Source organism: Meleagris gallopavo, chromosome 3, assembly GCF_905368555.1.
Source record: "Meleagris gallopavo chromosome 3, MGAL_WU_HG_1.1, whole genome shotgun sequence".
In the NCBI taxonomy this organism is placed as follows: domain Eukaryota; kingdom Metazoa; phylum Chordata; class Aves; order Galliformes; family Phasianidae; genus Meleagris; species Meleagris gallopavo.
In genome coordinates, this window is record NC_139406.1 from 15645416 (window position 1) to 15717504 (window position 72089).

Sequence of the window (72089 nt, forward strand, 5' to 3'; positions counted from 1 at the left end):
CTGACCAGACCAAAGAGAACATTTAACAATACCTAACTAGCCGGAGAAACATTTCTTTCTTATCTTCTACAGAAGTAAAAATTTGTAAGCAATTGTCTGCTTAGTGTGCAACTAGATTTAAAAGAATCATGCAGATTCCAAACGCTTTTGCTTTTTTTTTTTTTTTTTTAAAAACAGTCTTTCTTGACTATATCCTCCAAGAAAACATTTTTTTCTTTAATGAAGCCTGTGATGGGAATTGCTCACTACTTACTAATAAATCTTACTCCTGTATAACACTTGACATGTAGAATATGTTCTAGCAAATCACATTTCATTTGCATGATATTAACTGAAGCGTTAAGTTGATCTCATTAAATTGGAATGCTGTCGTATTGTGTAAATTGGTGTTGGTAAGAACCTTGAAAAATTTTCAAGGTTGTCTACCTAAAGTTTTAAGCACATGCAGCCATGCTTACGAATCCTGGTGGAAGCGCCCTCTGTTCTTTCTGACAAGGCTTCAAAACATCAAACACATTCATAAAGTTTAAAAGAATTGTAACTGTTCAGTGCTTTGGAGCAGGGAAACAACCTGCAGGACAGTCAGCAACATCTTTCAGGCTTAGGATCCTTGGGCTCTGCAGAGGGAGACACCCAAATGCCTTTTAATTATTTCTCCCCAGGGTCTTACTTCAATTGGGTGACTTTTCTTTAGTCGATCACCTATTTTTTGCAAGCATGGTTAGTCAACGTTAGAGGGGGAACAGCTCAAAAGTAAATAACTTACAGTGTCTTACTGATCATATCCCTTAGAAACTTTCAATTAACATCTTCTTAGCAGCAGCATCTCTCACTGTAGCTGTTCACATGCCAAATACTGCACCAAAAGAAGGAAAATGAGCTGACATTTTGCTGTAATTGAAATGCACAAATCTAAATATTTATTGTTTATTCTATTTACCTCCTCTCCAACAGATAAGCATTATGGTTCAGATCAACCTGCCGATTATTATATCATGATGGCATTGATTTGCATTTTAATTACAAGATTTAATTTTAAAGAGAGAGTGAAAAATTCCAGGATTATTAAGGTAGGAAATTGCTTCTTTCAGGCATAGCAATTGCTGCTGTTAGCCTTATTTATTTCAAATGAGGCAAAAATATTTCCTGCACTGAGACACAGACATTTTGTTTTCCTCTCCCTTGGGAAATATTTGGGCTATATGTTGATGTCTATAATAGTAAAAACACTCTCCTTGCGGCCTGCTCCACAATAACTGCTCCTTGCTGTTACTCTCAGACTAGTGCACAAGTCAAGAGGAGGAAGAAAAACAGAGAAGCTAAAGGACAGTTTATTAAGAACAGCAGGGGAGGTCACAATGGCATGGTGTTATTCACTTTCATGCTGCTTTTTGCAGATGGGACTGGATATACAGGGACAGACCAGAGTCTTAGCTTTCCAATTCTCCAGAGAGTGTTCTGAAAAATCCAGCTATCATTTTTTCTGGTGCTTCTTAACACCAATTTCAAATTTTGTATAAGATTTTGGCATTTATCACAGAATAACTTGAGTTGGTAGGAACCTTAAAGATCACTTAGTACTAATCTCCTTGCCACAGGTAGGAACAACTTCTACTAGATCAGGCTAACTAACAAATGGTATGGCATTTTCCAGACTTATGGTTTCCAATCAGATGCTAATTATGCTGTGGGTTTGTACCTCAATTAAGACCTATCAGCATCATTTGCACTCTCAAGTATTCATTTGATCTTAGAACGTTTATGTTCCTAGAATCATCCACACCTGAGGATCCAGTAGTCACGGTCTGACTGGCACATTGCCAGAAACCAAGGAATTTAAGGGTAGGTGTGTGAAGAGACCCTGAAAAGACATAAAATGAAAGGAAGACTCAGGTTTATAATCCTATTTTATATCCACCTCAGCCTGTATTTTCTTCACCTTTTAAGAAGTTCTTTTCAAGTTTATATTTTATCTAAATGATTAGTAGCTTGACTTTTTAAAAGGTGCAGGAGATCCAGCTCAAAGCTCCATACTCCTGGAGGATCCTAACAGTGACACTTCATTGTTGTTTAACTCAGCAGCAGCTCAGCACCACACAGTCACTTACTCACTCACCCATACGTTGGTTGAAGGAGAGAGTTAGAAACAAAATAGAACTCGGATTGAGATAAAAACTAAGACAGAAGAGGAAAATGGAAACAAAAACACAATGATAGCAATATATATAGCTGCAGTACAATTACTCACTACCTGCTGACCCCACAACCCCCCAGCAGGAGTAGGTCCTCAGCCAACTGCCCATAGCTTTATAACCTTCCACATGGTGTCACCTGATATGGAGAAATCCATGGACTAATTCAGGCCACCTGTCCTAGCTCTGCACCACCAACTGCTGCTGAGGCTCAGTTCAGCCACAGGTGTGCTGCCATCACTCAGCAGCAACCAAACATCAGTGTGCTGTGAACACAGTCTTGGCTGAAACTAAGGCACACACATTTTAATAAATCTATAAGCTAGTGCTATTTATTACATAAAAATTTTTCTGTTTTTTTTTCTGCTTATTACTGCAGAAGCTTCATTCAAAGAAACATTTGAACTGGAAGAGACCCTTAAAGATCATCTAGTCCAACTCCACTGCAATGAACAGGGACACCTACAGAGAGATCAGGTTGCTCAGAGTCCCATCCAGCCTGACCTTGAGTGCCTCCAGGGATGGGGCATCCACCATCTCTCTAGGCAATACATTTTTGCTTTATTACAGGACAACCTAGACCAGGAGCTGAATCTACTCCCAAAAATCTTTGTATTACATTGCCTGAGTTTTTTGAGATTCAGCTCTGAGACTCAGAAGTGTATCATAATCAGTGGATTGATATATATTTATCTTCATGCATACTTGAACTAATGGAAGAGAATAACTTAAAAACTTAAAGCCAGAAATGGCATGAAGTCACAACTGAATTGTTTATTTCTTATAATGTCAGCTTTAATGTCTTAAACTTTTCCTTAAATCACTTACATGCTGTTTCCCACTGAAACATAGAGTAATAATAATATTCAAATCAGCAGTTTACCAGATATGGATAAAGTCCATAGTTCCAATCTGAAATTCTGTCAGTGGGTACTGCAGATCATCATTAGGAATTATTTAACCAAGGCAAAAAAAAAAATTATAAATATCCTCCATTCTTTTTCTAATAGTTTTGAAATTTCCAGGTAAAAGCCATGCTCACAGGACAGGTGCAAGGTGTTCAGGGTCCTACTCCTGTGCGATGAAGAGATGCACTGAGGAGAGCACTCCGTTCTGTGGATGAAGACAATGTTTCACTGTTCCACCTCCCCTGATAACCCTAGGGCCTGATACATGTGAAAAATTGCAGGGTACCAAGAACATGGAAGGTGACATAAAGGACATAAAATTACTTTAGAGCATCCAAAGGAGAGAAACAAAAATGGGGAAGGGTCTGGAGGGCAGGGTTTGTGAGGGATGGCTGAGGTTCCTGAGTTTGCTCAGCCCAGAGCAGAGGAGCTGAGGGGAGACCTGATGGTGGCTGCAGCTCCTCACAGGGAGCGGAGGGGCAGCGCTGAGCTCTGCTCTGTGTGACAGCGACGGGGCCCGAGGGAACGGCATGGAGCTGTGTCAGGGGAGGGCAGCTGGGGTTAGGGACAGGGTCTGCACCAGAGGGTGGTAGGGCCATGGAACAGGCTGCTCAGGGCAGTTGGCACTACAACAGTCTCAACAAAGTTCAGTAAGCATTTGGACAGCACTCCCAGACACAGGGTATGGTTTTTGGTGGTGCTTTGTGAAGTCAGGAGCTGGACTTGATGATCCTTATGGGTCTCTTCCAACGCAGGATTCTATGATTCCATGATGTGGGAAATAACATTCAAGGAAAGGAAAAAGTAAATCTTCCAGTAAATTTCAAGTGAGTGCTGCAGTACCTCTCAGATTTTGTCTATGCACAAAAGTTTGTACCACATCAATTCAGAGTGGAGAGTTTTAAGCATTGATTTAAACTGGAATAAATTCCTACAAAAGCGTCGTTTAAAACTGGAATATAATGCTTCTGTTTAATTCAGTGAGCTACGGAGCTCAGCTTAGTCAATATTTTATTTATTTTGATTTAAATACCTAAAGACACCTCTCCAGCATGTTCAGAACCTAATATACTAATAATGCTGCATTTTAAAATTCAGCAGCATAAAACAATCAATTCAAGGGAACTCACCCAGCTGCCTATTGAAAACTGCTTTTTCCTTTTTGTCAGTTCAGAAGGAAACCCTCAGCATGCCTGAAGAGCCTCTTTCTGAAAGGGATTTTGCAGCAGGTCAGAAGCTCACAGTGAAACACAATCTAAGACAGATGTGTCAGCAGCAATTTAATTCCAGTTAATTAGAAACTGCAAAAATGAAACCGTCTCAGCTGAACTTGTTAAACTTGTATATTTGACTTTTGAGAGCAAATGTATCTAGAGTAGGATAATACACCAACTTTTTACCAAAATGTGAGTGGCTTTTAGAAAGTGTGCAGCCAGCTAACGAATAATTGAGCTTATCAAAGAATTTAAATTGGCTCCAGTGATATCATTCAAACTAAACAGATAATTTGCTTTACGCGTGAGCTTGATATTGTAAGAACCATAGTGACATATTCATGCAATAGTAACTTGGAAGCGCAGGGTCTGTAATTACCCATCTTAATTACTCCATAATCAAAGTGAATGTGTAAGTTACACAAACGAATTAAAAACCTGCAGTTTTATCTCTTTGCCTATTAATAATGAAATATGAGCACTTGTTTTAACATTTGTTATATATCTTGAAGATAATAGCATATAAAGAAAAAATGTTAATGCTATCTTAAGTCTTCTCAGTATCTTGAAACAGGAGGAATAACTTTGTTCTCAGTAGTCATGGCAGTGAGAGGACAGTGTTTCTGCTATGAGGTCTGACATCATGAGACTACACACTGGGAAGTTCCTTTGCACAGCTCTTCCCTAAAGATCAGCAATATGAAGATGGTAAAGGGGTGTTCCAAATCAGTGCACCAACTCAGCTATTGCTCCAAGAGATTATTTCTCCCCCTGCACAACTGCCCTACATTATCATCTCAGTGTCTTCTGCAGATTCCAGAGGAGGAAAGCTTCCCATCCTAACATCAAATGTTAAGTGCTGCGAGTCTCTTTTTTTTCTTATTAGGAAAGCAGAGATGCAGGTGGGCCAAAGCTGAAGTTTTCAATCTCACCTTAAGGATTTGTGAACCCAAATACCATTTACTTTTGATAAAAATCACATCTCCAAGCCCCTCAGCCAGCTATGAACCAATTCCAGCCTACATAGCAGAACCATGAACGCCTATTCCTGTTCTGCAGAAAATAAACATGTCATGAACACACCAGAAATCAATCTTTTTCCTATTGTCATGAGTTAACTGCGATCTTGCTGTCTGAGTCACACAAAAAGCAGTTCATGTTTGTAGCACAGAGGGATCACAGCAATAACCGACATGTTACTCAGACAATTTAGTTGGTTTTTTTCACAGCTCAGTGGGGCAAGCAACTAGCAACACACATTCGTCATTGCTGAAGGAAGGTCAGTGTTTTTCAATCATATTAAATCATATTATTTATATTAAAGAAGTATCCCAATAGAGTTAGTTTTCTTCCAGAATGTTATTTATCACTCTTCTACCTCATCAACATGTAATATTTAACTTTTGCTAAATCCAGATTTCTCTCACAGCAGGTTGAAAGATATTCACTTTAAGAATCAGGCTCAATAATCAATAAGCCATTCTGAAGACAGTTCTCACAGAAAACATTAAATGTTGAGTTCCTTTTGCAGCTCCCACCACCACGTGACTCTTCTTGTCACTTAATGCAACACATCCCCCTAGGGCTTCCTGGCTCAAACCTCATAGTACAGTGCTATTACTAAGAAAAAGTAAAACAACATTCCCCAAATCCTGTACTCAGAGTTAGGCCTTAAGGGGAAAAAAAATCAGCTGTGGTCATTTCACACTCAAATTTTCTGCCAAACATTACCTACTCTGCCTTGGTGGAGTTTAACATTATGCTGTATTTTAACTGGCAGTGTTTACCTCTGGTATGTCAGCCTTTCAAGCCACCAGCTCATCTTTTATTCTGAATCTGCTTTGGGATTTGGTACACAGAAGCCTTTTACTTCTTTTTTACATTCTGTATTTCCTCTAACCATCTCTTATAAGTCCTAAATCTTTTTCATTAGAATCAGTCATAGAACATATGGCTCTGCCATTAAGATGCATTCTAAACTTCCGCAGGTTAGACCGGTTACATCAATATATTGCCCACTTTCAATGCACTTTATTTCAGAGAGTTCTGTGGTTTTGAACCAGACAAACACAAACTGAAGATGTTCATTATTGATTTGATGTTGATGTGGTAAAGGAAAAGGGCATACTAATGAAAAATGTACTCCTATCAAGAGCTTTACAGAGCTGAATTCTTTGAAGACATGAGTACCACGGCAGCAGGATGCACTGGACTCTTAGGAAATTAATGTGATATCTATGCACACCTCCTACATGCTCTTTGAAAGCAGCAGCCTAAGTTCATTTGTGGGACAAATTAAAATTTTCTATGCTGTACCAATAAATAAGTTTTAGGAGTTATGACTCACTCCTAGTACATGTCAGATTCCTCAATTTAAAGCTAACTTCACATTTCTAGTGTTTTAATAAAGAAGATAAACTACAGAAAGCATTATTTTGCTGTTGAATAACAAACCTTCACTAGCCATTTTGGACTTGTGTCTTTTCTAACCAAAATATACCACAGGTCAGAAAACTGTTAAGACGGGCATTAGAAGTGATTTGTTACAAAACCATCAACATATCATTAGAGAAGGCCTTCATTAGGCATGAGCACTGAGTGAAAACTGGAAGAAGGACTTTACTGAGACCACTTAAAAAGGAATGGCAGAGTTAGGTCCCTTCCTTTTACAGTGCTGGCAAATGTAAGTAAGTTGTTAACCTTGATTTACATTTACAGAAGTTAAAACACTTTTTTTTTTTTTTTTTAAACATAGCTCACGTGTGGTTGCAAAATTCTTTTAAGTAGTAGTACTCCGCAAAGATGTTAAGAGACACTTGATAATTAGGTGATCTCATTAATGCCGTACAAAAGTTTGCAAACAAAATAATTTCCTACCACGGTTGAAAGCATCAGTAGATTGCCTCCTCCTGAGACAACAATAAACACTGCTTCTTGCCTTCAGAAAGCATAAGCAGGTTCAGTTTTTTTTTTTTTTTTTTTTTTTTTAAAGCATTCACCAAAGGTAATGAGAAGGTCATAACATGTGACTTGGCAAAACAACTCAAGAGAATATACGGGCCAACTTCTGGTATTCCTCTTTTAGAGAAGACCAACACATCACCAGAGTAGTCAATCACTACAACAACAGCAAAAATCCTTTCCTTTTGTCACTTGGCAGAGCTCCTTAACTGAGCAGAACCACTGAAAAAAAAGTTTGCTGCAGTAATTTTCTGAAGTGATGATGCTCAATATGATAGTTACAATATGATAATAGTAAGATGAGATATAAGCAAGTATTATCACCTGTTTTGGTCCGTCTGTGTGACAAGACCTGATTCATCAGTGGAAGTTTTTCTACAGGAAATACTTAAAAACAGTAGCTAGTGCAGAAGGCATCACTACCATCATGCTATCAATTTTGAGAAGTCTTCCAGAGCTTCTCTTAAACTGCCACCTTCTTTCTCCCCTCCAATTTCTTAATTCTTTTCCTTGGATCCTCACATGACCTACTCAAACTAGTAAGAAATACAGGCAATTTCATTAATTTTGATAGGGACTTAAAGCCCAACTTAAAGGATGATTCAACAGCTGTAGATGAAGAAGATAAGGTCAATTTGATGTGATAAAGAGTATAACCTGATAGCAATTTATGGGTCTCCATGAAAACATGAAATTCCACAAACTGGATTCAAATACAGAAGAGGAAATTATCACAAGGAGTCTGAATATTTTGTAAGTTGGGTATATTATATGGTTTATACCAAAATTCTGGAGCGCACTAACACAATCAGAATAAACCAATAATTTCTTTCAGAATTATCTACTTAACAGCAAAAGGAAGGCAAAGTCTGCCAGCATTCTCAAAACTCCCACTGAATCCCCATTCACACATCTCTAAAATCAAAAACTTTCATTAATCAAAGGAAAGTATGAGAAGTGACATGCATAAATCCAAAAACATCCCCAACTCCCAAAAACCAAACTAAATCAAAAACCAACTAAGACAGACAGATCAACAGTGGTTGAAAATGTCAGATATTTTTTTATGCTATTAGCCAAGTCAAGTTTCTTGGTTGCTGAAAAAAATTGAAACACTGAGGCATCTAAATATCCTAGTTTTGAATTGTACAGACATAAAAGATTGCATTTAACAGTTATCGTAATCTCAAAGTCACCAAAATTTCAGGAAGTCTCACCTGCCCTGGCTGTGTTATTTATCAAACAGCAGTTTCCAGAAGAAACTTGAGATTTATCCCTGTTAAAAAAATCATGCTTAGGACCCTTATCATGAAACATCCTCCATGACAAAGGCAGAATGAAAATTTCGGGTGTAAAGTCATTAAAGAAGCTCTGTATCATACTAAGACTTTCCCCATATAATTAGGAAGACTTCATCTATCCAGGTATGTGAATTGTAAAGAAGATTGCACTCAACCTTTGGAGTAGAGGGAAAACTTCAAATAGCACATACAGTTATTCTGATTCAAAAATCAGAGAAAGTAAATTGAATGAAGGTATATACAAAAAACACTAGTACTTCATTGCATTTAATAAGAATACTTGCATTCAGAAGCTAAAATGGGATGTATAAATCAGACACATTGCTTATCTAATCTTCAAATGATTACATACAGAGAGCCACAGAGATGTAGGTATCCTGCAGAAATAGCAGCCATAACAGAGCATAAACCTATAAGGAGCAAATTAATTAGTCACGCTGGAGTGCTAAATAGTAGATAATGCTAGACTACTGGATAAAGAGAAAAAAAAGGACTAAGACATTCAGCTGGAAGACCACCAAATGGAAGAGAAGAATTTAAATACTAACTTGAAAAATGACGAATAAACATACACGCATAATACATGAGTAAGGAAGTGAAAAAAGACAAGAAGAATATTTTATCTACAATCAAGGAAAGAAATTAAACAATCTTGGCATAAAGAAACCTTTTAAAGGCAATGAATATCAACTAGAGCTGTTCAAAGGAAGGGCATGCACTGTTAAAGAGTACTAAGCAAGTGAATGATAATATAGAGAACATACTATGCTTTGATTTTGTTATAGAACAAGAAGAAAGATGAGATACTAATGAAAAACAAATATAATGGAATAAAGATTGTGAAGTGGAAAAAAAATTGACAGTATATCCAAATGCAAATTAAGAAGGAATAAATAATTTTTAAACTCCTAAGATATTTCAAAGTCAAGTCAGGTTATTAGTATAAGCAAATTAGAGGACATATTGTACTTCAACAGGTACATTTGTATAGATATGTTTTCCTGAAATAAGCAGAGAAAACATACCAGAAATACTTCAGTAATTCTCCACTAATTAAAGTCTCTTCATAATAAAGGAAAAGGAATAATTCCTTGGCTATGAGTACATCTAGGGCAGTCGTTCAATTAGATCAGCAGTTGAACAAACTACATGGGTGACGTTTCTCCTCTACTGTGGAAAAGGGAAGGGAAAATGCTTTCTAGCCTTGTTTGACATCTCTGACACACAGCCAAGTAAATAAACATTAAAATAACGCCCAAAATCAACTAGAAAAAGTTAACCTGCTTTCCTGAAACCAAACATTATCATCTCAAGATAAGTGATCATTTTCTGTTTTCTCTTATTATTTACACTAGCAGAAGGTAATAGTTAGTCATGGAACATGCTTCCATACGAAACCTTGCAGAAAAATCCATTCAAGCAATGCAAGTTTTTGTTCATTAACATAGTTTTTCCAAGTCAAATCCACTCAGATCAGATTCCTGTGTTGTTGTTCTCCACTTTATACCTTCTTTCCAGAAGCTGCTTCAATTACTTTAATCAATTAGATGAATAAATCATCAGCAGCAACTTACCACAGTTCAAATGTTTGTTCCCTAAGAAGCCTCAAGCAGCTGCTAATTTAAAATATAAATTCCTGCTTCAAAAGAGTAGCGCAACTTCTCCACGTGCAGTACAGTTTTCTTCTTCTTCTGTCCACAGCAACAAAATTCCCTCTCAATTTGTCTATCAGGTAGATTCAGTTCAAGTTTCCTCCTGTATGAGATGGTTCTACTATCAAACACTCATCCTTCTGCAAGTTTTGTGCTACACTTGAGGAAAATGCCAATGCTGGCGTTTCATATTGCAAACCTGATCAAATGACACTTGATGCCTGTTTGCCAAACTTTATGATAGACACAGCTCTTATTTATGAGGAGCAATCCTACTTCCAATTCCCACTTCTCATTTGTGAATTTTCCTAACGTAGTGCAGAGTTTGTGCCTGTTCTTCATCAGCTTCATTATTAACTGACATACCTATGGTCACCGGAGAAATGTTATGAAATGGTAATCCTGCTTTTTCTTCCTTGATTTAAACAAGGATGAAATTAGTCCAAGTTTAGCTTCTGTCCCTCACAAAACAGTCAAACATTCAATACTTTCTACTTCACACTGATCTGATAATTGGCCTAGATCTCTTTTACAGGAGTTGAAAGTTTTAAAGATATTGTTATTTTCCAATTTAGTAACTTGGAATTTCTAAGAAGTTAGAAAATACTTTAAAGCATGACATTTGCCATTTTAATGATTGATTTGTTAACTCTGAGACTGGAGGAGCAAAAAAACAATGAATCCAGGAAGGAAATGCCTCTGATGCTTGCTGTAGTACAAAGCACAGACATTTTCTCCCCATTTTTCATGTCTCCAGAGCCATGAAAGGCTAATCAAAATATAGGAGGTATATGCTGGTAATGAATGCAACAGAATTTTAAGAGGTTGGTGCAAAGGGAAGGAAAAAAAAAAAAAAAAAAAACCAAGGGAAAAGGTTGTGACATTTTTTGTGATATTGCATTCCATAGCCAGTGGAATCAAGGCATGAACTGATTTAAAATGGTGCAAGGTAACTTCTTAGATAACTTGGACTTCTTTCAGACTCGTTAGAGGAAAAAAAAAAGAAGATGAAATATTCTTAAAGCAGAGAAGTAGTATAATCTCAGGACAAACAAATGCCAGATTTAAAATAGATATATCTATCTACCTATATACATATCAATAGCCAATGCAACTAAGATAATAGAACGTTATTTAGAACTAATTTTAGAATGGATGGGGCCAACTGGACATTTTGGTCACTTTCAGATTCTCTGAAACTTTTTGTCAAGTTGTTGATTATAAGATGCCATTTCTAGAGGTGGAAAGATTTGGTTGACAAAAATTTATATTGCAGAATATGGTAGCAGATGAGTTTTATCCCTGGAGGGGGATTGATGGAGCATTTGACACAGTTCCCTTCACAGATTACCTGTGTTAAATATATCAGGGAAATTGTTCCTGTGGTTAGTGGCCATCCAAAAGTGTTTATTTTTTCCAATCTCTCTGCTAAAATACTTGAGCAATTCTCTCTGCAGAACAACCTGTTTTTATTTTTTGTTTTGTAGCAGCTGATTAAGAAGTAACACACTACTTTGGTAAAATAAAAAAAAAAAATCTTTTAAGTAAGGTAGACTGCAATTCATTTTAAAAAGAGATAAACATGTAACAATTTCATTATTTGGAGTAATTTATAATATATTATAGTACTGTGTGGTCACTTAAGGTGACAATACAATATAGAAAGCATAATAATATTAGTTATTCTGAAACATCAAGTTCCCTCATTTCAGTATACTTTCTATTGCATTTTGCACAGTAGATTATTTTATCACAGTAAAATATTTTCTGTGTATATATATGCATACAGAACAGTTAGAGGCAACAGAAGATTTGCTGTCTGCGTGGTGTAACATTTTTGTAAAAACTTTGAAATACCATTACATTAAGCAAAATGTAGCATAATGCAGAGATTAAAATGCATTTTCAATTGATTCACATTTCCCATTAAATTTATGGGCAGCAAAGACATAATGACATTATCCACAAAATTGTACCAGATATGATAATAGCACCCAACTGCATCTGTGCAGTAAAAAGTGAAACTATAGTGCACTATCACTGGTTCTAATTACCTCCTATTCTTGAGAGAGTGGCAGGTGGCCAATGAAATGTAGATATAAAACCAGAATATAATCAGATGAAGGAAGATGAAGCTGTTATTGACTTTTAGTTATGTAAATTAAGGATTTTACTCAACAAGTTATTTAGTCATTCTGATGAGTGGAAAACATTCATTTGGAAAACTAATTATACAGTAGTTACTATGATTAGAACACCCAGTTGTACTTTATACACTTTGCAATGAAATCATCTTGAATTATATTGTTAATGGTGAGAATTAATGCTATTTAATTCCTCCCTCTCCCACCCCAGGAAATCTCCAAAGAAAATAGAGTACAAACAAAAAAATAGTTATTGCAGTGGTAAACCTGTACGAAATACCCTCCTTTTAAAATTCAATCTCCTTTACTCTGCCTTTCAGACCAACTCTGAGTCAACATCTTACATGCAGACATGCTTAATTACTATTAAGTCTTTCAGTTGAAGCACACAAGTAATCAAGACCTCTGATGTCTTGAAATGGCATAGCACATCTGCAAGGACAGCAGCATTAGCTTGTATCATACTAAGATTTCTTCTCGGATATTCACTCAGCCTCTATTTCCTCCATAAATACTTGAGTGATGTATAAAATAAACTCGTACTGTGCCAATGACCATATGATTTTTACTTTACGTGAACATGATTGTTTCCTACCAGAAATACTCACTGAAAGGACAATTTTCACTCAGATTGCACCAAAGGGGAAAAAATCTATATTATGCTCATGTCTAAATGGTGGGTTATTTTATAATCTAACTTACTCCAACAAGCAAGAAGAATAGCATTTCATCATTTAAGAGACTGTGTGTCAAGAAATGACTTACACAGGTGCCCAATCTACAAACAAACCACACAAGAATAATTGATAAAGATATTTGTGTAGATTTTATATGACAAAAAGCATTGTAATACTTCATTCATAAAGAGAATGAATGAAGATTCTGACATAACTGACCTAATGCTGAACATTGCAGAAATGTGGTTGGTGAGAGTGCTGGTGGGTAAAGATAAGGAAAACAAAGGAATAAACAGAAGTTGTTATCATCAAAACATAGCAATTTTTATCAAGATCACTTTGAAAATTTACACTGATTTTGTAAAGAAGAGCTAAAATACTGTAGATTGTACCCTAACAGAGAAATGGAATTTGTTACTATTCATTACCTTGGATACTGTAAGTACAATTATCATACTTCACATTAAGACTGACAGATACAAATGTCAGAGAAGAAATATTTTTCATCTTTAGGATTCTAAAGTATCATGGCACATTTGTATTAAGTAGTCATGTTTATTGTTGCACGTTTTACAATCATGATAGCCTGTGCCTTCTTATCAAAATGACTTATCTGAACCAACTCTTAACCTCCAGATTATTCTTTTTCTAGTTTTTCCTGGTAGCTAAGGTCTGTTGAACACCCAGCTTTTAAGCTTTCAGTATAGGCAAAGTAGAAATTCTCTTGACTTACAGGTATTCTATCCCCTCTGCCTTTTATAAGCCAAAATATGACAATATTTCAACTCTTCACATCTTATGTGTTTAGAATAAAGAAAGCCTACTTTAGAGACACAACACTACTGCACTACTGATAACTCACTTTGGGAAACATTATCACCTACTACTCCAGGTTGGGACTGTTATGCATGCAAGGTATTGTAGAGGCAACAGAGTGTCCTTAAAACTCATGACTGCATTAACTATGGCAAGACACCCTAACCGAATTAACGTTTCACAGTCAATGTCTCATTTTTCTCTGAGTAGCAAGACAAAAAAAGCACGACACTTAAGGATCCCTTATTGGCTAAATAGTATTTGTTAGAAAGAGATTTCTGGCCCAGTGAATGAACCTAAAATGAGGAAAGATAATCTGCAATGGATACAAAATTTTGGGATGGGCCACTGACCTTGCCATCTTCTTATTGGATTTCAATTATCCCTATTCACATTCAAGGGTAGCTGTAGCCCTTTGCAGCCACACGCCTCCAAACTCCCAGGCTGCTCTTCTAGCCATTGCCTTGCACTCCATTCTTTGTCACTCCTACTCCTTGAGAGGCAGAGATAAGGTCTGCAGTTCTGTAGTATATGCTCTCATGTCAATGCTATCAGCCCACAACAAGCTACAGTCAGAAGGGAGAAAGAAGGAAAGCTTAAGAGGGTTCTCCTACTGCACGTGCAGTTAACACAGTAGTGCGAACAAGGAGCAAATACAGGGTAGAAATATAATGAATTGTTTCTGACTTACAGAAGATCTCTCAGAGCTCCAGGGGAACAGCTTTAGAAAGTACTATAGCTCTTGCAGTTAACAGACTATATATATATATATATATATGTATATATATACATACTCACATGCATCCTTTGTTTCCTCCATAAAGCATTTAAAGAATAGCATTTTTGTTACCAGGATAGCAATGCAGAAGATCTCCACAGGGAGCATGCAGAGTTGATTGAAGAAAGAACTAAACCAGAAGACTGTCCCTGCACGTATCTGCACAGTGGTCTTCTACCAGGTTCCACAACATGCTGGCTCTTCTGAACTGTCCAATAGAGCAGCCCTGGGATCCAGAGAGGCCAAGCATCTGGTAGGTTAGGTAGTATATGTCCATCTAAAAGGCAGTTGTAGGTCTCTGTAATAGAGCACACCTACTGCATCTCACACATAGCATAGCTAACCAGATATCTAAATAGTGTTCACCTCCTCACATCCCTAGCATTGCTTGCAATTCCTCTTCCACCTAGTAGCAACTGTAAAATTAAGAGCATTCTGACTCTTCCACAGAGTTCTCTTCCACTAGAGAGACTTCTCATTCAGAATCTTTTTGAAGGTCTCAAGAGCAGCAGGAGACAAACAGGTACATCTACAGGGTAGCCTAGCCCAGGACTAATTGCCTCCAGCTGAGTTGAAATGGTGCTGCTGGTCTCAGGTGTAGGCCCCAGGTGAAACTAGTCATGACATTAAGGTCCATCAGTGTCCTCAAGGCCCTGACAAAAAAGGGATTAACCCCAAAACCAAACTAGTGCTTTGAAACAAAACACTAATGTAAACACAGATGTTATGGTTAGTTGCAGAGCTATATATAAAAGAAGGGCAAAACAATGTAGTTGCGATCTGCCTTACAGCTCTGTCAAAAAAAAAATATATATATATATATCTCTTTAGCTTTTTTTTTTTCTTCAAATGGAAATAGAAAAAAAAAAAAAAAACAACCTCAGAAAACCCTCTATTGAATTATGTCATTTAACAGTAATTTCATCAGATACAACAAGCATGATGCTTCTCTATTGAACTCACATTCTGCCTTAAACAATAACTTTAGGGTGAATAGGCTAAAACTAAATCTCAAAGATTTTCCAGTTCAGTGGCACAAGACTTGCACTGAGATTACATCCCTTAACTTTCGTGTTGCTCTGTACAATAAGTACCAGGCCATCTGCTTACTAGAACTTCTCTTTGCTTCTTAACACAAGAACAGAAAACAGTTTTGAAGATCCATAAAAATCACGTCCTTTTTGAATCAAAAATATAAAAGACAGAAATAAGTTGACTTATTTTTTTTTGCCATGCATTTCTTTCTTGTCAGTTTATTCACTTTTGTATAGCAAAGAGGGAAATCTGAAGCCAACCTAAGAAATTATTTCATTTTCCAAGTTGAAAGTTATTTAAATGATAAGTCAGAATAAGATTTTGCTTCTGAAGTCTCAAAATCCATGATAAAGTCCAGAGTCAGACCCTATACTTGCAGGAGGTCTCCAGGCACAACAGAGAAAATCTAATATTATCTAGCCAAACATTGGGATTTTTTAATTCAAATCAAGACCAAAATCTTGTCATGTAGGTTACAGTCTAACAATCACTTAGGAAGACTTTATTTTTATCTACTAAATTTGAGAAATATCTTTTGGAGCCAACAGGACAACACGTTCCTTTTCTGAAGTTCCCTTTATTTAAAATACTATTCCACTCTCAGGTTGGCAAAATGGGTGTTCTACTGACACCAGCAGGTAAAAATAAGAAAGGAACCACATGTCTTTGCAGAGAACAGGAAAACAATCTGCAACCTGCATCTTAATATATTTGTTTGAATCTCTGCATAGTTTGAGCTTTGTTGGTAGGAAGAAGAGGAGAAAACTAAGAATAAGCATTCGGTAGGTCAACTATTGATATAAGAGTCTGAGCAAGCAGCTGCAAAATTCACTACGGTAATTTATCTGCATGGGTCAATGGCCATTGACTGACTGAAAATAAAGGTTGATCGCAGTGATAGATTTCAATGCCACTGCTATGAGCATATATTAATAAGCACAGCACGGAAGTGATTTTTGGCTCTGTGGTGGAAAGGACAGGTAATCAATACTTTTGTGTTCTTGATGAGGCTGAACTTTGTATTTGGATTATGCTAATTAAAGATTAAATTAAGTTCTGATGTTTTCATATAATTAAGAGATGGTGGAAAATAATAAAGTGGTAAATGGCTTCTATTGGCTATTTCTCTCTGAAACGAGCAAACAAAACACTGAAGCCATCAGAGAAAAGCAACATTTGTTGTTTGCAAGTATTCCCTTCTGTCTCAGATATTATTTCCACTACACGTTTGTCATAAGAGCAGGTACAGCATTTATGCTGCAAGCAGACATGGACTAGAGGTGCGCATGTTATCTTATGCAAGAACCCAGCAGATCTGGGCCACTTTTTGTTCAGATAGGTGGCCAAGCCATATAGGTCCACTCAGCCCTGCATGTTTCAGCCAGACCGAGCACTGTTTCTCAGACGTGTGAAGTTCTTCTTCAGGTGGAAGCAATTAAGAAGATTCCTGGCAGCACATGAATGCTGTGGTCCCCTTTGCTTTGCTCATATCCCCTCACTTCCAGCACAGCTGAGCAGAACCTCACCATGTGACTTGTCAGGACTGGATGCTGCTGGAGCCACTGTCCTGTCCCCACGAGTGCTCACCAAATTCATGAGGCTGACAGTGGGACTGGAAAACTGGGGCAGAGCTCAGCAGGTTAGGCATAAGCAAGCACGAACTATGGTGGATCCACCTTTGCAAATTACAAAGGTGTGAAGATAAATATGCATCTTGTCATGTGTAACCTGTTGTTCTGTGAAATTATTGAGTTTCAGTCACTCAGCACAATGACTGACACGATAGGTATTCTGCTGCATCGTTTGACTGCTCTATCTGGGCCTAAAGTGAAATGCCTACATTATTCAGGTATTTCATGAAATACCTGGCATTGTTATTACAGTCATGCTGTGAAACCAGTCACTGAGTGAAATGACTGAAATTTCCATTCGTTTGGAGTACAGATCCACTGCAGAAATCAGTCCTAATTTTCCAAAATGCTATGTAGCATTCTATGAGGATAGGGGCGAGTGTAAAAGACTACAGACCATTATAAACATGTATAGTAGAAATAGTTTTACTTCTCTTTTTCTACTTTGAAATTCAAAATAATCAGAAACTTGATGTTTTACACAATATCTACTAATTCTTTTCAACTTGATACATAAAGTTTTGACAATTCTCAAAATGCTTAGGCTTACAGATGAACAGTAACATAGTTCTTTTTCTTCTTCTTCTTCTGTTTTTTTTTTTTTTTTAATAGGTATCCTATATTTATGTCCTAAAATTACCTTTCATGAAAAATAAGCAGTTTGATTACATATAAATACCTGCAGCAAAAACTGGAGGATCCTAGGTGATCCTGGATGAACCTGTCTTTCAAAGCACATAAAAGCACACAGAAAGTGGCAGCTGCTATTAAACTTTGACATCCCTTCAAACCAGATATTTGAAATGTGGATGCACTTGGATAAGCCTGCACCTAGGCAGCAGCAATAACCAAGCAGTCAATGTGGCAATAACCATGTGCTCAAAGTGCCATCCCTTACACAGAACAAGGTCATTTTGAATTTGCATTGTGCTCTGTCTTGTTTTTTTCTTCACTTACTCTGTCACTGTGCACAGAACAATGCCTATACTATACTGCCATTTCAGAAACACTGACAGAGATGTGCCAATAATATTGGCCACAAAATAAATTGAAAGTGAATCCATTACCTATTTCTCTTTAATCCTTTTCTTTTCTGACACCTCTCTACACTGAAGTTTTAAACGTTTTTTTTCCATTTTTTCCCCTCTAAACAGAACCACGGTATCAGGCTGATTGGCTTCCTAGTGGCCATTGGTGAGTTTTAATTCAGTTGCTGAAAGAGAAAGGAATTCTCAGCAATATACTGAGGATACTCCTCTCCTTCAAAAAAGATTTAATTTTTCCTGATTTTAGTCTTCATATTATCGTGTTAAGTTGAATGCAACATTTCAATATCTCTTCTGCTTTTAATTTCTGTGTTAAATTTAGCTGTGTGTGAACTTCAAGCTCTTAATTTAACATTCAAAAATCTGCATTTTCCAAATGTTTTTCAACTCTCTTTTTCACTGAAACTAAAGGTCAAATTTTAACTGATTTAATGAACAGTTTTTTTTCATTTTTAGAGAACTCAGTAGTCTCAAAAAACAAAACAAACAAACACACACACACACACAAACAAAACACACACACAAAAAAACCATTTTCCTTGCATGAGCAGAAATATCTACTTTGAAATGAACATTTCAATCCTTGCTACTTGGTAACTGATCATTTCCCCCAAAGCACTCCCAATAGGTGAATGAGGTTTTGTGAACAGCTGCATTGCACAAGTTATAAAACGGTTCTCTCCTCTGCATTAGCCAGTGAGGTTGGATTTAAACCTGTGCTTAGAGACTTGATTTTTGTCTTTACACTTATCCTGAATTAAAAATTCAAAGTTTGTGGTAGGTGCTCTTTAATATTTGCTGTTTCTTCTCCTGTCAAGTGACTGCCTATGTTTCAGCATACGCTATAAAGCCTGAGTACAGTGTGACATTATCTATCTGTGTACTAAGTACCCTGTATTTGATCATTTCCATGCTTCCATCAAGTAAACTCGTTCACATCAAGTAAACTGATACACAACAGTTAAAGCTGTGTAAAGCAAGTGAGATTTCTCAAAACAGTTTTTCTCACCTAGTCACTGTGGAAACTCAGGAGACCATCGTTATACACTTATTGTTCTTTTATAAAAACCTTCCAACTGTTTAATACTGAGTTGTTTGTTTCAGAAGGCACAGTGGATCTCATTGGTTTTGTTCGGTAGTCTACCATGAACTCACGCTGGAAGCATGACTCAAGCCAACACCCCTAAGCACTGTTGTTTTCATAATCTCTTAATTAATTTCCACAGTAGCAAGTGGATTAAAAATTACTGAGAGTGGTTACACAGTATCTCTTGAAATTTCCTCAAGATGAAGTAGAAAGCATCAAGAGCTGTAATTTCATTTCACAGATGCTGTCTCCAACTCTATCAGTCTCAGCAGGAAAACAGTAACGCTGGCAGCACTTTTCCACAAAGTGGCTCTTCAGGAACCAGAGGAGGCTGAACAGGTTATCTTGATGGTAGAGACTTGCTCCAAGCTTAGTGGGCAAACCTCTTCACACTGCTCACAGTTTATGGATTACTTTCTTTGAATTCTTCAGATTTTCTGAGTGCATCCCAGGGGAATATCCAACATGTGGGATGAGAGCTCAGCCAGCCTGCGATGGGAGCAGATCCGCTCCTTGGGGCTGTGCAGCCAGAGGCAAATCATTTCCAAGGGTTCTTTCACTCTGATTTCTGGAGGCAAACTTATGTCCATGAAAGTTCAAGGGGTGTAATTTTTATTGTGCATCATGGTGGGCAAAGTGAGGAAATCCAGGGACTTCCTTCCCATTATCAAGCACCATCGTGTCTCTATAAAGAGGATACATGCCGTAATTCATCAGTTCACCAGACAAAAAATGAAGCTTGGCATACATGTCCAGGTAAATCGTAATTCCTTCTGGGTGCCAAGGTGTTGGGCAGAACAGCATGCTTTGGAGGTGCAACACATCCCACACATAGACAGGTGCCAGAAACATCTGTTCTTGTTAAGGTTCTGTGAGGATCAGAAATACAAGGGAATCTTGAATTGACTCATTGTCAGTTAAGAAGAGCTGATCAGAAAACAAAACATTTTAAATAGAACTGTCAGAATTAGTAATGGGAAAAAGATGACATTTAATGACTTTCTAGATTAAACAGTTGTGTTTATTTTTTTAAAGAAAAATATATAGTGTGTCACTATATCTCAGTTTCAAAAGGAATTTTTTTATTTTCCTGTCTTCTTATCTATAGATGTTTCAGTGCATTCATATTGGGGAGGAAAAAAAAAAAGTAACAGAAAAATATTTCAAAATCAGAGCAGTTTGATTGATCCAACTATTTGTATGTTAGCAGTTAAGAAACACTTTTAAGTTCTTAGCCCTTAGAGGCCTCTTCCAGAAGGAAAAATGACCCCTTAGCCATCAATATTTCACATTATTAGGCTCATGAACATTTTACAGCTGATGAAACAAGAATAAGGATATTCTCTATCTGCTCTATGTTTTGTTCAGTGTCTGGTGTCATATAGCGTTTTATATACATACATATGTATATACACACACATATATATATATCATAATAACAATTATCCTTCTCCTTTTCTCTACCTTAGTAAATAGTTTCATCTCCAGCCATGAGTTCTACTTTGCTTCCTCTCCTCCCCCCCCTCCAATTATCTCCTCCATCCACTGGGAGTTGGAGAGTGAGCAAACAACTGTGTGCTGCTCAGCCACCTGCCAGATTAAATCACAACCAACCACTTTAACAAGGAGATGCAAAAACTCATCTATACAGAAACCAATACTAACAACACTTTTTGAAACCCAGTTTTCCTCAAGAAAGTTAGCATCTGTATGCTGAATCTGCAAGTAGAAGTTGGAGTATCCAGAAAGCACAAGCAGGGATTCAACAGGCATGCCCCCTGCACACCTTCCAGTCCCATGGCTACTTCATAGGAGTTGTCAGAACTAAACTTAGCAGGTTTTCTTCCGCAGCCCGTCGGAGAAGTTTGCAAGAGTGAACCGTCTGTGCCCCCATGCGGAAGCTTGCAAGAAGCGCAGCACCCAGTCTTCGGAGCATTTCTGTTCCGAGCCTTCCCTTAAGTAAAGGCAGCGCTATGTGCTCTGCCAGCCCCTTTCTGTCTCCAGGAAATCATCCCAAATGATACACGGTCAGGGAAGACGCTTAAAATTCTTCAGTCTGATTTACCGGTGAATTAGCATTTAAAAAAAAAAAAACACAAACAAACACAGGAATAAATTTAGGTGGAGTTACAGAAATAAAATACAGATACTAAAATAAATAGATTGTTTTGCATAGACTATAATACCAATGTAGTACAGAAATGAGCATCTTGGCCCTGAGTACACTGTGAATCTTTTCAGCCACCTATGTTCTATGACTGTCATGGGCATGGGAGCTTTCCTAGACAATGTACTGGGCGTTGGCTAATATATGATACAGGAGAGAGAACTTGTCATGAGTACCTTTCCAAAATTACTTGGTTGCCATATGTTTAAGCTACCAGGAAGTTTTCTGCATCTATCACATTCACAACAACAACAACAACAACAATGACAAAAAAGGAGCTAGGTGGAAAACAAATGAGTGTAGATCAGAGATGTGTGCATATTAACATAACCGTCATTGCTTTCTCATTTTATCCTCCAGTCCACCCAAAACGTAGGTTATTTTAATGCACTAAAACAAAGCAAAGAAAATCCAAAGCTCTTCGTGGAGATTAATTATGTAAAACTTTGGGGAAAAAAAAAAATCCCCAGTTTTGTTAATAAGTGCTCCTTGTTCCTTATATTCACACACACATGCAAAGATTTCATGCGTACATATATAAATGAATATACATTTATATCAACTGTTCTTTACACACAGAAGAAAGGGAAACAATACAAGATCTTCTTAGCTTTCTGTGGGAAGAACTGTCGTTCTAATATCTGCTAATAGGAGTACTGAAGTGCATTCCCATGGAGCCAAAGGGCAAACACTGTTGACAGTATTGTCTGACAGAGGTGAAGTCCTCAGCACCCAACCTGCTCATGCAGAAGGCAAGGGAAGATGGAGACACAATGACACTGTCCTGATGTTTTCCATCAGTTTTATCCAGACTCGGGTTAAATGAGGTTCTGTGAAATTCAATTTGATTATAACTGAAATCACTGTCTCCATATGAGTCATATGTGTATTGCAAAATTTTAGATGTGCATAAATATAACTACACTGTAGCCATCACTATGTCTCACTTAATTTAGGTGACTTTTAAATAATTCTGTTAACCTTCTTCTAAGTCTGACTTCTTATGCAATAGCCCATCTTTATCTGGCTAACCTTTATGTGCTGACTGAGCTCATTCTGTGAAGCATTTGAGAATATCTCATTAGCTACAGACAGACATAAAGATCAGACTTAAAATTGGCTGTAGGAGTCAACAGCTTTAAGCACCTTGCATAGAAAATGAAGCATTTTGCAGGACTGTGATCTTGTATGTTCTCCAGTATGAACATAGGTTGTCCTCATCAGCGATCACCATGGGATGCTTCTGCAATGTAGCAATGCCAGAATTATGGGACCCTGCAGGTATATGGAGCTTTGGTGCCTGTTGCACCGAGCTGGAGGTCAGGAAGATCCAGACTTCATTTCTTGATCCACTGAAGGCTGTTAATATTCTTGCATCCCACACTTCTTACCACCTAAAAAAGTCCCTGAAATCTCTGGGCTCGCACAGAAACAAATAAACGAAGTTAAGTTTAATGTCATGCCTAGCTACGCTTATGCAATGCAATGACAAGTGAGTCACCTATGTAGCATGAGAGCCATCAGTCACTGCTATCATCCTTTCTGACTGCAGTGAAGGCCAAAGAGGTCCTTCGTCTCCCTGCATGCAGAAGTTGGCTACTGCAGCTCCACATAATGTGCAGCAATGGGACAGGGAAGGACCTAATTAATGGCTTAGTCATGCCCTCAATGAGCTGGGAGTCTGACAGAAGAAACAGCTGCTAAATGACGAGAGTAAAATAATATCTGCACATGCAGCAATAGACTAGGGAGTTCATAGAGCTGTCCCTTTTCTTTTCAAGATAATTCTAGCAAGGATTAAATAAAGTAGAAGACATTTACAGCTATGGAAGCTAATTACACTGCTTTTTATTATTATTTAAACAACACATCTACTAAAACAGACTCATTGAAAGTTAAACAAACTCACTAACAGCTTCATTTTGTTTGGTAATACAAGGCCTTTCTGGAGACATATGAGAAACACCAGAGAAAAGTTCTCTATCTCCATTAATGTTTTATGTCACAGTTATAATTTTATTCCAGAACTGCCTTGTTTCAGCCTCTGAGAGTAGTACTGTAACATCTTAGAGACTGCTATGTAGAGTAATTTAATTACTATCAGATGGTTAGATCAACAGTGCTAAAGCATAGAGTCGTTACTGATGAACAAGCCAGCAAAATTAAACCACTCACTGGAAATTGTTCCTTAACTACTTTACAACAGCAGAGAAAATTGTATTCCTATATTAAAACTTCAAGTCATGCTTACTATCTTTCTTTAAAAAAATAAAGTAATCATTAGAAACAATAGGTGGGATTTTCAGAATTGCTTCAGCAACTACAATTCCTACGCTCCATTTCCAGAAAGATCCCTAAATGCCAGGAAGCCTGTAATTAATAGTCAGGTACACGTTTACTCCAGAAACATTAGAAGGTACTTACAAGAATCTCAGCAGAGAAAAGATGTAATAAACTTCTAATTAGTTTTCCAGAAATTCTGAAACAGGGAAAAGTTCTTCTGAAAAAGCAATTCTGAAAGCCAAGATATACAAACGTAGTTTCTAATAAAGTCCCAGGGATTTCCTGTTTGTCAGCTATAAGAGCATAAGCTTGAGGCAGGTGAAACCTAGAGAGCTCAATGGTTACAAGGGAACAATTGCCATAAGACAATTGAATGAAAGGACATAGAGCTGACTGATCTTTCTAATCTTATTTTCTATGTTTCTGAGGAAGAAAACACAAAGTTTCCATAATTGCAAGCTCTCTCCCTGCAACTCAGCAGAAACTGCTGTGAAAGACAAGAGATGAGAGCCTGCATGTGATCAAGGACTGAGGAATGACTGCCTGTTGGCCACTCCAGTAAAAGAAAGAGTTTATTGCTTAGTTAAAATTGCTTCTAGTCAGCTTTACATCATGACAATGTCATTTTGGGAACCAGGATGACTTACGTTTGACAGCCAAAATACCCTACTTCCCCACACCTGCTTGTAGCCTGCTATCTTCACATCCCTTGGCACTGCCCACAAGAACAAGCAGGAATTCTCTTGGCAGTTAATTGCTAGAAAACTTGTCCCTTGATAATGTAAGCATACATTTCCTGAATCATTAATAATGCAAGACACTTCCACATAAAGAGTATCAAAGTTGATGTTTTAAAACTCATTTCTTTTCCGAATGTGCTGAGAATTAGGCTTCAAAGATATCCCAAATCAAAAGTATCTAAAACTGTCATTTACTTTTGAAGTCTGAGCTTCAATCTAGTTTTATGACTGCTTTCAGTGACTGAAAACAAATGTTTCTATTCATCTGAGGTATAGCATGCATTCTGTATTCTGCTCAAATTACTTTTTTCTTTTTTTTTCAACTTGAAATGAGTATTAAATTACATGTTCCCATTTTTATTGTTAGACTAATTTAACTAAGCAGAAAATCATAGCTTAAACTTTAGATATTACTGACAATACAGGGTTTTGGAAAAAAAAATAATTAGATCCAATGCACTGAATTACTGAATTACAGGAGAGCTGAGTTAGTGATCCTCTAAGAAGCATTGCAACAATTCACATAAATGGACCAAAAGAAGAATAATTATGTTAAGACTCTCAATGAGTAGACAAAATCTTTCACTGGTTTTTAAACAGCATGTATCACTCTTTTGAACAGGACATTTCTTAGTCCTACCCCGCTGAAATTAATGAGCCTACTTAGAGTCAGAGATTAAGTGGGATCCACTTATTGTTTTCCAATTGGTATTTGGGAACAAATGAAATCTACTTGGATGCTAAGTCAAGGAATAAAGTAGCAGTTTGCCAGCTTTTCACATCTTAGTAATGTACAGTAATAAAATCTGCTATGGTGATGACAGCACACATTGGGTAGTTTTTTGAATAGTAAATTTTGTCTTGCATATTCTGGAGTGCCAAACAATGATAACTAATGCTGCTCAGAATAACCTCAGAGTATGGGGAGGGCTTAAAAACATTAAACAGCTTTTCAAGGACAGAATACAAATGCGCATGGTAAAATAAACACTCTTTAATATGGCAGTCTCCCTCTAGACCATGATGGTGCCTAAAAGGAGATGGACTTTTCAAAGCAGTGAGATAAGAGGATCTTTCTCCACTCAGAAGCGTTATTGGGCAGTTGGGGTCTGCCTCCACTGAGAACACAGAAAGTGGCACTAGGGTTCAACTGATGCACAAACACTTGTGTTGGCCAGGAGTATCAGATGGAGAAGTTGGGAAGGAAAAGACAGAAACAGGAGGCAAAGAGGGAAGGAAATAGTGATGCAGAGGGGCAGATGCTACTACTGAAGAGGAAATACTGAAAGAGAAAGAAAGCTGATAGCATCCTGACAGAGATGAAGCTGGGTCAAGATATGAGAAACATTAAAAGACTGTACAATTCTCTCTATACACAGTATTAAAAGTTGCCATGAGGCTATAAAGCTTCTCTTCTTTTCGTTTTACTCTTCACTACTGCAGTTTGAATAACCTAAGAATGACAGATGAAAGGGTACTAAAAGACTTTGCTTAGTACTATTACCCTTTGCTACACTTTTCACAAATCATTACACGTTTTTAAGAGAGTCAGCAGTTTTAAAATAACTTCAGTGATCTTTCATTACCATTGCTAACCCACATCACACAAACGAAAATTTTCTTTGCTTCCTGAATATACAAATTAATGAGCAAACTGTCCTGTAGAAATTGAAGTGACCCCTAAAGAACCCTTTGCCTCTCTTTGTGAAGAGATGCCATAATATTTTTCCAGTTCTTGAGTGATCTGTCTCCTTGAGCTTTCAGGCATCTCTTATTAAAGAATCTAACTTAAATTAGCTTTGTTTTGCACTTTTATTTCAGTAAATTGAATTTGTTCTCTTGCTGTTATGTTAAAGCGCAAATAAATAGATAAGTAAAAAGAAGGTAGGGGTAGCACCAGAAGTCGCCAATCTCAAGAAGCTAAAAGAAAAATAGCACCTTCTGGGTGAGACCCACATCGTGCTGGTATCATGTCTCAAGGGATGCAGTCAAAACTGCATTAATGAAATAAATTAAAGTGAGCCTAGAAAACCAATTTGAAGAAAAGTTACAACAGTGCTCAGGGGATGGGGTAGGTTATTACAGGTTGTAATTGTTACCATCATGTTAACATTCAGTTTTATTGATTGTTTACAGAACATTTTGTAATTAAAACATTGTCTGCACTCTATAGGATCATACACATACCACTGCTTAAGAGAATGGAAACAAGTTTGAAAGAGAAATAATAGTATTTTTTAATAACTTTAATATTAGGAGATTCAAAGCAGCAATCCAATAGTCACATCTCTGTACAGTAGAAGGCACTGTACTGCAATACTTATCTATCAGATTTCATGAAAAATAACAATTTGCATCTCTTTGGAGAGGCAACACTGGAAAAACACAGAATGCTCTATAGTATTCTTCTCTAATGAGCATAAAACAGTGAAATATACAAGCTTGAGGAGAAATATTCAGTTATAAATTGCAAGATAAATTTATTTTTTCCTCTTGTCTTCACTGAGTTGCCCCCAGGTGGCCCACATCTGTCTTGAAAAGAAATATAGAAAATGGGACTTGCAACCACCTTTGGCCTTTCTAATGCTACATAAAGATAATGGTAATATCCATAATCGGAGTGGAATAAGTCCCATCTCCCTTAGGAGCTTTAAAATAGCATGCTTTTGCTCATCTCCGTAATAGACAAAGCAGAGACCTACTGGAAAATGAACAACAAATTGAATAACTGTGGAGGGATGTCTGAAGACTTTTCATGCAGGAAAACAGATATACAACAAGCTACAGAACTCAGTCAGTACTGCAGACATAAAATGCAAATGAGATCATATGAATATATCACAAAACACAGCAGAAATACTAAAACTACTAAGGAGATGCAACAACATTTCTCACAAAGATGTGATGCAGTGTAGCAGGAAGCAACCACGAGCACTAAAACAATCAGACTGCCAAGCAGAGCTTCAAAGCTTCCTCTTGACCATAAAAAAGAAAGCTGCAAGTCAAGACCTCTCGGGCTATGACTTTGTTCTACCTACTTTGCTGACAGGAGAGGGAATGCTCTGTTCCAGTTACTGGACCCAAATAAAACAAGAATCTAAATCTCTGTCCCAAGGAGAATCATAGAATGACTTAGTTTGGAAGGGACCTTAAAAGTCCACTCAGTTCCAACCTCCTGCCCTGTGCAGGGCTGCCTCCCACCAGCTCAGGCTGCCCAGTGCCCCACCCAACCTGGACTTGATGAGACATCCACAGCTTCTCTGGGCATCCTGTGCCGGTGCCTCACCACTTTCTGAGTGAAAAATTTCTTCCTAACATCTAACCTGAATTTCCCCTCTTTAAGTTTAAAACCATTCCCATTTATCCTATCACTTTCAGACTGTGTAAAAAGTCTGTTCCCCTCCTGTTTATAAGCTCCCTTCAGGTACTGAAAGGTCACAATGAGGTCACCCCAGAGACTTCCTTTCTCTATACTGAACAAGCTTGTTGAGAGGTGCTCCAGCCCTCTGGTCATATTTGTGGCCCCTCCTCTGGACCCATTCCAACAGCTCTGCATCCTTCCTATGCTGGGGGCCACAGGCTTGGACACAGTACACCAGATGGGACCTCAAGAGGGTAGAGGAAGGGGAGACAATTACCTCCTTCTCCTTGCTGGTCACCCCTCTTCTGATGCAATCCAGGATATTGTCGGCCTTCTGGGCTGCAGGAACACACTACTGGGTAGGCTTTAAACTTCTTTTGAATTGATAGAAGTTCTCTTCTAAAATGGGAAAATTCAGTAGAGGAGGCAACATGCAACAAGTTTTGGGCTTTGCAAAGTAGTATAGAATTTCACACATAAACAAATGCTCTGAAAATCTCAGTGCTTCTTCCAGCATATACCAATGGCAACTTCTAATCTTAAAATGAGTGATGCAGCTAACATCAGCTAAGATAGGAATCTTCTATATTTAGATGCTTCAATATCAAGAGATTAATTACTGGACATCTTGCCAAACATCTCAGTTTCTTCAAGGAAGAAGTAATAATCTGTTTTTCTCATTGCTGGTTTAGAGAAAACCACTCTGAAAAAATCAGTTTTATGATCTTGGGGCCAGTAGCTAGCTGTTGCCAACCGTTCTTCTATTATCTGTGGTTTGATCATGGGAGCAGTCTTAATAAAGAATCATAATAAGTATGTTTAATGCCTTTTCCCCCAAAAACAACAATAACAACAAAAAAACAACAAAAGTTTCCTTCTCCCTCTGTTCTGTATCTAGCTTTACAATACAATCTAGCATAGATTTCAACCCAGATCAGAATATTTCATAGGAAAGTGTCCAATTGAAGAAAAGATTTGTTGGGAGAAGATCGGTGCATTACTTTGACTGTAGTTACCAATGTCATGTGGTTTTTACTGAAGCCAGAAAGACTTCTGTTTGAAGGAAGTGGGAGAAAAGGGTGGAATAATCATGACACAGGAAGACAACAAGCCCCTGGATTTGAAATCATTTGATAAAGGATTAATGCAAGTGCTTCATTCTGAGGATTATCTGATAAATATTTGATGTGACTAATGTTTTCAGTAGTAATATTTCAATATTACAGTCCTATGACGAGTCAGATTAAGGTTTCTTATTCGTTCCAAATCCCAATAAGAAGTTTTCATATTGGCTAAATGAATGAGGCACCACAGAAATAGGGATGCTATCCCACCTGCTGCAGTAAGAGATCACTTTCTCCAGTACCACCTCTACTTCCCTGCCAAGTCTTACAGACAGACTCCTCCTGATCCCATCAATGTAGAAGCAATAAAAATCCCTCCATTCCTTCCTGACTCTACCAAAGCACCATAGATCGCCTTCATCCTGCATTTGCAAACCACTGCAGGAGGATATAGCTCATTCAGGCATCATTGTGACTGTTCTGGGAGTGATGGAGTGCCACAGTCTCAGCATGGTAATGCCTAGGTGCCTTGGGCAGCAACGCAGAACAACTTACAGAAGACTAGTTGTATCAACACGTCACAATTTTGTTAAATGTTGATATAACACATACTCAGATTTGTGCTACATCTGTGGTATTAAAGCAAATCTCTCCACTGTCATAAAAACTTTAAAGGCTGTTTCATCATTTTATTTAGAATATAAGTGTAGGAGTTTTTTATTTAAATTGTTTTGGATTTGCCTATCCTGCTTCTGACACTGTTGCTCTTCATATTTAACTCAAATGTTTACATTTGAAGACTGGTTACATTCATGCAAAAAGAGGTCATTCTCTTTAGAATTACCACTAACTTCCTTAGCATCCTCCAGATTGACAGAATAACGTTAGAAACATTACCTGATAAAGTAATTTATTCCATTCTTGTCCATTTGGCCTTCCTTTTCAATCTGCTGTGATGTACCAGAGGCACACATTAGCTTAGCTCAGGCTTCAAAAAGTAAAGCAGTTTCTTTCCATGCTTAGGAAAGCCCAAATCATATAAAAAAAACTTCTGCTCTTCAGTCTGAACTCAGAGACTTGATCATATGTTGAGTAGTATCTACATGATTCACACTCTGATTAACATGCATTTTCCAGGAATTCTATTCTGTATCTAGAAAACTTACGTACTGACCAAACATAATAATTACAACAGATCAGTACTACCTGTTACCATCATTGTGCTTGTTTTCTACAGATTTTTTCTTCTATTAGAACTTCATCCTGGAAAATACTGAGTACAGTAATCCTTACATAGAAGAATATTAAAGCAGATGTTTAGCTGTTCTGTTGTTACCTGCCATGAGGCTGTAGGCCCAAGAGCACAATGCCACACAGAAAGCAGTCTGAAACTTCATCATTTATTCAATGCCAGCATTCTAAAAACAAATCATTCAGAACACCAATGAAAACAAGACCATATTTTTAAGTTTGCTTGTCAATTCAGTCCTTTCCAAATAAGTAAACACTAACAAATTATTTGGTTTTATAATTCTTTGACAGATAACTACAAGAGGTTCTAATTCCAGCCTTATCAGATTAATTCCTAAGCTGCACTCAATGAACTCTCTTCTCCCACTAAAAGCAATTAATATTCTAGTCTGGTTTGCTAGCCATAGTTGCAATTCTAAGGATGTTAGCTGAAAAAAAGGAAGGGTTAACAATATTTTGTTTCTTCAGGAAATACATGCTAGCAGCAGGAGTCTTCTCGCTGGTACAATATGGCTGATGTTAACTGGAAAATTCCTGCTTCAATTAAACAAGAAATAAGAAAGTAATACAGTTAGTTATACAAGTTGTACTCCCGACAAAGATTACTGAGTATGTGAGAAGTAAGAAGATGATATGTAGAGTGCAGAGATTAGAATGATATTCAATTAATTCATATTTACCTTTTATTAAATACAAGGTCCAAGTTCTCCTGAATCCCAGTAAAGGTACAAAGCAAGTTCAATGAATCTGTTGATAAGACTCTCAAAGCCCACTGTTCTCTCTTGAATATCATCACATTTAGAAGAGTGGCTAGAGCAGTAAAAAACATTCACTGTATGTTACACAGAGATAAACATGTTGATAGTAAATTATAGGTTACACTGGTCTGAGTTGTGCAGAATATGCCAGCCTAGAATATGCCAGCCATAGCTGTTCTGAAATAATATCATTTCTTCAATAATCATTGCTTCTGTAATTGAAACAGCACAAAAATTATAAGGAATCTAGCTACCCTAGATTGCCAGTGATGTATATCCACTTTGTTTTTGCCTTTAAATAGATAATATAATTTCCCATTTAGTGATTAATACAAGTCTACTTCATTTGCTAATACAGTACTGTTAGATTTTAGGGTTTTAGAAGTTGGCCTTATTCCTTGCTTGAAGAATTTCTTGTTTCTTCTACATATCCAACTTGTTTTCATGAAATATAAATCAAAAAATGGGAAATTTCAAAGTAGCTTGATCTTACTATGTATCACAATACAACATGATTGCTTGTCTCTTCAGTGTAGAAAAAGGAAGATTAGATCAGAACTACATTTTTTAAAAAATGTACTTTGTCACAACAGTTGTCATTGTGATTAAGTACAAAAAAGCAAGCGTGCACATTTTACATCTTACATTTACTATGTCAGCCTCTTTGTAAGTGTACACTGCTTAATATCTGACATGTATTTATCTAATTTGAAAAGAGTGGCTACTGCATTCTAAATAAAATATAAATTCCATACAGAGACAGAATGATTTGGAAAAGGAAAACCAGCAATACCTTCTCAGGGAAAGGGACACATTTTAAACTTTAGAAGCTGGAAATGTTTGGAAAACAAGGCTATACAACTAGAAATGTGTACTATTGCTGACATAAAGCTGAGAAAAATAGAAGCTGAGAGAACTCAGCATCACTCACATGAACTTATAAAGGTGCTACAAAGCAATGGCAATACAGGTTTTAAAGAGGATTAACCAACAAAGTTCACATGCCTGTCACAGACAGCGTATTAATCAGCACTAAGTCAATTAAAGTGAAGGACACTATTCTAATGCAAAAGTCACAGCAAGATAATACAGCAGTTGTTGGGCATCACCTTCATTCGCAGATCTGGGATAGCAGTATTTTTCAGCTTCACTACTATCTGCAGTTCCTCCTTTTCCCCCTCACCATAGAATGATAGAGTCATTAAGGTTGGAAAAGATCTCTTGATCATTTAATACAGCCACCCACCTTCACCAATATTTCTTACTCAACCTTGTTACTCAGTGCCAAACCTATACATTTCTTGAACACCTCCAACGGACAGTGAGTCCATGTCCCTGTGCAGCCTGTTCCAATGCCCCATCACTTTTTTGGAGAAGAAAATTTTCCTACTATCCAACCTGAACCTCCCTTGGTGCAACTTCAGGCCATTCTTTCTCATCCTATAGCTGGATGAGGAGGAGGTCTCACCCAGGAGGGGAGACTAACCCCTATATCACCACAACCTCCTTTTAGACAGTTGTAGAGAACTTGAAAGTCTCCCTTGAGCCTCCTCTTCTCCAGATTGATCAATCCCAATTCCCTCTGCTGTTCCTCATAAGACTTGTGCTCCAAATCCTCCATCAGTTTTGTTACCCTTCTCTGAAAACCTCTCAGGGCATTACTGCCCTCTGTTTAGCGCAGGGCCCCAAACTGAACACAGTACTTGAGCTGTGGCCTCACTAGAGCTCAAGATCATACGGAATCATCTCCCTGGTCCTGCTGTTCACTATTTTGGATATAAAAATGTATATAATGAGGCATTTGGATGACGTATTGGTATTTATAGCCAACATATACATATGTATGTTCTTTCTGGAACAAATAGCCTGTGCACATCTTCTTACAAGACCATAGAAGACCCTAGTAAAACAATGTGTACTTTATATATAATTATATATATAATTTTGTAATCATATATGTGCAAATAACTAGGAATAGTCATTTTCTTTCTTTCTCTCTTTCCAACTGGAGCTTTAAAGAAAAAAAAATAAGACTAAAATCTCTTCTTGTTCAAAGCCACACCTCCATCAACTGAAGAGAAACAAAACTTAATGAAACAATGAGAGAATCTCTCTGGCTTAAAACGACAAAAATTAAGAAACAAGCATGAATAAAAATAATGTGATGTTAGAAATGATCACTTTCTCATATCAGTTTTTCAGACATTTAATTTTAGCTTTAAAGTATCAGCTTTCCTATTGCTCCTATGGCTAAAAACAACAGTACCTACCTTAATAAATCTAACCACTAAATAAACAAACCAGTTTATGTCTCTTAACAGCTTCTCATAGATATGTTGAGTGCCTTATGCATATTAATGTTGAAAATAAATATTTAAAGTTCAAAATCCCAACTGATAATTGATCAAAACAATGGTAGTCATGTACCCTGTGTAGGCTTCAAGCATCTGCATGAGAAATTTGCTGCATTTTGAAAGCTACTCCATTTTGAGTACTGCAAGAATTATTTGCATAAGAAAATACTTAAAAGTAACTAACATGCTCTAAATTTACACCTTTCTGCTGTGTGTTGACCTCACCCTTAAAAATACCCTCAGACAAACTCAACTTTAAAATTGTACTAAGGTACCTAGCAGCTCAAGGGATTATTTAATTTTTACTAGTGTATATTGTGCCTGTCAGACTTTAACATAGTAAGCAAGCTTCACTATCAAAAGAGCAGCAGCTTTTGTATTTATTTCAGTAAGGAGGTAAGAGGAGTAAATAGTCTGCTGTTTTGAATCACACAAAGAGAAAACAGCAATTAAAAACCCTTGGATGTGATAGATCCCTTTTAAATCTTCTCGTGCAGTTTACTTCCAAATATTTGCAACAGCTTAGAAAAAAAAAGCTTCAATTTGTTGGAAGAAGCCAAAAATCAAATACTGTACCACATAAACTCAGTAATAATTCTGTTTTTCAATTTTAAATCTCTAAGTGTAAATACAAGACTGGCTTGTATTACTTTGCAGAACTAATTTCTCCTTTTGGGGAAATTTTCTGAAATTTGGAACCAGGCTCAAAGGCATCACCTTTTTAGGTATTTCCTAATAAAATAATACTTCTTGTGTGCCTAAGAATCCATAAAAGACATACATCTATTTTATGCGCTTTTTGAGTATTTTGTGTTTTTGAAATTGATCTCAAGGAGGTTCCCAGGAGCATGTCTCTCTCTACTCATTTGACAAGAGCTGAAGAGGAAAGCTCCTCAACTCTATGATGGTTCTGGTACAGGAAAGAACACTGGAGGTACTTAAGCTTTACAGCAGAAGATGAAGCCAACTATACAAACTAGTAGAAATCTCGAAAGAATACTGAAGAACTGATTTTGCTCTGACTTCATGCTAGGCTGAGCACTAAACTTTGCTTCTCACACATTAGCAATGCCAGAAAGGGACTGAAGGCTCCATCTACTGTGGTGCCAACAGTAGAACTGACCACATTTGCTGTAACCACGAAATTGGTACAAGATTATACACGAGTGCAAAAGATCTTCAAAGCATTCTGCTTTCCATGCATCTATAGCAGAACTTACCTCTATAATTATTAAGTAATTTTTTCTGTATTATTCCAACTCTTCCATCTCTGCTATTCCAATTTCACTTCAGAGTGGACTGGAAAAAAAGTGCTGTCTTTCAAAACAGAATCAAAACAAAAATACATGGCAATTTATCTCCAAAGTAGCATCCATAGGACACAACTCAAGTATTATCCACCAGAAAACTTCCATTATTATTATTATTTTGTTGTTATTTTTACAGAAGCTATTAAAAAAAAAACAAACATAAGTCATTAAGTATTTTTGCAAATGTAGATCCTATTCCTGCTGTGGTGGTAATGTAACCGAAAAGCTTATTCTGAGCTTTCTTGGCTCTTCCACAAACACATACAAAGGTGCTTCAGTAATGGAAAAAACTATTGAATAATAACAACAGAAGTCTTCTTTTCAGATCTACCTGAAATGAAATATTTAAGCATCAAGTAACATAATAATTTTAAGCCATTTTTTTAAATAGTTCAGCTGTAAGCCAGAGTCAAAATAGTTTAAAAAAAAAAAAAAAAAAAAAAAAAAAAAGCACTAAACTATTAAAGTGAAGCATTTCATATTTTCTTCTATTTGGAGAAAAATGGCTAAAACTTAGGCCAGAATTTGACATGAATTAGCAGATAGTACGCAGTGCCTTCAAAAATAGATATTCAGCTATTTTATTATTTCCTGGGGGAATGTATATATACGTACATATATCCTGCCTTGTCTTTTAGAATTATTATCAATGACAATTTGATGTGAGTTAACACTGCCAGATCTCAGATAGTACTGCCAGAGTCAACTCAACATTAACATTAAAAATAAGTGAAAGCAACAACCTGTCTTTTGATTTTCAATATTCCTGTCTCAAAATCAGATGGAATAATTTTTGCTTTCTATCAAATGTTGATATGAAAGATAAAGAACAGGGAATAGAACTGTGATTTATTCTTCTGATTACTCTTTAAATATACCAAAGATCAAGTATCAGATTCTACCTCTAGGTACCTACTTCTAAGCCTTCCAAACAGTACAGCAAATGAAAATGATAGTGTATGCTTGGACAGATGTTCAGATGACAGATTCCAGCCACAGCCATCCAAGAGGCCATTTCTCACCATCTGCTCCAGGGTACCCAGATCCCATTGCTTGGGCTGAGGTGGCTGGGGAAGCAGAGACAAGACTTTCACTGCCATCTGCACAGCATGGAGGAGGCCTGTGATATGATCAACGGCCTCTGATCCCATCTCAAATTCTTGGGCTTCTTCCATCTCTCAAAATCAATGTGTTGCAGGTAGGAGAAGTTGGAAAATTATCAGAGCCTTGGAAAGGCTGGAGCAAGAAAAGAGAAATCTCTTTTCTCATATGTTTTCTTCTTCTCATCTCCTGAAATCGCTGAGCAGTCTATTACTCTTTTCACGGAAGAAGATGGGAAGAACACCAAAACCTTTTAATCCAAAATATTTTCTTTCACCTTGACTCACATGAAAGATCATAGTCTCCTACAGCAAACAATGTGACTGGGGAATCTGTTCTAGAAGTGTTCAAAGCCTTTTCCCCCATTTTTCCCCAGGTGAAACAGTCACTTTATTATTTATTTAATCTTAACTGGATATTGTAAGACCCACGTAAAACCTATTTTTTTTGGATAGCGATCTTGATTCAAGACAGCCAAAGTTCATTTTATAAAGGGAGATTCCCACTACGAAACTGTGAACCAAAGACATACTACATTAGAGATTGTTAAGTGCAACAAAGCATTCCTGATAGGCATAGTGACCTTCAGAAGCTATCCAACTTTCGTAGTACATTCAGTTGAGTCACACTGTACTATGCCATATAGGAAGCTAACAGGTTTTCCTCAGATAGATTCATATTGAGTTTTGATAAAAAAGCCCTGCGCATGTATGTGCATATATATACATACACAATTAATGATGATTAGCTAAAAGTATGGTACACAGCAATTTACTAACCAATTTCTCTCAGTAATTCAGAAGGCAGCAGCAATTTTGTAACGTTACCTGTAATTTATTATGATATAACTGAGCAAGACTATCATATAGCCACTGAATATCATTAAACGTTAATTTGTATCAGCAATACAACATCTGCATCATGGCTTCCTACTGTATGTTTGACTGAGCTTTGGTTAGTCCCAAAGCCTTAGATGACAGCACTGAGGTGTAGAACTGGTTATCATTTCTCACATCAAACATCTGGGAGTCTGTGTAAGACAAACAAATTTATCTGAATTATTCTCCATTGCTTTTATTTGCTTATTAATATCCTTGACCATAAAGAGGAAAAGGTTCTCATGTTTGAGGACACATTGTCACCTTTTACACATGCAGAGGGCATTGCTATATTGCACAAATCCCTCCATGCCTTAGCCATCAATGAAGGCCAGGCCCTGGCAGCTCAAGTGGGAGCAGCTTGCTTTTGTGCTAACCCGCTTTCATCCTTGACACAGATGAGCTGTGCTTTCCAAACTTCTTCATCACGAAGATCTGAGTGCTTCTCTTGCCAAACATGCTGAGAAGAGGTGTTTGTTTTTTTTTTTTTAAGAACAAAGATAAAAAAATAAAAATAAAAAGATTAAGTGATATCACAGGGTGGTATCAGAACAGTCCTAGCTGTTTCTTGCTATTTGCATGGAAAAAAAAAATTGAAGACAACATTCTCACTCAATTCTGCCATGAATTCTTTTGGTTGAAAACAATTTTAGTTTTGAAGGACCTTTAGATCTTTGAGCTGGAACAGAAAATAAAATACATTATTAGCTGTTCTGTTTTATTGAAATGAAATATTTAATTCAAACAAAAGGCTACTCGATGACATTCTCATTTGTAAAGAAAGGAGACATACTTGGTTTTGTCTGAAGGATAACTGTTCTGCTTAACTGCTCCTTCAAAATGTCAGTTACACTGACGTGGGAAAAAAACAGCAATAAACCAGAACTCTGTGCTCTCCTTGAGCCCAGCTTGCTCATTGAAAGGGACAGTGGAATAGTATTACTCCTTCAGTTCCTTACAGTAGTAAGCGGAAAGATGCTCAATTCAGGGGTCTGCCCTTGGAAACACTGGTTTCTAGATTAAGTGTTTACACAGACCATTCTCTCCCATACACTATATGATACAATCTAAGCATCATGTAAAGGATAAGGTACTTAATGTCCACATCTACCTCCTGCAAACATCACAGTCCTAGTGACTGAGAAGCATACAGCACTGCTGGCTCAAATGTAGGATAGAAGTTCCTTCATCATTAAGAATATTTTTCCCTTGCAATAGTATTTGGTGTTTTTTGGAAATCACAGGCTGTACTCTAGCACAGGAATCATGGCACTCTTCACTGACACTGCATCGCAGACAGGCCAATTCTGAATTCTTACTGTGGTGAAATACGTGCTCAGAAACAAACAGCACAACTCATGGCAGCTCAGCAATGCCTGTATTTTTGACCTCAGGGAAAGACTTGCACTGAGCCAGTAAGACACTGGAGAGATTTGATATGATCCTTATCCTGGTTGCAGCTGGGACAGAATTGATTTTCTTCAGTGTCTGGTATAATGCTATGTTTTGTCTTTGGGAGAGAAACAATACTGATAACAAACTGATGTTTAAGTTGTTGCTGAGCAGTGCTGCACAGAGGCATTTCAGCTTCCCATACTGCACGGTACCAAGCTGCTGCCAGGTTAAACCACAACAATCCTACCTAATGGCATGGAAGTGATACAAAGTTTTAAGTTTCTGTAGTTTATTTCTTTCCAGAATCTGAGTATCATGTCCCCAGTCTCAGGCCAAATCGAGGACATTATACTCAGATCTCTAGCCATACATGAATTCTTTGAGAGGTCTCACACTGCCTGCTGGCTGCTTGTATGACCTACCAGCTGACCTCATAGCAGAGCATTTCCTCTTTGCTGTTAAGCCCATTCTCTACCTTCTCTGTTTTGATAATACTAGAAAACATAGGGAAAAAAAAGAATTGGAAAAACTGTGGAGGAGGACTACTCTGCATCCTCCTCCTCCACAAACTGCATCATGCCTTCAATTTACGTCTTTTTCACAGTTTACTAGCTTGGGTTTTGTTTGTTTGTTTTACAGCGATTGCTTCCCTGATAATTATTCTGGAGAAACATTTAATTCTAGTACCCCCAAACCTGGAAATGTTTCTGATAAACATATTATATATAGGGTGATATAATCATTTTACCATATTTTCTGGTATGCCTCAGTTGTCACAATTTAGGTATTAAAATAAGTCACATTTTTGAAAATGTATAACCTGAATTATCTGACATCAACACAGTTCCATTGCTGTTTGCATTGGGATTAAGATTAAAGTTCAAGTTACTGCTTATTTATCTTGATACAAGCTCTTTTGCTCTCTCCAAAGACACATCCTCCTCAAGAACCTGGTTCAAGTTAAAAGAGTCTGGAAAGGGCTGGAAGACTACATAGGTCGATAAAACAGGATAATTACTTTGCTCTACTTACCAGGAAAAAATATGCATCTGCTTCAAATCCCCTCCATCCAACATTTTCATTCATTTTCTCCAAAATAATCCATTCCATGTTAGGGAGCAGAGGAGCTATTTCATATGTAAATATAAACATACAAACATTTTGAGAAAGGAACAGCTTATGTTAAAAATATTCCCTCATGCAGGAGAAAATTAAATGGAGATTTTAAAGACCATGGAACACTAGCATTTGCCTTTCAGTAGCAAGGCAAACATGCTGCATTTCTAACAGCTAAAAATATGAAGTGTTTACTGTCCTGTCAGTGATGTATGTATTGCTTCCAAAAATTGTAGTTCACGTTCTGATTTTTGTTACTAGATTTACTTGATCTGTGCACAAGTGAACTCTAAACTACAGCACCACAAACATCCCACAGTTTCATCATACCTGAAGTTATATGTGCTGTAAGTTAACACTGGACTATGTAGCACAGTCTTTGTTCTACACCGCTACATTCAAGACGTTCTGAATGGATTACTGTGATACTTGATAGATATTATATTCCTAAAGCATCAGTTGGTGATTTAAGGAAAAAACTGCAATCCTGACAAATTACGTGAAGCTAGAGCATTTAACAGCTACCTGATGCCTTTTACAGAGAGAATTATGAATTCTGTAACCAGAACTGATTTTGGGACAGGCAAGACCAATAGAGCCCATTTCAGACGTGGGCAGTGCTGCACAGTAGAAGCCCACTTCGCCATAGAATTCTAAATGAACTGGCTCAACTATATCACATAGGTACACAACTGAGAAAGGCTCATAGGCAGTTTTATGTCTCTTTTAAAGGAATGAACAATACAACACACTGAATTAAATTTATAGGACTGTTGTATTATGGTCTTTGGTTTAACCAGGAAAAAAAAAAAAAGTGTCATGCCTTCTAAATTTGTATTAAATAAATTTGTTATGCTGGATTGACTGTAACCATATATTTTAAAATAACTGGAAGTTAGAAACCTTATAGGAAAGTTCAGTTGAAAGAAAAGCAGAAAAGATTCCCTTGAGCTCTACTACTAAGCTAAAGTGCATAGCTATACCTTATAAGCTGCTAAGGTGCCTTATAAGGTGCTATACCTTATAAGCACCTTTGTCATTGATCTGTTTTCAGGTAAGAATCTGTATATTTTTCTCACCTGATCGAGCAGTGTGGGCCATGTAAAGAGGATGAACATTGCATGCAAGCTATCAAATGGTGCAAAGTTTTTTCATGTTGGATAACTCACTTTTGCCCAAAGTCAATTATCATAATCTCACCAGGCTTGGTTAATATATTGGACCACCACCTGAACTGAAAACCAGGCCAGAATAATCCCAACCTGTAGGTAACAAGAAGCAATATGATTTTTTCTTGGAGAACAGAAAACAGAAGCTGATTTTTAATTCAAGAACAAACTCTGAAACTCCAGATAGAATTCTGGGTGACTGCATTCTCCCCACCTGCCCCCAGCTCCATGGCCAAATTTGACTACAGTGCAAAAATATAGGCTAATAAGCAATAAAATGTTTGTATGTCAGACTGTCCAAATGGTCCTCAAATTAATTATAAAGAATAGCTCCACCACCTCTGATGAAGCCAAAAACATGTTGAATTTAATCACAAACATCAGGAATGAAAAATGAGGGCTCACACACCGTATGACACTACTCACATTTTTCCCCTGCAAATTATAGCACAGCTTATCAAAGGAGGCTGACAGATATTTTCAGTGTCCACCCCTCACCCCCCCTTCCCCCCCCCCAAAAAAAAAAAACACAAGCAAAACAACAAAAAAGTCCTTCTCCAAACATAAACTACATATATCTGACACTAGGGAATTACTGCAGGCAAGGAAACATGGCTAGAGAAAAATGACCAAGTCACTGTCTTAAAGAGTTATCAGTGATATACTGCTCAGTTTTTTTCCCCCACCTACCCAAATAGAGCAGCTTCTCTGCTCTAATTTATTCCACTTTTCATACACATGCTAAAGAGACAGAGGGATTTTCTGATTAGGACACAGCAGTGGGAACATTGTTTATCGAAGCCAAAAATTCACCAGCTATTTCCACTAAAATACAGCTTTATTCCAGTGTCTCAAAGAGTTTCTCCTCACAAGTAAAAATACACTGCCTTCTGCTCCAGTACCTTACAAACCAACACTAAGGTAATGTCTGAAAACTGATGATATAATTACAGAACATCCTAAGATAAGCCTGCAGCCATCAGAAGTTTCCATTAGCAACTGCAGAAGCACTTTTCATTAACCTCACAATTTATTTTCTTAAAGACTTCAATTTAATGCTTCCTTTTATTTATGCATTTTAACAGCACTATTTCCTTTTCCTCAAGTACATTTCTGCTAATTCTCTCAAGATCATTCTCCATTCTTAGCTTTTCTCTGCTTCTCAAAAACTGTAGCCCTTAACCCTACCAAGATATCTTTGGCAAAAATCTACCTTTATTCGTGATCACTCCATGTAGTTAAAGAAAAAAAAAAAGGAATTTAGGGCAAATATTTATCAAATCTTGTATTGGAAATATTTTTTTCTTCTTCTAATTCACTGCACTTATTTTCTACACCATGTAAGCATTTGCTAAACATTCATTTTGGCCGATGTAGAGAAACATGACTTTTTTCCATTGTAAGCTCTCATTACATAGCTCAAAATTTCTGTCAACTCAAGCGAGAAGTGCTCCATGGAAGTCTTTGTCATTCTTCTCAAGTAACAAATCTAAACAGAAGTGAGAAGAACATATGAAACTGCGAGACAGAAGTATGTAGGAAGAGTTCAGCCTTATCAGTGCTCAGCAAGACTGGTTAGAGACTGTCCAATGACTGAATATCTTGCAGAGTTTTTTTCCCATTTCACAGACAATCAAACAGGAATGGGGATATAACAAAACAATAAGAAAAAAAAAAGGCTGAGCCTTCAAACACAACTGTTTTTGCAATATATAGGTAGGCTATGCTTCTTGCTTCTGGCATAAGTAGTGCTACAGAATACAACCCTGGCCCATGAGCACCTGGTTAAATTGCTCGGCATCCATCCTCCAGCAAATGAAGCTAACAGGGGTAAAAAAGAAAGCTGTAGCTCTCTGCTGGCCCTCCTCCACAGCCAAAGAGAAATTCAGCCAAATTGCAAAGAGCAACAATGCACAGAGGCTGGGGAAAGAGGTTTTTATGTTTGGTGTCCTTCACCCGTCATCTATGGCCAAATGTGATGCCAGCCACTAAGGAATCTGCCTGACTTTACATTCTGCCAGCTTTACATTCTGTTATTCATGGCTGGAAGATCTTCTTCAGAGTAAAGACAAAGAATGGAAATTCTCAGCAACATTCAAGAAATGATGTAATGATAACAAATTAAGATACAATTTAATTTAACCTTACCAGGCACACAGATATTTGAAAAATTCAAAAAGCTCTCCTTGCAAGTCTTTTTTTTCTTCTCCTCGTATTCTTGACAGAGACTGCAAACATTTTCTTAGTATCTCTAGGTTTAGAAAGAATTACTTCATATACAGAAATACCACCACGAGAGGGGGGAGAATAAGAAAAAAAAACACCACACAACACTGTTACTTGGAACATAAGAACTTCAGTACCTTAAGATTAGCTCTTTATCTGATCCAACTGAAGATAGGATCTGTTATTTGACTATCTTTTTTGGTCTCACACAACACACTGATGCTGAAAAGAGATCAGCTATATTTGATGACTCATTCTGAAAAGCAAACGTCTCCTTAAAATGAGACATACATACATTTGTTTTATCAGCTTATAGCACAATGCAAGCTGCCCTATGCTTTTAGTTTCTGATTTCTAATTTACTGTTCTATTTGCTAACCGTGAAAATTTAGCAACACTAATTGGAAAACTCAGCCTTTAAAGAGCAAAGCCCACAAAAGAGCTTTCAGCACAGAGCATAGAAATATCTCCCCTAGCAGAGCAGCAGAGCCCACACTGCTAGGTTTGATATACAGCTGTTAGCACTAAGGTTCAAGCATCCAAAGTGTCCCAGATGATTCATAGACAGAGCTATTCAGAGTTACCAGGAAAAACAATCCACTAAGATCTCCCCGCAGCCCAGTCCCATGGATTTTAGTAACACACTCCCCTAGGAAAAAAACACTCAACCACGAACTCCATTCTAGACTAAGATACCTCTATATTTTTTTCTAAAAGGAAAAATTTTCTGACCAGCTCAGAGCAGAAAATTGGTGGCATCTTTCCCTCATTTGGTATTTCAGTGAGCAGACGGCAGAAGACCCACTTTCAAAGCTTATTTCTGTCTTAGAGCCAAGCAAGAGATGAATCATTCGGGAAGGGAAGTAAGAAAAGAAAGATCAGGCTCTCCAAAATGTCAAATCAAGGACTGGTCTTCAAAGGGCAGTGAACCAGCGTACTGCTCTTGCAGCTATAACTGTCCGGGCATTTGTTATTAAAACTTACCTTAGCATTCTGCTTTGCCATATTCACTTCCTGCCATATCTGACAGGCATTCTTAAGTGAAAAAACAGATACTACAGATATCCTTATGGACAACTTAGATGTCCATAAGAATAATATAATAGCTGTTGTTTTATATGCATATTTGGCAGCAAGCTTAATTCAAAAATAACAGCCTTTATAGCAGAGGCCTTAAAGTTGGCAGTTTAATTTAGGATAGGGATACACCATTTGTTTTTTCATGTTAATGAAAGGTTTATTAGGCTGGGTAAAAAGAACTATGGGCTTTCCATTGCTGTCAGACTTGTTTCAATGTACATGTGCCAAAAAAGCACCTGTACCACTGTAAAGCACCATCCTTAGTCTTCATAGTGTCTTGCATCCATCACTGCCATATCTGTGTCACCAACTTTTTCTTCTTCATCCAGATATGCACTGTCCCTTGGAGAGATATGGCCAGGCCACACCCAACAGCCTCAGGAAAGAGTTGATCTTGGGGCAATTCGTCTGGTCCTAGACCATGTCCTCATGGTGCAACAGGAGCACGCAGTGGTGCTGGCCCACATCTGCTTCCTCATAGTACAGCAAAGACAGCTTTTAGGAGACTGAAACATGCCTTGTCTGCACATCTTCATGCGCGCTGATCCCCCACTATCAGTCAAGAACCAACAGTGTGTCCTGCAGGCAGCCAAAGGGTGCAGAGAGGTTTCCATAGCAGAAAGACTGGACTATCCTGTTAGTCAATGTTGACAGTTAGCTAAGTAAGCAAACTGCCAATTCTGTCATGGCAAACATTCTGGCAGGATTTAAGCAGATACGAACCCAGAGATTACCACCAAAGAGGTATCTTTGACCATCCCATGTTTTTCCTCAGACATTGGCTGAACATTTGTGTCAACACTAGCTATGCTAAGGCGTTGCAGCAAGTCACATCAGATCACTGATACAACAACAAGCCTCATTCTTTGAGGGAGAAAAGGAAACACCAAAAATAGAGGGGATGGCAGCTGACTACTCCCTGCACAACAACACTGCTGAAACACAGGCTGGGAAGAAGATGAAGAAGGCATGCCAATCTTCCAACAGCAGAGATTTTGATCTGCTTTAGCCAAATGTTAACTTGTACTCTTATTGCAGCAGGGAGGAACACAGAGACAGTTTTCAAGATTAAATATATCAATTCCCTATTATTTCCAACATTTTTTTCTTTCTATGAGCTCTCTACTTAATAACTTAGTAAGATAGTGTCTTTCAATACTCAGAACTAATCAGGAATAAGAGGTTATCACTTTACTTTCAAAAGGATTAAACTGTTTTCCTATTGTGAATCTGAAAGAAATTAAATAGTATTCCTTTTGCTATAAATTACTCAACAGAAATCACAGAAAACCACTCCACAGATTGGCTACTGCATATGCCAGCTGCATATTTCCAGCACGGAATCTAGTTTCTTCCTTTTGTACAGCAGAGGGCTTGGTTTACAAGCAGGGTTCCTAGGCTGCACAGTGATGGAGGTCACACCGTAATTTACTCATAGTAAATCTTGGTCTCTGTAAAAACACTAATGTTTTGACTTTGAAATATTGAACTCTCACCTATACTGCTAAAAAAATCCGGAAGGGCAATATTTTACACAATTTAACCTTAATTCAACTTATTTTCATAATTGAATAAGGCATGTTCTTAAAAGCAGTAGACCTCTCACAACTCAAATCACCTGAGACACAAAGTTAGGCAGAATGAGTGTACTCTAAGAAAAAGCAGAGTTATGTTCCATATATTATTAATCTGTACACCAATTTTACAAATATCTTCTGTTCCAATTCCCTCCACTTCCAATTTTCCTTCCACTGTGTAACTGCAGTGATCCTGTGGGAGTTACTATTGAATTTGCTGGGAAACCACTGCAGGACCACTGTGGATCTTCTCCTTTAAGTGACTGTTAGGGCATTTCTTATACTGATTCCAGAGTTTAGATTCAAACAATAACTTAGTAAACACAACTATCAGAAGCACATTCCACTGAAGACATTTTAATGACTTTCTGCGATAAGGAGAAGTACATTTATTACCAGTTGGCTGGTTTCTTGTTTGTTTGTAATAGTTTTGTTTGTTTGTTTTTGACCACAGTAACAAATATATTAAAAACATCACTGATATATCAAAAACATCACTCACCTGAACTTTATTACCCACTTGCTCTTGCTACTTCATCTCTATATCCTTTCACAGTATCAGAATGCAGAGAAAAAACTAAGTCCAGAAGAGTTGTTAGGATTCCTTCCATTAACTTAAATGGAGGGAATCACTTTCATTCAAGTAAAATAGATGATGCAAAAATAACCCACTTATCTGCAGACAGTTTAAGTCATTTTAAAAAGTAATAATAAGCCTCATTACTTTCCTACTTGACCTCAAATGCTGTAAATGGCGGTGATTATTTTTTAAAGGGTGTTAAACACTAAGTAGGTTCCAGAAATATTATGGCACTTTTAAACTTTCTCATCTTATTTATAGTTGCCTTGTGATTCAAACCTGCGCTTCTCTGTGCAACAATGCAGAGCAGGAAAATACAGGAGTTGTGTTCACAGTTTTAAACAAAGGGCAAAGAGGAAATGTTAGCTGCAGGCTTGTCTGCACCTGTAGATACCTTATGTGCAGAATTACGTTCTTCTAGACAAATGGGAACTCTGAGTCACTGCTGGTAGCTAAATGGACTGGGTCTGTTGTGTTTTTTTTTTGTTTTTTTTTTTTTTTTTGTTTTTTTTTTTAAACTATGGTTGAACCCAGCCAATTTTCTCAGGCCTCTCACCCGCACACTACTTCTCCCTCAACCATTTTCTTTAGGCAAAAAAGAAATGGTGCTCTCAAGCCTGACATTAAACCTATATTTGAAAACTCAGTACTCATATGTGGCTGTAACTGAAGAAATGTTGAGTGCCTTCTATTCCCCATATGTTCAAGGGGAATTGATAGTGTTCAGGAACTTTTAGGATCCAGCCCTGCAAAGAGAAATATTCCAAGTCTATGAAACTCACAATAAAACTTCTGTTCCTCCAGCACATCTCCCTCAGTCTTCAGCATGACCAGTTGGACTAACCACCTCAGTTAGCACTACCTCAGTTAGCACTGCCTCACTTTTCCTCTCTATCCAAAAGCAATCCTCAGAGCTGACTTAGGTGCCAAACACTTAATGAGCAAAAAAAAAATCTTTATGCGTCAGCTGGCATAACCCCCAAAAAACCTAATGATATGTGGAAAACTAAGTAACTAGAAATGGGATGAGAGATCTGAAATACCTCACTTCTCAGACAGGCCTGTCTAGGTAAGAGATAGCGTTTTTATCCTTACAATCATCACAAGAAGTCTATAGACTGAATGAAGAGATGAGATTGAGATTTATATAGGCGCCAAAGATAAAACTTCCAGGAGCCCTTGAAATTCCTTCTGTCCTTACGGCTTTGATTAATCATCTTACATTTGTAAAATATCTGTTTAGTTTTGTGTACAGGACCAATGCCTTTCTCTACATGCTAGATTTTTAATATACCCACAGCATTAGTAAGATCCATGATCAGGTAGATATTAATAGAGCTTCATTTACTGCTAAACCATAGAAACAGAATGTCAGATATCAGGTGCTACAATTTAGTAAAATCACCTTTTGCAAGTCCTTTTTTCAAAATAAAAAGTAACAGCTGCATCTTTGACATTAGTGAGGTATAGAATCACATACTCTGCAATTAAAATAAATGTACTGCTGAGAGGTATGATGAGTATTTCACAAATTCAAAATAAGGATTATATTGGCTAAGCTCGTTATTCACAAAAATATAAACTGAGACTTGAAAAAAAAGGTGTTTTGTTTGTTTGTTTGTTTTCATTTTGTTCAGCCTTTTGGTGAGAAATACAAAAAGGCATTTGTCATTTACATCTCACTGGTTTCTGGATATTTTGTAGATTTATTGTTTACTTCCTCATCAATTTGAGAAACGTTATCAAGTCCACCTGGAATGAGTGTTTTTCCACAGTGCAGAGAGGAAGGAAGAGAAAAATATTTGCAGACTTCTACTCTGGCTGTGCAATTTACAGCATAAGCACAGAAAAGATCATAGATGTTCCTTTTGCAGCCATTTCCTACCTTGTGGAGCTACCTGTACGCTGGGGTCATAATGCTTCTGAAGTCTGCTTGGGTTTTTCAGTGTAAGATATTCTCACATTGAGCTTTTCTTGTTTTCTTCTCCATTATAATTGGAGAGTATGGAAGCATTGCCCCCTGCCCAGCCCAATCACTAGAAGTCCCAAATTAAGTCACTAGACTTGTTTCACCAGAGACATCATAGCTACCTCCCAAGCAGCAGACACATAACTGTTTGAAGTTGCCTTTATTTTAACAAATCACAGGTTGAAAAAGGCAGTGGTAAATCTAGATCTATCTTGAGTAACAAAGGAGCCAGGAGAATCTGCTTCAGAATGGCATTTGGTGGGGTAGGTCTTGCTGATATACCCCATTATAGATTAGATTACATTTCCAAACATACTGGAAATGGAACTGAAATCTCCTATTTTGCATAAATTCATCACAATGTGAGCAACCACCTTGGTGGCAGTCTTACAGCAGTAAGAGATCCTACAAAATAAAAGGATATCTACAGCTACGCATTCATCCTAGTATTACTTACTAGCAGCAGTTGCTACACACATACACCTTCTTTTTCTTCTTTGAAATGCTGCAGTTTTCCTCCCAAAATTGACTAGACAGCAGCCATCTCAAGAAGGTTCAAAACCAAATACAGCTGCTGAGAAGAATTCTGCTTTTTTCTTCTTTTCTGAACAAGAAAAAAAAACCAAACACCTATGTGCTTCTTATCACATAGACCATGAAAATCGCATACTGTTTGGCTCAAATTGTTCATTTCTAAACCCATGGATCAGGTTGTATAGAGTTTTCTTTTTTAAATTTCATCCCTCAGCTGGCTCTGCCTGATTTCCATTATTTTTAGCAGAAAACAGGTATAAAAATTTAAAAATGAAGCATTTCCCTATAACAGCAGTCTAAAATTAAGGTCATTAAAATTTACTAAACTTTAATATAGAAAAAGGCCAGTGGATAATTACACTCTCATAAATTTCTTTTAATTCAAGTTTTATATAATCATAAAGCCGTGCCTTCCTAAATCTCACATTTATGTTTTCATTACTATTTCAGTCAAAAAAAGCCATGAAAAGCCAACTATTCTTTAGCAAGAAATACTATATTAACATTCTGAATGTCAATTTTTATTTTTTATACGTGGTTAACCTGAATCAAAAGCATCTGTGGAAAAGGATCTACACATAAGAAAGTGTTAAGTTTTAGATGCTGATATTAGAAAATGTTTGACTTCTAGTTTAGTTATTGTCAATTTATGGGCTAAATGACTGCAGAGATTATCAACAATTGAAATTGCATCTCATGCTACTGGGATTGCAAATATATATATATATTTTTTTCCTGAATTTCCAGGGATTTTGGATCTTCCTATTGCTTTTGGAATTTGACAGAACCTCAAGAGGGCAGACCAGAACCTCATAAATCAGGTAATTCATTCTTCTCTGAAAAGTTAGCTTCACTGCATTTACATCCCTTCTGTCAGCCAATATCTTTTCCAGCCTAGAGAAGCGGCAACATAATCAGTAGTCCATCTAATCCTAAATTGACATGTTGGGTGCTGCACACCCCTTTCTTCACACATCTGGGCAAAACACCAAACAAACAGATGCATTAATTACTCTAAGCACAAGGATTCTGCCAAGTAAGCACTGCTGGTCAAACATGGAAAAGAGGAAGGCATAAACATAGGCATAAAAAGAAACATACTGTACTAACAATTATTTTGTTTGTTTTAAAGTGGGCTGAAACCTCTTTCATCCACCTCCAACATAAGCCCCTTTCTTCATGGTTTATGAAATCTTGCTCGTTTTTACAACCAGAATCATGCATCAGAAGTGCACCTGAATTCATGAAGGAAATGTAAAACAACAACAAGAAGCTTGATTTCCACCTGAATTCATTTGTACTGAAAGAGCTTGGAGATTTAACATAGAAAAACATTTATAACACTCAGACTAGACATCAACCTTGAGGCACAAGCCAGCTTCCCTATTTAGCATAACGAGGAGGGAAGAGAAGGATGGAAGAGGTTCTAAAGTGGCTGATCACTTTCTATTTCCTCAGAAAAAGAGAAGACAAGGACCACACAAAAGCCTGTCACAACAATTTTGGAAGCTGAAAAAACTGCATTTGCCTTTTAAACGACTCCTTTGAGCACATCATGTTCTTAACCAGGGTAATCAAAAGAAAGCTTTTACAGCATCTGAAATGCTTGTTCCTGTTCCCTCTTCACACAGATCAAGGACAGTGAGAAGGTAACTCCTAACTCCCTGGAAATATACAGCCCAAAAAAGGCTTGAAAGTGAGTAAGAAGATAGTAGAGTAAAAAAAAATAAAATAAAATAAAAACAATTTTAAAAAAGGCACCCTTTTCTTATCCTTGCTCTGTTCCTTAATTTGCTGAAATTGACTGAAGAGGTCTCTTCGCCTTTGTTGAATATACATTTTCTGAGAGTTACTTTTTCTGCTTGATCCTCCTTAGCAATTTGCACTGCCAAGTTGGGACCTAAAGTTGATGTACTTTATCACCAGAGGATCACCTTCACTTGGGTGCTTCCTCTGTTTTTCCAGAAAGTATTGTAATTGCCCCCGTATCAGATTTTCCTTGGGCATCAAGAAGGTGACTCCTCCAGCCCCTACATTTACATTGCTTCAAGCTTCTGTCTTAACAGACCTTGTCTTACAAGGACAAAAGGTGCCCATGCTGCAAATGGGCCAGTGTGAACCCAAAGGCAATATCCACCCTGCTATGTCAGCAGCATCTTTCCGCTTCTCTCCTTGTGCTACCACCCCAGGAGCTCTACAGAAGGCCATGAGAGATGCTGGACCTAAATCACTGCCCAAATCCTGCTCTCTTCTTACTGACAAGAGGAAGACTATGGCAACATGAATGGGTTCCTTTTAGGTACAAAAGATAGGACAGGGACAAGACTGCTTCCTCAGCTCCAGCAGCTATTTCTGTTGCTTTAATGTGACCATGAATCTACCGCTTAAAGTTCTTAATATTTGTGTGTAAGATCCATCTAATCAGAAGGAGGAAGAGGAAGTTGATGAGGCCTTCTACAGACAGCAAAAAGTAGTCTCACTATCACAGGTTCTCATAAGGGACTTTAACCACTCTGGTATTTGCTGAAGAAGCAACTCCACGAGGCATGAGAAGGCCAGTAGGGTCTTGCAGTTCATGAAAGAAAACTTTCTGAGCCAGGTGGTGGAAGAGTCAAAAAGGAGAGATGCGCTGCTGAACCTTGTTCTTACAAAAGAAGGACTGGTTGTGAATGGGAAAGTTTAGGCAGCCTTGGATGCAGTGAACATGATACAGTGGAATTTAGGATCCTACGTGGAAGAAAACAATGCAATAAGTAGGATCTCATTTAAAATTCACCTGGACACTTTCCTATGCAGCCTACTATAGGAAAATTGCTTTAGCAGGGTGTTGGACTAAATGACCTTTCAATCTCTAGGTTCTTTTTAATCTCTACTCTTCTGCGATGAGTGTCTATAACTCACAAATGCCTAGATGGTCATAAGCAACATGATCCACAGCAGGATTTCCTGTGCAGTGATGTCCACACCATTTAAGATAGACTGACACATAGATTAAGAGAAACGATGGGAAATTCAATCCTATCTTGAAAAAAGGCTTCAAATCTACCTTAAAAATTTCCAGCATTCAGTGTGGTGCTAAAGTAGATGTGCACACAGCTTCATCTCCAGGGCAAAGGAAGTCATTTCCACATACATCTAATCTGGGGCTAGAACTGCTGCTACATAAGAGTAATTCAATCCTCAAGACCTTGTTTTGCAAACATGATTTCTGATTTTCTGCATTGCAGATTGTAAGTATCAGAAGGGAAAACTTTAGAAAGACTATTGAGTAGCACACACATGGCTTTCATTTGTAAACATGAATCACAGCTGAAACTGCACGAGTTGTTTTGCTATACTGCCTTTTACACTAGTATCAAAAAACAGTGCCATTAGCAGCAAAGTGCAAAAAGTACCCAACAAACCAGCAAATAAACAAACCAACTAATAAAAAGCCACCAAAATTGATAGAAAGGTTCCTTTCATTACTTAAATATGGCCCTCTAGCTTTTATGAGATCAAACCTCTTCACACAATTATGCCCTTGATTAAAAGCATGCATGAGTCATTTTTTAACACTTTACCCTGATATTGGAAATGCAATTTCAATACATCACAAAGGGGAGCTTTCATTTCTGTATTACAACAAGCTACTTCAAACCCAACATACACCAGAAAACAAGCATTCAGTGAAAGGATGAAATATGGAAAACAAAAAGGAAGCTACAGTTATTGATGTTCTTAGCATGAGATTTGCAAGCAATTCCCCAGAGCCACCCCAAAAGCCTCTGGAGAATGCTGAACAGTTCTTAATGTCTTCCTGCTGAGGGCAAGCATTTGTCCCATCTGTGTGATGGATTAGTCCTGTGCCAGCTAATAACTATTTGCTTCATCTAGAAATTAAATAGCTTCTGTTGCAATCACTGGGAAATGTTCCAGAAAACAAAATATAAGTTTTCAAAGGGGTAAGGGAGGTGGAAGGGAGGAAATGGAAAACCAGAGTAATTCAGACGAAGCCTCCCACCCAAATAATAAGAGTTGAGATTAGGCTGGCAAAATGAAAATGAAAAGACAAGCCAAAGCAGTGGGAACAGGCTGGAATAATGGAAGAACACTCTGTACGTAAGTAATGAGGAAAACCACAACTTTATAAATGCAAGAGGATCACATCTAGGGCTTAAAGCATGCTGATCATTTCAGAGCACCTGCAGGTTAGTAATAACAGGCCTCAACTCTGAAAGCATTCTTAAGGAGAATAATTACAGTCTATACTAGAAACCAAACGGAGTCTTTGTGTCAGCAGTCAAAACTTACACCCCAAGGACTACTCTTTCCCCTTTTCATTCCTTGCCTGCTTTTCCTCAGGGAAAGCCATTGCCCCAACCCTGTGCTGGTGGGTGGGGGCAGAGAACGGTGCACAGGGGATTGTTTTCACCCAGAGATATGCCTTTCCTGCTTTATTCCTAGGGTTTTGAGGATCCTGGGACATAGCCCAGCCCTCCCAAACCCAGATCCCCAACTGGTGCTAAGGGGTCATGCAGAGAAATGAAATCAATAGAGAATTGCTCTTTGACTGAACACCACAAAGCCAAAACATAACATCATATCAGACATGAAAAAAATCATTTCTGTCCCAGCTGAACCCAATACAAATTTGAGATAGATATGATGGAGAAAGCATGATTTCTGCAAGTCCATTGGAGAGTGATGCAACTAACTTGGAGAATTCGTACTGCTTAGAAACAGTATGCATCCTGGACAGCAGTGTAGAGCATTTTACTCCTAGGTGCATGAATTAAGTCCATTTCAATCAGCATATACGTACAAGCAGGCAGAAACAAAAAAATCAATGCCATTAATCATGCATTAACAAAAGCTAAGTTAAAAAAGAAAAGCAAACTGTATGCTTTATGGTAATACAAACTTGCAGTGACCACACACAAAAAGAAATTAAACACTTCTCGCAGAAATTTTCCTGTAGGGGTCAGTTCTCAAATGTTTAGGAACCTCTGCAGCATCTTAAAGAAATCACTCATGTCTCCAAATTCTTACAATTCACTGTTCACACACACGCACGCACAAAGAATGCTCCAAAAGTAATGCCTCCTATTTTATTATGTTAGCCTACAACATCAGAAGCAGATGATGGTGATATGGTGGTAAAGGTTGAACCTTCCCACCATACATTTTACAGTCATTAGACAGGTGGCAGCAGAGTCTAACATGGAGATGCATATGAAGCAAAGGGCTGTAATGCAATTCCTCCACATGGAAAAAGTGGCATATAGTGACATTCATCAATACTTGCTGAATTTTATGGAGACCAAACAGTGGACGTGAGCACAATGGGAGGTGCATTTCAGCAATGGGGACGGTAGGTCACCTCCACTGATACAAGTTTAAACAGCTGCAATATGCAGGCTTGTGTTTGTCACTGGTGAAAATACAAAGCTCACAGTGGTGACTGTACTGAAAAATAGCAGTTTGTAGCTGAGAATTTTCTCTATCAAAGTATTATTGTGCCCTTTGTATCTGTTGCAGCTTCCATGGAAATAAAAGGGAGGCATTACTTTCAGAACTATTTACATAGAAATGATATATAAATCACTGGGATGAAGCCAACATACTAGCAATTGAAGACTTGGTGTCAGAAGGAGACCCTAAGTTATACAGTGAAACATTTTTCCATACTCAGAATATGAATGCAAGAATGCCTGTTGGACTCAACTGCCTGACTTTGGGAGGGTATATATGAGGTATTTAACTCTGTATAATGCAATAACCATAACAATTTTGCTTGAAATAGGCTCTGAACAGAAGGTGGAACTATCTGAGAATCAAGTAGTCTATGCACACCACCAAATAATGGGTTTCTGAAATAGTGCAAGAAAGCAATTAGTTTGAATAAAGAAAAAAAATTAAAGCAAAACAAAAAATACTATATTTAAATAAGCACATTTTTAATTTTACAGCTTATCAAACATGCAATTACTTATAAAAACAGCTTTATTGTTTACTTCTTGTTTTCATAGGAAATGGGGAAGATACAATCATTAGTTTTCATCAGGGTTGTTGTTTTTCTTAATATGTAAAATAGAAATAATTTCATATTTAAAAAGACTGATTAACTTAGAATGAAAATATTGTTCCATATACCAGGAATGATATTAGGAAAAAAAGAACAGCAGAAAACATATATGGGAACAAAGTCTTTCTGCTAAACTTTTACTTAATTATTAAAAAAAAAAAAGCATATATTTCATCAATTAAAATACACTGGTACAATATAGCTGAATTTTTGAAAACAGACATTTTAAAAGAAATTTATCTCCTAGCAACTTTTTAATAGCTTATGTTTTCTTTCCCCCACATTAAAAAATGATTATAATAAAGTCTCCTATTGGTCTTTGATCAACAGCTGCAGTCCTCTCATCGGTAAATTCCTACTGAAACATGCTTAAAGAGCTTACATGCATGTACCTCTGCAGAGCTGTTGAAACAAAACGTTCAATTGCTGCTACAAGCGTGTTTCACTCAGTGTTTAAAAAGTATTTTCTGTCATGCTCTCAGATGATATTATTCCTTCTGTAAATGCTGACTTAAAAAAAAAAAAAAAAAAAGCACTTCACATTCTCTGAGCATGACCTTTCACTTGCTCAGATAGTATTTCTATTAAAAATATATATTGCCTCTGAACTTTCATTGAGATCAGAAACTTTCTTCAGGGCCTTTTGTCTTCATTAAGTAACAAAATAAATCAGAAGTTAAGTATTACAGCCCGAAGTAGGTGACATCTTTACTTTCCTTAGTTACACAGTTTAATGATTCAAGACAAACTGAGGTTTTTGGCCAGTAGTGCAAATGAGATGACCCAGAACTGCAGTACCACCAGGAAGAATGCTGAGCTGAATGGCCCAGTTCATGCTCCTGCCTCATTCCCCTCTGTACAGGGAAAGAAGGTGATGACAGTACCTTCAAATGGGATACAGGCACTACAGAGCAATAACACATAACAAAAACAAATAGAAAATCAGTTCACCCCTTCCAATGACCGGTGATAGCTCAAGAGGAGAAGAATCTCTATCCAAAAAGGTATTATTCCCTTAGCTGCTAACCCTTAAATGAGGGGTGAGGAGGAGTGTATCCTGGCCCTTCCAATCACTGAGGTTGCATTGCTTGCACCTGAGCTCCCTGGATTAGCCACACCTTCTCATCTAATGATCAACCATTGGTGCAGGCCGTGACCTGGCAATTCCACTGCATCCTCCATCTTAATTGCTGAGCTATAGACAGGCTGGGAGGGAAGGCATCTCACAGATGATGTCCTACTGGGAATTATTTTAAAAAGTAATATAATATGTGAAGGAAAGTGAAACAGAGAAAGAAAACTGCAAATCAAAACCAGGAAGTCATCATTTTATAGATCCTCTTTGATCTCAATTAGAGCCTTTGTGATGCATCTGAAATCATGATTAGAAACAATTTAGGACTTAAAGAAAAATCTTTCCAAGCCTAGACATTTTTCCTCCATTGTTGAAAGATGCGGGCTTCTGGAACCGGAACCTGCTGGGAAGGTTTCTAGGAGCTCAGCTTTCATTTCTCATAAGAACAAGGGACAGAAACATGGCAGGTCCACAAGGGCAATCTTTAGCAATAGCTGTGGAATGTGGTGATTCACAGTTTTAGACATAAATGATTTTACCTAAGGTGTTCTGCAGGTATGTATGTACCAAGAGCTGACTGGTAGGAAAGAGTCATTCTTCCCTTATTGTTCCTTGGGAAATACACTCTTCATACACAGAAAGCATTCAAAAAGAATATTTAATGATTTGCTCTCCAGGAGCAAACTACACAGCATCTCCAGGCTGGAAAGGCTTTTGTCAGTCGTGACTGCTTTAGTAAGTACAAACCACACAATACCTATGTGGGCTCGCTCTTATTTACACATTTAGAAAGGAATGAATCTAGAAACATTTCTGGGCTGAGTGTCGTCCTTTCCTGAACAGTTTATGAAGAACATTTTTCCTCTCATACTATTTGGCTACTCTAACTATAATCTCATAGCACCAAAATGCAAGATATGAGATGCAGTACATTAATAGTTACATTAAAACAACACTATTAAAACATTACATTACTTTACACTAAAACAAACAATATAAGCATTTTAATGTCTTCTATGAGCATGTATGGCCTCCTTCCATTTTTAGAGAGCAAGAGGTATGCCTCACTCATAATACTTGAATTTTCTTCTTTCAAAGTAGCTGTTAGCACATAATAAATCAGCTGAATAAGAAGGTGGGGGGCAGCACTGAGAAAAATGTAAAAAGAGGATTATACTAAAATTAACTGAAAAGAAACCCATGGAGTGAAATAATTTGAAATTACCCCAGGAGAGGGGAGTGAAAGAATTTTCTCCAGATATGAGTGTGTTGCAAGAAATTAAATACTTTGCCTGCAACAAGCATGTTCAGAGCATCCAATGACAAAGCAGATTCTTTGTAAAAAACTTTGGGATATGCCGAATACATTTTGAAGTGAAGAAACAAGTTTACACTATAGTCCGTCCACATCCTTCCCCTGACCAAAATTTCAACCCTATAGCCATTCAAATGTGCACAACATTTTTTTTCTATTGCTTGTGATGTAACTTTGTGTCATGCAGTTATTCTACACTGCATTTCCCTTGAGTAACTAAAATAAGAGAGTACTAAGCAAATATTTAGGAGTGTGCCTAGATAGGAGAAACCTTCATAGGTTTCTGAATGTATCCCAAGAAAAATCAGATTTAATTTCTTGTACATCATCACTTCAGAGATCAGCAGGAAGAGTTAATCCCTTTCCTAGAGCTGTACCAACAGTCAATTCTCAGAGCCTCAAAGAAAAACAAGAAAAAGAAAAGAAAAAAGAATTAAAACAAAAACCACCAAAACACCAAACCAAAAGCAAACCAGATGGGTTGAAATCAGTCTGGAAGGGTGAATCTGTTCCATTCTGGTTTTGGTCAATACGAAACAGTTTTCCAAGCTCTGACGTGGAAGATGATACAGCACCACCTTGTGAACTTCCTTGAAAAATACTCTTGAAGAGAAGAAAGACTCAGTCAAAAGCACAGGGGTCAGACTTGGAACTTGGTTTGCAAAATGAGTGAAGGCTCCGGAGCATCTTTCCTGTGATTCTTTTTCTTTCTTATTGTTCCAATCCAATTTCACACATATTTTATAAAAAGGATAAGTGATCATAAGTACTCTATATGCTAGACAATATTTTAAGAGTGTCATATATATATATACAGTGTAATACACACGTGTCCAACCCTTTGGCTTGCCTGGGCCTCGTTGAGTGAAGAAGAATTGTCTTGGGCTGCATATACATAGGCCGCTCAGTAGGGCAAAGCTGCTGTCATGATAGCTCAGGGCAGTGTGTAGCTGCAGTACAAGATGGGCTGGGCCACATGTGGTTCATAGGTTAAACAAATCAGGTGTAATTCTTAAATTATATTCCATACAATGTCCACTCACCATCTAGGCCATGCTGTTGCCAACCCCTGCAAGAGGCTCTGTGGTTCAACTCCTATACACAAGAATAAAAAAATGGCTATGAAAGTCAGCACATTTAGTAAGGAAATAAAGTTCTACTAGAATGAGATGGAAGAAGAAGATGGAGGGCCATCATGAGGATAAGTGGAAGAAGAGTCAGTACTCATGAGGAAGACAATAACCATCTGAACTCTTACTATGGACAAGCTGTGAGATATGCTAAAAGATTTCATCTGTCATCCAGATGAGCACATTGTCTGAGCACCTGAGTGCTATGATGCTGGAATAACAGCCTGGACATACAGTATGTGCTGCTCCTCACCTGTCTGGACCAGCATCTTAGCTATTAGCAGTAAGAATTTCTCTACTCAAGAGAGCAGATAACGTGGGTACACACCCTGCATCACCATGTTTTACACGTGTAGAGAAACCCCACTGGCAGCTTGCTGAGTTAAACCACAACTCTGTCTCAGTTATTTATTGGACCATAAAATGTGAATTACTAGACTGTAAAATGTGAACCTTCATATTCCTATTATCTTAGAGTGCGCAACCTGATGAATTATTCTGTTATATTGAGGCTATATGGAAGGCTGTGATATCCTGAGGTTCATGGGTTATATGGAGGGGCAAGCACTATATTGAGGTGAGCGTTGTAAGTATTACATGGTGGATTATTTATGACGTATTATACAAAGGGGGTTGCTATTTGGAGGAAGCATTTTATCGAGGTGCACACATAATATGGAGGGATAGGCAATATATTTAGATAGGTGTTACAGTGACAATAAATTAGAGACAAAAATAACAGTTATGGTCTTTTTTTTTCTTAATGATAGAGATTGAATTGGAACATGGAGATACCTTGTTTTTTGTTGGGAGTGCAGCTTTCTTTCAGCTTTTTATTTATATCACTGTAAAATGTGAAAATTTTAAAATGTAGATTTTCTTAACATCCACTGCCAGAGAATTTATTCTGTGCTACTGAATGGCATACAGAATGGTATGAAGGCAATTCTAAGGAAGTTATTATATAAATAGGGTGTTATATGGATCTGTGCAGATACCATATGGAGGAGTTATATTGAAGAAGGTGTCATATAGAGGGGGTGAGGGTTACAAGAAGGTTAGCATTATATGAAATTGCAGGGTTTATAGGGAGGAGCGAGTGTTATGTTGAGGTGAGCAATACAAGACGGATGATTTACAGAATAATGCTTTATATGTATATGAAACTTGAAGATAATTTGAGACATTATCTGCATGCAGAATAATTATGATCAATTATCTAGGCTAATATAGTGCCATATATACAGACAGTGTAATACTTCTGCAAATCATCTTCCATGTAGTGCCCACCATGTAATGCCTGCACCATTGTATAATGTCCTTCTTCCCTAAAATGTTCACAGATTCTATATAATGCACTCTTCAGTGAATCACAGACTCTGTTCTTTTGCCTGGATTATTGGTTTCCTAGAACCGAGAGAGTTGGCAAGAAGCTCGATTCCACCATATTTTATTTTATTCACCAAGGCTTTAATTACTCTTCTGCTTAATAATTGCTTTTAATCTTCGTGTGCCGTTGAGATCAGACGAAAAGTTACCCAGAAAATGCATCGTCAATGATAACACCACCTGACACAGATCACATCTGTGAGGGATGCACTGAGATGCGCTTAAACTGATAGGACGTAGAGGGTGCTGTTGGACTGAGCATCTCGAGGTGGTCTGAGCACACATCTGGGAACATTGCGCTTTGTCCATATGTTTTTCCTGGCCTCATACAGCCGAAACTCAGGATATTACTATCATTTGCTAAAAGGAAATACGATTAGAAATTATAATTCACTTTCAGCCTTGTAAATATGAGGATGAGCTGACAGCAGCGTCAGTTTTAATAGCAGTCCCATTTCTATTTCATAAGCCCACAAGCAAAACACTGATTTCACTGCCTGACACACATTGTAAGTTTCAAACACCATGAGAACTGTAAGATCAATTTGTGTTACAGAGAACCTCATGTGGAAATTGTTTGTCTTAATCATGAATCATAATGAACAAAGTTTGTCCTTTTTTGTTTCCCTTGCAACGGCCAATACTACCTTTAAAGCAAGAGAATGTGGCAGGGAAAAGCAATCAGGCTCATAGATGGATGAGCTGAAAAGGAACTAACATCCTACTACATATTTCACCCCCCAGTTTTTAAGGGAGTCTACTTTTAGATTGAGCTTTGAAATAAATGATTTACCCCATTAATGGTCTTGCTCATTGTCTCCAGTCTGCCAAAACAGTGTAACGCTGCAGAGGAACAAAAAAAGCCTAACAGCTTTTTAAAAGTGGTTTTCCTTTGTTGAAGAACAAGATTTCATCTTTTTCTAAGACAAGCATAATGCTTTTCTCATTAAAAGGAAGGTGTTATCTAAGATTTTAATTCAGGTACTTAGAAGAGCAGCATTTTCTCTACACATTTAAATAGCACAGGCAAGCTTGGAAGTCACTGAAATGGCAGACATTGAGCAGGCAGACGTTGCTTTAAGACAGATCTTAAGGAAGATCTCTGAATAGGTACAATGGAGCCTAGGAGTGTTTAATCATTTATTGCTCACAAATCTCAAGCTTCCTGTTAGGACCAACTTTCTTGTCCATATGCTCTTACCATTGAGATCATCAAACCAGGGACTTTTAGGACTTTTATCAGAGACAAACTTTCCTCAGTTGCTGGAAATAAATAAATCAATATGTAATACTACATATGGGGTTGCCATAAGCCAGAGAATCCAGGCCCCTCTACCAACAGGTGCAGACTGAAAGACTCCAGAGGCTTATGTCCTAACTCAAAATACGAGAGCATTTCCTAAGGGCAGCTCCCTCATCAGAGGCAACACCAAGCCCTATTTCCCTGAGAAGCTGTAGCAGCAGCAGGACAGCACCTCCCAGACTCCTGTGGCACATGGCAACTGCTGCTTCTTTCTCCTGGGTCCTCAAACACCCAGATGTACACACACTGCTTCTCCCCTGACCTTCATGGAGATTTCAGTCTTGATGTACCTGTTGCTTACATGCATTTCTGCATCACTTCTTCAGCATCTCAGAATCTCCTCATCTCCCATGGGAGAGAGGGTCTGCCAAAAGTCGAAGTTGTTCAACAGGAGGAAGCTAGAGCACAGTTAAGGCAGCAGACATGGATGAACACTTCCAAGTGCACATTAACAGCTTTCTAAAATCTTCCTTCCAGTAGTGTTGCCAGCAGGAGCAGGGAGCTGATCTCCTCCCTGAACACCTCCACTGTTGAGGCTGTACCTCAATTAGAGTGTTCAGTTTTGGGGCTGTCAATACAAGAAAGACATTGAGGTCCTGGAGCATGTCCAGAGAAGGACAAAGAAGCTGTGAAGGCCCTGGAGCACAAGAGGAGCAGTTGAGGGAACTGCAATTGTTCTGTCTGGAAAAGAGGGGGCTTAGCTTGGAGGAGAGTAGGTTCCAGGGAGATCTAATTGTGGCCTTCCTATATTTGAAAGAAGCATATAAATAGGAGGGGGAATGACTGCTTATAAGGGTGGACAGTGATAGGACAAGGGGGAATGCTTTTATACTGAGACAGGAGAGGTTTAGGTTAGATATTAGGAGGAAGTTTTTCACACAGAGGGTGGTGACGCATTGGAACAGGTTGCCCAAGGAGGTTGTGGATGCCCCATCCCTGAAGGCATTCAAGGCCAGGCTGGATGTGGCTCTGGGCAGCCTGGTCTACTCGATGGAGACCCTGCACATAGCAGAGGGGTTGAAATTAGGTGATCAATGTGGTCCTTTTCAACCCAGGCCATTCTATGATTCTATCACTCTCTACAACTCCCTAAAAGGAGGTTATGGCAAGGTGAGGGGTTGGCCTCTTCTCCCAGTTACCAAAAATAGGATGAGAGGAAATGGTCTCAAGTTGTTCAAGGGGAGGTTCAAATTGGATAGTAGGAAAAAATTCTCTGAAAGAGTGGTCAAGTGCTGGAACAGGCAGCCCAGGATGGTAGAGTCCTCATCCTTGAAAGAAACCTGTAGATCATAGAATGGCTTAGGTTTAAGGAACCTTAAAGCCCACCTAGTTCCAACCCCCCTGCCATAGTCAGGGCCACCAATCACCAAATCAGGCTGCCCATCCAACCTGGCTTTGAATGCTTCCAGGAATGGGAGTATCCACAACATCTTTGAGCAGCTTGAGACAGCACCTCACCACCCTCTGAGTAAAAAACTTCTTCCTAATATCTAACCTAAATCTCTTCTCTTTTAGTTTAAAGACATTTTCCCTTGCCCTGTCCTGTGTAAGAAGTTGATCCCTCTCATGCTTGTAAGCTCATTTCAAGAATTGAAAGGCCTTGAGGTCTCCTTGAAGACTTCTCCAAGCTATATAAGCCCAACTCCTCGATTATCTTCATGGCTCTCCTCTGGACTTGCTCCAACAGCTCTGCTTTTTTCCTTTACTGAGGGCCCCAGACTTGGACACAGTACTCCAGGTGGGGCTTCACAAGGACAGAATAGAGAGGACGATCATCTCCCTCACACTGCTGGCCATCCCTCTTTTGATGCAGTTTAAGTTACTGTTGGCCTTCTGAGCTGTGAGATCATGCTGGCCCATGTCCAGTTTTTCCATTCATCTGGACCCCTAAGTCCTTCTCCACAGAGCTGATCTCAATGAGTTCTTCTCTGAGTTTGTACTCATATCTGGGATTGCCTCAATCCAGGTAAGACACCTGGCACTTAGCCATGATAAATCTCATTAGACTGTCAAGTGCCCAGGCTTTGAATGTGACAGATCCCTCTGAATGGCATCCCTCCCTTCTAACGTCTCAAGTGCACATCTCAATTTGGTGTCGTCAGCAAACTTGCTGAGGGCACACTCAATCTCATTCTCTATGCTGTTGACAGAGATGTTGAAGAGTACGGATTCCAAAACAGGCCTCTGGGAGACACCACTTATCACCAACCTCCACCTGGACACAGAGCCATTGACAACTACCCTCTTGCTATGACCATCCAACCAGTTCTTTACCTAATTGTTCAGCTTTCAAATCCTTATCTCAAAACTGGGGGGATATGAATGTGGTAGAGCCCATGCCAAAGGCCTTGCACAATTCCCGGTAGAAAATATCAGTTGTCCTCCCTTTTGTCCACTGATGCTATCATAGGCCTCTAGGTTGATCAGGTATGATCTGTCATAGGGGAAGCCATGCTGGCTGTCTTGGATCACCTCCTCATTGCACATGTGCCCTAACTTCTCTTCCAGGAGGATCAACTCTATGTTCTTTCAAGGTATAGATGTGAGGCTCACTGGCCTGTAGTTCCCTTGTGTTCCTTTCTCCCTTTCTTAAAAATGGGAGCGATGTTTCCCTTTCTCCAGTCACCATGAACATCACCTGACAGCCATAAGAATGGCTCAGCAAACATAAGCCAGTTAATTCAGAATCTTGGGATGAATGTCATCTGGCCCCATAGACTTGTATGCATTCAGCCTCACGAGATGGTCTCAGACTTACTCCCCACTCTTTCACTAGGAGGAATTTTACTCCCCAAATCTCTGCTTGGAAGGTGAGAGATACAGGAGGCATGAGAAGCCTGACTGGCTGTGAAGATCAAGGCAAAGAACTCATTAAATACCTCAGCCTTGTCCATGTCTGAAGAAGCCAGCTGTTATTTATCAGAGGGGGTACACTCTCCTTTACCTATCTCTTGTGCCTATTTATCTAAAGAAATCCTTGATTTTCAAGTCCTTTGACAAGTTCAACTCCATCTACATCTTGGCTTTCCTGATCCCATCCTTGCAGATCTAGATGGCATCCCTTTATTCTTCCAAGGCCACCCAATCCCTGCTTCTACTGCTTATAATTTTCTTTTGCCCCTTAGCCTGGCCAGCAGGTCCTTGTTCAGCCATGCTAGTTTTCAGCCTCATCTGCCTGATTTCTTAAAGTAGAGGATGAAGAGCTGCTGTGCCCTCAGAAAAGTGTCCTTAAAGTGCTGCCAGCTCTGTTCTTTGTGCTTAAGGACAGTTTCCCGGAGGAAACCAGTGTATGATACTTAGTACATGGGTTAGTGGGCAATAACAGTGGTAGGTTGATGGTTGATAGGATGAATTTAAAGGTTGTCTCCAACGTTAATGATTGTATGAAACTACAACAGCAGTTGCTGAGAGACACAAAGAACTATTGTCTTTAGATTTGTCTGAACAAAAATTGGAAGTTTGCTTGCCAGCCACCTAGCACGATCTGACAAGAACACAGCAGATTATGCTCTTTTGCACAGTTCTCAGCAGGGTCACACTTCAAGGGCAGAGCATTTTACGCTCATTTGTTGACACCCCTGTTGAATCTGATTGTTTAGATCATAAGCTCTGTGAGACACAAATCTCCCTACTCTCACTACATAGCCCCTCACAGCCCTCAACAAGGAGAGAAATCCTTTGACAAACCATACTGCAAACGTAGGTGAATACAAAAGATACAGCACAATGGACTCAGAATCAGAGCAGTCAGAGTTCAAAGGCAGTTTCTACTGTGCAAAGGAAATCTTTTAAAGGATAAAGAATTAAATTATTTGACTGGCTCCAACAACAGGCTCAGCTTGTTACAAATAAAAGCAAAAGACACGCTGGCAACTCAAACCAAAGGCAGACAGCATCTTCCATGACAGCTTCTTGAAGAATCTATTTTGATGTCCATTTTCAGGGAACGAGGTAAGGTAAAAGATGACTCAGCTCCAGAGAACTAGGAGCTTATTAGTTGTTGTGGAGACAGCTGAAGTGGTGAGCCATAAGAACAGAAAACTGAGATTTGTCTGTCAGGGCGAGGGACCAATTTTCAGCATAATGGAAGAACACCAGCAGCTGTGCAGATGACAGCTCCACATCTGCGTGGTACGGAGGAAAAGCAGTTCAATACACAGATACTAACATTTACGGGCTTACAGATACCTTGATTACAGCAAGCTGACTCTCTGCAACCTACAAATTACCATCTCAAACAAATCATCAAGCAAAGGTCAGGCTAACAGAAGGTGCTCTGAAGTTCAACTAAAGATTTTGATTCTTGGCAGAGCTGCATTATCCTGCAGTTCTTACTGTCAAAGGGCTGCACTTTCCAAAGTGAACCTCATCTCTCCCAGCTCTTCTCACCAATGCATAATTAAATTACAGACAGATCTGAGTACAAATCAGCCCAGCCAGTATGCTTCTCTGGAATTCAAATGCAAAAAAACAGCAGTCTTTTGCTTCTATGGTGAGCTCAGCTTTGCTTTTTTTCTCTGTGCTGTGACAACAGCCAGACTTGCTTGCTGTTCTCTCCTGTTTTGAAGTAGCCCTGCCACAGTATCATTCTCTCCCTAAGCTTTTAACTAATTGTCTTTTCCACTTCACTTTGGCAAAAAGCCACGTTACTGCCTGCGTACCTCATGTCCTACCCTGTTTGAAGAACACCTCACCAGCACTTCGGCTTCCTGTTGAAAAACCATCTGCATGGTTTTCTGCATGTAGCCTATAGTCACATCTGAACTAAGAAAAGTAAGTTAGGTTAAAAGTTATGTGAGGTGTTGAATCGGCAGCTGCAGATTTTGACCTTGCTAAGCCAGCTTCTTGCTGCCGATGACAGATGCTTTTCTACAGACTTAAACAATTAATGCAGACAGCAAGTCTCGTGTTGTTTCCAAAGAAGACTTAGCTCCCCTACTCTGGAATGTGAGACAGTAGACTAAAATAGCAAACCACAAATTAGCAAAGAAGCAGCAGATTGGTAAACAGAGTTGTGGCTGATGAGATGATTAACCAGAGCCACCCAAGCGTCCTCCATCCTAACCCAAGTCCAAGAAAATAACACAACGACCTTCATCAGAAAGACCACTGAGATATGCATGTGCAAAAGAGCTGAGACTTGGGGCAAAGGGAGGAATGTCAATCATTCTGGGGACTCATTGTAAAAATCTAGCCTTTTCTTGGACATCTTACGCATATGTAAGCAACTTGCTGTTTAAGTATGTATCTTTCTTGCCCTCCTGTAGGCAGGCTAGGTGAGAATATCCCCCTGCATCTGGCATGTGCTGATTAAACATACCTGCTTTATAACTACTCTGTGGTGATAGAGTTTGAATTCTTCATGTCACATCCCAGCTCCCCCTACTTCATTTCAGTAGGTTTGTACACTATTTACACTAGGATTATATGTGTGTTTTGATTTCTTTAGACCAGTACAGCCATGACCTGGGAAATAGTGTTTAAAGCTAATAACAGAAAGACCTACATTTGAGAAATAACAAGGCATCTTGCAACTGGAACTTTCCCTACTCCCTGATCCCTATGCTCTGCAGTATGACAAGGGAAAGATATTGTGGATTATTCTTTCACTGGGGTCTGTGGAACACTATACACCTAGGAAATCTAGAAGATCATCTCTGTGGAGTTTTGCAATTTTAGATCACTTTGGTCTATCCTTGTTTCAAGTTGCCATAACAGCAGTCAGAGCTTTTTTTTCCAAGACAGCTCACTACTCTTACGCTCACCGTTCCTTCTCCCAGAAATTTGATATACTGTGCTTCTGACCAGAATTCCAAAAATTCAGACTAACATTTAAAAGGCAGTATATGAAGCTGAAACAGGGAGTTCACATTTATTCTACATGAATGAGGTATAAAGTGAATTCATGACAAACCTACATGACACACAGCATGTCAGAAGGCTTCCACATGGCCCAGAAAGCAATTGCCACACTGCTGAAGCAAGCAGATTTGGTACTGTCAGACAAATACTTCCAACAACGAGGATAAATGTGAGAATATATTAGGACAAGAGATCTACCTTTACTAGAAAGGTTGTTACTGAAACAGGATTGTAAAATATACTCTGTGATATTGACAATATAGCGAGACCAGTACTAAGCACAGTTTTTTTACTGGCCCTGTTGAGGCTGGAGATTTAAGGTTTATTATCAGCAGTCTGATTATTATGAAGCACTTTGTTTGCCAACACTAACAGGAGGGCGTTTGCTCTGCACGTTCTGAAAGTTTCCTCATTCCTTCTCCATCTCAGAAACAGAAGGAAAAGACCAGTATCAGTGTCCTCCCTAAGTGGGAGGAAGCATCCTTTATTCTTAAAGGAAGGAGGAGAAAAAGATTCCTGCACTTCTACTACCTTCCTGCTCGCAGTGGGGAATACGCCAAGACACACTTATTTTATCTGAGGTAGCACCTCTGTGAGCTCGTGCTGGAAGAGCACGTGGTCCCATCAGAATAGGCTGCTTTCCAGTAAGGTGTCTACATCTGCTGCTGCTGCTTTTGGCAACAGTTACAGCTCATTTGCCAGAGCATACAGATTTCAAACCCCAGTGACCTCAGGAGCACCCCTAGCCTAATAACAGCATGAATTTTTACAGCTGTGAAGAGAGAGATTTTTGTCTCTCCTCACTTAAAGATGCTCAGCAAAGGCACCAAGAAAACATCCTTCGTGTTAGCACCTTCCAGTGGCTCTGCACATTCTTAAGTTTTATATGCCTTATTTATATGGCAAACAAAATATACATAATTCCCCAGGTTAAGTCCAATCCTTTTCTTCAAGATCTCATAAAAAAAACTGGTACAGGAGAAGTTTGGAAATACACAGGGCATTTATCAGAAGGTAAACTGTCTATGTGTATCTACATAAAATAATGAAAACAGTGACTTTGAAATTCAGTTCTATTTCTAAAACAGTGAGTAGTATTTTAAAGGTATAACAATAAAATATGAGGATGAAGTTTGAGGGTAACAGGACTGTTGTTCTTTACCAAGAGTGTGGTGAAGTGCTGGAACAGGCTGCCCAGAGAGGTTGGGGATGCCCCATCCCTGGAGGTGTTCAAGGCCAGGTTGGATGGGGCCCTGGACAGCCTGGTCTGGTATTAGATATGGAGGTTGGCAGCCCTGTCGGTGGCAAGGGGGTTGGAGACTGATGATCCTTGAGATCCCTTCCAACTCAAGACATTCTATGATTCTGTGATGTGCCTTAACTGCACAGGAAAGCAAAATACACATATTTCTCCAGGTTAAACCCTCCACTGACTTCCCAGTGCAGAAAGCCATTTGCAGAAAAGAAAGGGGAAAGAAATATCAAGGGTAAAAAAAGACAACAGGAAGGCAGGTATAAGAGAAGAGCCAGCAACTTATACAGAGAAAACAACTGCCGTGACTTCAAAACTCTTATTAACAGGCTCTTATCACCAGCTACAGACACCAGGGTGGCTCTGACATTCAAGTCTCCTTCTCTTTCTTCCTTGCAACTCCTCGCTAGGAGGAGGCAGTTCACCTGGGGGTGGAGATCTGATTCTGCCTTCTTGACCAGCACACTGCTCAGAAGCTAGTACTGCCATACAACCAACAACAGTCACCCAGGCAGGGAAAAAGAAATAGTCCAGATTCCTTTCTGAGGGGACCTACTCCCACCACACAGTCACCTTCAGACTATCTATTTGTCCCAGCCTCCTCCTTCATTGAGAGGAAGGGATTCAAGGGCTGGTGGAAAACATTTACTCTCTGAAAGCTTCTCACAAAATTTCTCTCCTCAGGAGATATGAAGTATACAATGCTGTCAGGGATGGCAGCTCGTGGAGAGCCTATTCAAGCATAGGCTGCAGAAGTAGATTATTTGATATGCCTAAGGAAATAGATGGAAAGGAAAGCAGATGCCATTTCTCATTCCTGGTAGATACATCACTACTCAACCACAGAGCGTCTCCTTTCTTCTACAAAGGATCAAAGCTGTAGTAACTCACTGAAGCTCCCTCTTCCACTCCTTGTCAGCTGGACTTAGTGTGTAGGCAGCACTCTAACACCCATCTTTGATGACCCAGCAGATACAGCCTCCTTCACTTAAGCAAGAGCAGACCTACGGAGAAGGAAGATGAAGGTACAAGAAGCACACTGAGCCTCATGGTGCAGCCAAATAGCCTCTGTCTACATTTGGATTAGGGCACTCTCTACTGCCGGTCTTTCCATCCAGCACTGAAATAGATGCTCTTCCCTACCAACCCAACAGAGATAAATATCCCTTCATGCCATTGCCAGACCATTTATAAGCAGGCTAAATCTGTAACCAGGCTGTCATTGCCACACACCTGCAAAGCGTGCTGCAATCACCTGAACTACTGGGAGTCCTGCAGATGCTCACCTCCATCTCAGTCTCAGCCTGTACCTGCTTTTCTCATTAAGATTCAAAGCAAACAACAAACTAAATCCTGCAGACATTGTTGAGGAGGGAACAGGCAACACCTTACAAAATCCCACCTGTTTTGGGTCTATCAGGGTTTTTATCACAATGAGGTAATTTTGAGATAATTCAGCCCCTGCTCCCCAGGAATAACACCTAGGGAAACTTGGAAATATCAGATGGCAGTCTGCAGTTCTGCTGCTGTCTGCAGTTTACATTCTCATTTACATTACTGCAGTTTGTGCTAGTAAGAGCTAAAGTTTTTCTCACGAACATGCATTTCACATCACCCACTCAACAACTCCAGGCAATGCTACAGGCATGGGGAAGAGTGGCTGGAAGAAGCTGTGGATATTGGTTGATGCTCATCTAAATGATGATCAGCAATGTGCCAAGGTGGCCAAGAAGGACAAAGGCATCCTGGTTTGTATCAGAAATACCATTGCCAGCAGGAGCAGGGACTTGACCATCTCCCTGTACTGAGCTCTGGTGAAGGCACACCTCAAATACTGTGCTTAGTCTCAGACCCTTTGCTAACTGAAGGGTCTGAGGGCAGCACCAAGGCCCTGGAACATGTTCAGAGAAGGGCAACAAAACTGGTAGAGGGTCTGTAGCAAGTCTTATGAGGAGCAGCTGAGGGAACCAGGATTGTTTAATCTGGAGGAGGCTCAGAGGAGATTTCATAGCTCTCTGCAACTGCCTAAAAGGAGCCTGTGTAGACATTGGCCTCTTCTCCCATGTTTGTAGCAATTGGACCAGAGGGAATGGCCTCAAGTTGTACCAGGGAAGGTTTGGTTTGGATATTAGGTAAAGTTTCTTTTCTGAAAGAGTGATCAGGAGCTGGAATAGGCTTCCCAAGAAGGTGATTGAGTCATTGTATTCAATAAACATTTAGATCTGGTACTAAAGGACGTGGCTGAGTGGGAAGATAAACAGCTGGACTAGATGATGCTGGAGGGCTTTTCCAAACTTGATGATCCAGATGCTAGCAGTTCTCATTTTTCATAAACAATGCTGATGCATCCCATCTAAATCAACCCAGTTAGGTTTTTGTGTGTTTCTACACCCAAAACCACGTCAATTATTATTATTATTTTTCTGTGGTGTATCAGCTGGTACAGTAGAGAAATTACCTTCTTCCCCAGAATTTTTTCTTCCTAGCTGTAAGAAAACCCTCGCTATACTTAGGTACACAAACAAGCAGAAAGTGAGCTTTGCCCTACATGCAGCTGTATAGCTCACCAGCAGAGATTACAGAAAACAGCAAAGGCACCTCTGCTACTCACCCTCATTACAGCCATCAGACAAACAGGTACTGTGTGTGATCAGTGGGAAATACTGCAGCACAAAGATAGAATTGAAATACTCTGCCAACAGCTTCAACCTGCAGTCAACTCTGGCAAGATCAAGTATAATCATCGTTAATTTCCAGCAGCACAGGCTAGTTAGCTCTCACACTGTATATACCTTCCCAAGCAGAAAAGGCATCTGATTGTCAAGATCCAGGAAGGTGTGAAGTGCAGAACTGCATCAGAAGGATCAAGCACAGCGAGGAAACAGATGTATATTTCACAAGTGAGGTCAAGTGCTCCCAACATCTTCCCAGTGATACAGAAAGTTATTTACAACAGAATTAACTCTCATGGCCTGTTATGTGAAATCCACCACTAAGCATGAATACTTGCTCCCCTGCAACTTCAAAGGCTATGGTGAAGACAGAGATGTAGGGTGCACATACTTTCCTTAATCACAGATTGCTTCATCCATCTCTTATGGCTCTGCTAGGCTGTTTAGTGCACCTTTCCACATATGCTGTTGGGATGCTGGAGGTTATACACAGGTGCATATCAGCCCTAGATGTAACTTTATGATCTCCAGCTAGTTAGCCAGAGACAGTAGTGCAAAGCCAGCTGTACTTCCAGCTCCTGTCTGAAATGCACATCAGATCATAAGTTGAGGGGCTTTGCCCCAGCCCAGATTTCCCATCTAGCAGTATTGACTTTTTCAGTTTTCACAGAAAGAGAGCATGCAATGCCACTACGCTCTCTTTTTGGCTGTCAGTCTCCAGCTCCATAAAGCTGTCTTGTATTTCATTGCAGCATATCATTTGTCAAATGAATATTTTATTTTTGTACCTGACATGAAGCTGACATTGCTACTGTTTTCATTTGAATTGAATAGGATGTCTATTTCTGTTCTTTGGAAATGTCACAAAAGCTTCTGTTACTTTTATATCATGGATAGATTGAGTTTTAATTTCAGTGGATTCTGCATTAAAACCAAACATCAGAAAAATACTCTTTAACCAAAGTATTTGACCAGCTTGTTTTGAATCTGATAAGGAAAGGGAACACATTATTTTGCGCCACTTACATCTGAGCACACTTAAAGAAGAAAGACTAATTGTATTTCCTGAAAAAATAGAATTGCAAGGAAGAAAACACTTCATGAAGCCTGATATTTCTTTACTTTATATTGAGACTTAAGTTACAATATAACATAAAGCAAGCATACTTTTAGCATTTTGACTATGTTTCTCCTTAATTTTTATGTAAATAAACTATCTTTATTACATTTTATTACTTCCGTTTTTAACTATCAAGGCAACTAAGAAAAAAGCAGAAGTTACTGAGTGATGGTAAAGATTCATAGAGAGGAATCCTTACTTCTTCAGCTTAATGTGCAAAATAAAGTAGTTTGAGTTGTTCAGTACCTAATAAAACAGTAAGAAAATACTAAAGAATTTAGAACAGTAAAAATATTCAAGAGCCTTCAATCCAGCATCAAACACATACAAGCAATACATGGATTTCAATAGCACTCATTAAAGTGAAGCTTCAGTGAAGCTGACTGAGTCATTTCCTTAAACAACTAATCATGCAGTATAACACAGATAACAGCAAATCTGGCATCCCTTAGTATTTTAACACCAGATGAAATGGCTTCTGAAGTTGTCATTTAATTAAGCAAGTTACGCCGAGTCCAAGAGTAGCCAAATTACATTTTTAGTTGCTCA

At 38.4% G+C, this 72089-nt stretch overlaps 1 long non-coding RNA gene across 2 annotated transcripts; it reads right to left on the bottom strand.

Annotated features, from left to right (window-relative positions):
* Nucleotides 1-17355: 17355 nt before the first annotated feature.
* On the bottom strand, nucleotides 17356-39328 carry LOC116216431 (uncharacterized). Of its 2 annotated transcripts, none has more exons than XR_004159153.2 (6): nucleotides 39137-39328; nucleotides 34641-37388; nucleotides 30989-31118; nucleotides 30394-30475; nucleotides 28271-28392; nucleotides 17356-21498 (listed from the first exon to the last, which is right to left on the bottom strand). It is a non-coding gene; the product is annotated as an uncharacterized LOC116216431 (long non-coding RNA). The 2 variants fall into 2 exon arrangements; XR_014882334.1 differs by having other exon boundaries at nucleotides 17357-20311.
* Nucleotides 39329-72089: the final 32761 nt, after the last annotated feature.